This window comes from Populus nigra, chromosome 17 (genome assembly GCF_951802175.1).
Source record: "Populus nigra chromosome 17, ddPopNigr1.1, whole genome shotgun sequence".
Classification (NCBI taxonomy): domain Eukaryota; kingdom Viridiplantae; phylum Streptophyta; class Magnoliopsida; order Malpighiales; family Salicaceae; genus Populus; species Populus nigra.
In genome coordinates, this window is record NC_084868.1 from 10,372,010 (window position 1) to 10,444,098 (window position 72,089).

Here is a 72,089-nt window from a genome sequence, read left to right on the forward strand (position 1 = left end):
GTTTGTCAGCTCATTCACTGCCCAGTCATTTACATGTATAGGTTCAGACTTTTTTGATGTAGGTTTTTGATTTGTGCGTTGATCATTTGTTGCCACTCCACTCCAGCTATAACTATCACAAAACAAAAAACACACTTCTTTTTTAATAAAATGTTGTTTATGGCTACTGTTCCCTTGCTATATTCCATCAAATTACTACATTTTCTTTCTGGTTGCTTCTTCCCCAAACACATTCATCTTCACTTGCAGGCCAGCTTTGCTTTGTAGACACAGCAGCACATTTTGTTAACACAGCGCCTGCAACGGTTGTTTTTTTTCAAGACTTGTATAGCATCGCCCACCTACTCGGCCAATGTCAAGCTTGCCTTTATTGCGATTCGCTTATATATCCTTCTCTTTTAAATTAATGTGATGTTTTTTTTGTTATGGATGAATTGAACGATGCAGATATATATAACATTGATGCAAGTTCTTCCTTTTGCTATTATGTTATTGGGTGAACTTCAAATGGCTCTTAGTGTTACTTTGGCTCCTTTTCAGCCTCGACATTATTGCATCATCTAAAAACCTCACCTCCTTTTTGGTTGCTATAAAATTATAGAATCGTCGAAAAATATTGGTTGCGGAATCCCGTTGTAGCGCGCGGCCAAGTCACGTATATATTTTAAGAATGTGTTTGGTATTGCGATAGCTGTTGTAGTTGTGGTTTGAAAAAAATTATTTTATAAAAAGCATTTTTAATTGAGGTTGGTTTGGAAAAATATATGTTTAGTTAAAACTGTGGTTGAAATTGAGGTTGAACAAAAAATAGTTTAATGTATTTGGTTAAAAGAATGCTTTTCAAACTGAGTGTGTGTCTATATATATATATATATATATTGTAAATTTAACTAATATTATTACATCATGAAATAAATAATATTGATATCAAATATTTTTTATTGTTCCATTAAACTATATGCAATTTCATCACGTACGAAATCTATCCAACAAGGACTATATTTTTCATGGTTTCTTAAGCGCGCAACAACATTAGATAAAATAAATAAAATTGAGATTGCGATAAAATTCTGCAAATGCTACGTTATCAAATGATCTTCTTCTAATTTTTTGAATAAAACACAATTAAAAATAAAAATAAAAATTGAATTTTTTTAACTGGATCGGACTCGGCAAGAACAAAATTGGAATTGCGATCAAATTCTGCAAATGCTACATCATCAAGCGATCTTCTTCTAATTTTTCAAATAAAACACAATTAAAAAAAATAAATTTTTTTTACTGGGTCGGACCAGGTTCAATGCATTGCTTTGAACTGGACCCGATCCAACCGGAAACACTCCACTGTTCACATAAGTGAACAGTGGAGAGCCAACCCCACTGTTCACTTATGTGAACAGTGAAGAGTGCAGCTATTCACTTTTGAAAAACGCAGAAGAAGCATGGAAATATTGCTTCTGCAAAACCGCAGGTAAAACATCAAATTTTCGTGGGTCCCATGGCTAAAACACAGCCGCTGAAAATAACCAAACGTTATGTTACTGAGATTGACAAAAAACACAGAAGCTAACGCATAACCAAACACTCTCTAAATCTATTCGAAATCATTTCATCCATTGTCAACTTGTTCAAGTTAAATCGATAATGATCACATCAGAGTTGTTAAATAATATTTATGTAGTTTTATTTATTAAAGATAAAATAGTATTTTTAGTTTGATCTATATATATTTTATTTGTATTTAGGTTAAAACTAAACATTCATAATAAACAGATTATTCAGAATTATAACCTTCTTTCTCTATTTGATCTCAATTAATTTAACAAGAGTTATTACCTCGTTAATCATTATTCCAACCGGGTCAAGAATTGGCTCTCGTTTTCATGTTAAAGAAATATTGAAATGTAAGAGGGTGTTTGTAAGTATAGTTGTGGTTGCTTTTCAAAGTGTTTTTTACTCAGAAAAGTATGCCAATAATATGTTTTTATTTTTTAAAAATGATTTTTGAGATCAGCACATTAAAATGATTTGAAAACATCAAAAACATATTACTTCAAAGAAAAAAAAAAATTCAAATTTTCTCGAAAGCGCTTTTGAAAAGCACTCCCAAATGCTCTCAACTTTTTCTTGGAACACATATATATAATAAAAATAATAATTTAATTTTTTTTTAAGAAATAGTGAGAAATCTATTAAATCTTTTTAGAAAAGAGTGATTGCTATAATATTTAGTGTTTATTTCTTTCTTTTATGTTTTAGGTGTTTCTATATTGTACTCTACTCATAGAAAATAAGAGACATACTTTTTTTATTTATAAAATCCCTCAAAACCCTGTAAATAGAAAAATATCAATTTATCGCTTAAATAATATAATATATATTATTTAAGAATAATTTTAGAAATTTATTCAATCAAGTCCTTACTTGATTGTTTCTAAGTCTATCCCTTGTATTAATTACATTCTAGTCCTTAATTTTTAAAATTTATTTACAGTTAAGTCACACTTGATTAATCATCTCATTTTTACTTTTTGATCAATGGTTCTTATGTGTATGACACATTAGGTTCCCTAATAAGTTGGCACAAATATAAATCATAATTCTAAATAAAAAAAAGATTATATAATTAAAGAAATTAATTTATTATCATAATTGATTGATTTATATTTTAATATCAAGTACAATGTTTAGCAACCTGTCAGGATATCCCAAATATTAGAAAAGTCATAAGTGGTTTGTCTGAACTTTTAAATGACTAGTTTTATTCATCTACAATGTTCTGTTTTAAACATTATAGCATGAAGTGTCTACTATGTCAAATTATGTTTGTTTTCAACACCATAGTTATTAATTATTTGAATAAGATTTGAAACTCTTTTCAAATCTTATTCCACTTTGCACAAGGATTTACAATCAATACTATTTGAAAACAAATGAAACATTTTGTTTTCTAATTAACCTAGGGTGATGAATCCTCTTTTAATTACTCAAATATTTTCATATAGTTCATATTGTACTCAATATTTGTTCATTTATTACCCTTCATTATGACAACGTATAGTAGGATCAAAACATAATATTTTCTATATAAGATAACTTAGTGGTATGAAGTTTAAGGATTACTTACACAATCGTCACATAAGCATTTTCATAGACACGAGTAATCTCTTCATATAGGATTTTCATGTGACTCAGTTCAGTATATATGTCATCTAGCAAGAACTTATATATTAGTTTTAGGTATCTGTTATACCTCAACTTTTGAAAACAATTGCTTCATTTCATAAAAAAAAACATAATATTTACTAATTTCAACAACTATAACTAATATTCAGTCGAGGTTTGAAAAAGAACATTTTAGGAACAATGTTTTGATACAATAAGGACTTCATAATTATAATAACTTTATAATTTTCTTTGTAAAGTATTTTTGCCTTAAGAATCTTATATTTACTCTAGATTTATTAATCAAATATTAGATTTATTAATTAAATATTTGATGAGTTTTAAAGATAAATAAATCTTTATTAATAAATTAAATGTATTTACATAAACAAAATCAATAATACATGTAATTAGCTACAGTTACATACACTTAACAAAATCTTGTTGTTGCAAATTGTAAAACAGAGATATTCACGTTGGACATTGAAATGGCTTGGCTTGTTCCATGGAATTGGCTACGTACGTTGAGCTTGCCTTTCTTACACTTGTGTCTCTCACTTTTGTCTCTCTGTCTCTATGAAAGGATAACTTGTCTATGGTTGAAATTTTCTCACTGACATCACATTACCATTCTAGTCTTTGATATTATCATGAATCCATTACTGCACAAGTTGTTTTCAACTGTTGCTCAGTCTTCTCCCACTAGGTGGAAAGACTCACAGACAAGTTTATTTTATATATATTGGCTCTCTTAAGACCAAATGATATCTTTGGATCAAAAATCTGTTTTTCAACCATTAACAATATCTATCTAAATTGGAATATTCTTAAAAAAAAACATTTTAGTAAATCATTTACTTCCATCTCTATTTTTCTTCTTTTTGGCAATATTTATTCTTACAAAAAAATTAAGTACAAGTAATTCCCCAAAATATGAGTGGTACATGTTTTATTACAAAATTATTTAGTCTCTAATATCCAATAACAAGGCTAATAAAAACGACCTTCTAAAGAGAGATCTTTGAGGTCCATTTTCATCTATTCTTAGAATAATAAAATTAAAAAAAAAATATTGTGATCTCATGGCCCAATAATGCTTAAGACATTATATCGAACATTGGAGAGGAAGAAATGCCCGGTTGTCCAATATATAATTAAGCATCTACTAAGTTGTGGCCATGGCTTGAGAATAAAGCGCACGTCAATTGGAGGCCCTTTTCTATAATGCATTAAGGGGGGAAAAAACCCTATATATATAATCTTTTAACATTATATTTAATTTGGTGGCTAATTAATAAACCCAAACCATAATTATTAAAGTAAGATAATGAGATTCTTTATTATGAAAACCAATCCTTGAATTCCCAATCCCTTATATATAAATGGTGATGTTGATGTTAAGATACTATTTGGTGCTATAGTAATTTCTGCTCTTTTTTTAATTATAGAAAAAACTGTGTAATTAGTTAAAATTTCTGCTTTTTTATACGCATGTAATTGTATTTCAAGTTTTAATTTTATTGAAGTTAAAATAATATATATATTTTTAAAAAAAAACCACAACCAACCATGACAGACGAAGACACACTAAAGCATGGTTAATGAAAAGGAAAGAAAATGTGAGCTGCTGCTGCTAATATTGCCCATGTGGCATGCACAAAATTGCCACTGACTCTAGGCTTGCCCTCTATGATGCATGGGTTAGGCCACCAAAGAGATTATTAATCATGTTGTTAAGTTTGAATAAATAAGTAATTAATGATGGTTAATTATATACATAAAGCCGCATTTAAGTGTGTTTGGTTCCAAAGGGGGAAAAAGAAGGAAATAATTGAGCATAGTTTATTAGGTTTCCAAGTGGATGGGGACAAGGTGACCTCTCACACACATAATTTTGCATTGACCTTCATCACCATGATCGTCACCCTTTTGTCACTTCTCTTGCTCTCTATATATTTTTATACTCGAAGTTGTATAAATATATGGCTGTAATCTATACAGGTCGTATGGATTATAATATATAGTAGCATCACCATGCGAGAGGAAACTTAATTAATTTTTAGGTAAAATTTGCCCTTTCAATGACGGATATCGTTTATTCAGCAAATGAAAAATATTGCAAATTTCCAAGTCAATGAAGATTATGGCAAGTCTTTAAAGGTTATTTGTTCATATATGATTTTTAGTGTTGTACTTGATAGAATCTCAAAAATAAAGTTGCAAGCAAAAAGTCTTAGCTCCCACCACGTGTGAAGGGTTTCGAATCTCCGAATGTACTTTTTTTTTTCAGTGACTTGGTTGTTAAAAAGAGAAATTAATAAAGAAAAAAAATGTTTTTAGTATATTGATTATTATGATTTGAATGTTTTCTTCAAACCTAGATCGATTCACATGACAAATTAAGTTTGTTTGATATTGTAGCAAAAATAATTTTTATTTTAAAATATATTAAAATAATAATAAAAAATAACAAATGGTGACTAAATATTCTAGTTTATTCTTCCAAAGACAGGAGAGAAGTCAGATTTTTTTTTTCATTGGTCAAAGAGAAAACAAATGTTCAGCCATGCTTTGTTTATGTACTAATTAATACGCTTATAAAAAAAATCAACCAATGGACCATTTCTTTTCTGTTTCGTCTTCTTTTTTTTAGCTTCTATGGAAAAGAATTAATGTGACACTAAAAAAAATCTAACGATCTAAAAGAAATTAAAGACTATGGATGGGCAGAGATCCCATATAGAAATTAAAGAAAGCGGTCCTCTATATTCAATGTAAATGGACCATGAAAAAAATTATATCGATAAAAAAGGAAATTAATTCAATATTGCAATGCATCTATATATCAAAATTAGAGGTTTAAAATTAGGTGGTAGGTCAATGGTAAGAACTTGGGATTAAGAGATTTGCTCCCTCTATAGTCTCAAGTTTGAACCTTGTGGTTGTTCATATGATAACCACTGAAAGCTTACATGGTCGTTAAATTCAGGGTCCATAGAATTACTCGAGATGTGTACAAGCTGACCCGAACATCCACACTAAACTTAAAAATAAAAAAATAGAGGTTTAAAACATTCAAAGTAGCGCAATTACCGTATCACAAGTTCTAATTTCCCGGCCGAATTTGAGAGATCGATGGCAAATTAATAGACAATACAGCAAGTATCAAGTACCTTTCAACAGTAGTAATTGTCCATTAAGAGCCTGGTAATTAAGTTTCTCTTGATCACGACTGTGCATCTAAATTTTGACTCTATACGTACGTTGTGACACCACTTCGAGCATGTATTTGTTGAAGCATACCATTATACGTCTCCTCCATTGTGTTTAAATATATAGTAACCTTTGCGATTCTAATCCAACGTTTAGCATTAATTAAATCATGGCTCCTACATACCACGAAATTGCTTTGCTGTGGGACGAAAATAAATAAATAAAGCAAAACAAGTTATCAAGAACAAATGATCTTTACTAATTACACCGAAAACCCAGCTATAACCCTTGGATTTGCTCTTAGAGTAGTCGATTATCAAATGACATAATTATCACCTTAATGGCGAATCGAAAAAGGAAATTTTGGTCGATTGAGATGTTATTGGAAAACTGAGTTAATCTTTGTGTCCAAAATTTACTGGATAATTCTCATTATAAAAAGAATTATAGTAAAGCGATCCTCCTTTATAAGATTTCTTTGGGTGTCATCGTGTGTTGATACCTATAATGAGCTGATTTAATCGAGCCAATTGTGTGATTGTTGAATTGATAGCCGTGAAGAAGATATATTTGAATAAAAAAAGGGCTGACCCACAAACATGATAAGGGTGGAGATCATGAATGACTATAGTGTAAAGCACCTAGAGAATGAGGGGCCATAATGATGCTTTGCAAGGGAACATATGAAAGTGTTAATACAAGCCAGAAATGATCATCATCACACCACAACACTCCATAGTCTTCCTTTATATTGGTCACCTCCTGACACTATCATCATCTTGTCGGCCTCTTTAATCTCCCATTTCTCCTCCTCTCCCCTCCCTAAACCCCAAACTTCCCTCTCCCCTACGCAAAATCAATCCATCCTGTTCTCTTTGATTCAGTATCTCCTTCCATAACCTCCCTTTTTCTATCAAATCTATATTATCTATCTTCAATTCTTGTTCAAGCTAGCTCCTTGGATTCAAATCCTGACTAGTTTTTCCTTCTTTCTTTCTTTTTTCTTCACTCCTTTCTGAAACTGAATTAATTAACCATGAAACACCAACAGATTAGCCTCGAAAGAAATAGTAGCTGCAGCAGAAGCACAGGAAAAATAATCCCATCAAACTACATGAGATCAATCCCTGAACAAGAAGATCATCACTCTCAAATCTCTTTACGACGCCTTAATAATACCAAAATCAATTCAAGGTTTACTTGTTTTTTTAGTTCAATTTTCAAGATTCTATCTTTCCCAAATATACTCTTCCCTACAGCCTGTAAATGGCTATCAATCCCAACTCAGAACCTGTCCATAACCCCTTCTCTTGGCCGGAAAGTCACTGGAACCATCTTTGGAAACCGCCATGGCCATGTCAACTTCGCGGTCCAGGATGACCCGGTTTCTGAACCGGTCTTATTACTCGAGCTTCCGATGTCTACGGCAATGTTAGTTAAGGAAATGTCGTCAGGTTTGGTCAGGATCGCCCTGGAATGTGATAAGGTTCGTGCTCCTCAGGTTCAGACAGGCCGGCAGGGGAAGCTGTTTAATGAACCAACATGGACTATGTATTGTAATGGAAGGAAGTGTGGGTACGCCGTGTCGCGGAGGTGCACATATTCTGATCAGTACGTGTTTGGAACCGTTAAGAGTGTTTCGGCTGGCGCTGGGGTTATTCCGGTGATGGAGGATGGGCGTAAGAGCGACGGTGTAGACGGTGAGTTGATGTATATGAGGGCTAAGTTTGAGCGAGTTGTAGGGAGTCGTGACTCAGAGGCATATTATATGATGAATCCTGAAGGAAATGGAGTGCCTGAACTCAGTATATTTTTACTAAGAATATGAGAAGAAACAAAGACTTTGTTTTCGTGATTTATTGTTATTAGGTAATGTAAGGTGAAGATGCTTGTTTAATTAATTAATTAGTGACTTGTACGATGCTTGGTTTATATTTGATTTTCTTTCTCTGTATTTTTGTTTAGACTTTAGATTTTATACATTTTCCTCGTTCATGAAATAAAATATACACTAATAAAAACAATAAAAGAACAAATCAAATCATCTTGGATCATATAAGAAAATTACTCTAGAAATTTCCACCATTTAAATTGAGTTACATACATCAATTCACAAACACATATCAAAAAATATTTTTTTTTATAAAAAACAAATTAAACCACAACCCTACTAAGAAGAAGTGATGATATCTGTAAATGCTCACGCGTGCATGCCACTTGGTGCACAGCACAGCTAAAGAAGAAATTGAGGATCGGCATGCTCCTGGCCCCAAACCATGGACTTTCACGATAATTCGACTACAGTTATCATTCTAGCAAACAGTAACTCAAATGTCAACTTGGGAATTTGTAGAGTAGATTTTATACATTTTTATTTGTCTGCTAAAGGTGACATTAACTTCAAGAAATTTAAGGTTAGGTTTAGCTTTAGTTTAGATATTGTAAGTGCGCATGATATATAAATATATATATATATATATATATATATATATATATATATATATATATATATATCCTAATTAATGAATGAATAAATTTCATCCCACTACTCTCATATATATATATATATCCTAATTAATGAATGAATAAATTTCATCCCACTACTCTCATATATATATATATATATGAGAGTAGTGGGATGAAATTTATTCATTCATTAATTAGGATAGAAAGGCTATATATATAAATTAATGCGGCTATGGCGTTTTAAATTAACCAGTTTTTATTTAAAGATTTTAATGTTAATCTTACTGGAAGATTCCTTAAGAAATCGTTCTTCATAACATTTTAATTATAGAATTTCTTGGACCTTTTCATTAAATATATATATACGAGTTGAAAGCAATTCTATAAAAACTAGCTCTATTCAATTTAAAATGTCTTAAGACTGACTTCATATATAAATTTGTGATTTCAAGTTATGGTTATTTCAATTTTTTATTACAGAAAATTAAGTAAAATGCTTTGATTGAAGTAATGAGTACTTTAAACCATGGAAGAAAAAACCTATATTCCAAGATAAAATTTCATATTCTCAAACTAATTGTGGACATTTATATGAAATTAATTAATTAGTTAAGTTCGAGGAAGAAATAAATTTAGGTCTTCCCTTAATGTGTCACGCGCTTCCCCATAAAATCACTCAAAGATAACACTACTGTGTCCTCGAACAGAGTCTCTTTTTTTTTTTTTCTTTTTTTTTTTATCAAGGATTCGTCATTTTATGCAAAAAAGTCACAAACTCTCTACATTTACTTGCAAATCAATTGGTATTTGTTTTCTACAGACTACCAACTACACGAATACTTTTGCAAATAAATTCGGTTGTTAATTTGTTGAAAATCATTTACCAATAGCAAAAATTTCTTTTCTTTTTTAATCTGCTATATATAAATTGGGAAATTAAGTTTGCCCACAGTACTACTTAAGAACAATGATAACAGGTATATATCAAAATTGATATGTAATTTACATATATATTCCGATATCACATATATACATACATAGGATCCATTTTTGTAATTTGTGCTACAAATAAAAGCCTTTCAATTAGTTTCTATTTTAAAAAAAATTCAAAATAATATCCTTTGTTTTTTATGAATTCACTAGCTTGAATTGTTTAAAACCAGATAAATAGGAATTTAGTCATATTAATTACATAAAAGCGCCCTCCAAATATCTTAGTAGCTTCTAAAAAAACAATTACCATAAGTTCATGATTAGCATACAAAACCGAAAACAACTAATAATTAGAGGTATTTAACATAAATTTTAATATTTTACAAAGTATAAACCTTAACTATTCAAAAAAAATATATTCATACGGGTTGAATATATCAAATTGAACTAAAGTTTTTATAAATATTACAAATATTCATGAGTTGAATTTATATTATTAATTTTCATGGGTCTATATTTAAAGATGAACTTATAGCATGGTCTATAAGTGACATTACACCATTAATGTTAGGTTTATTTTTTTATACCTTACACCACCATTAAATTTTAATTATCTCTCTCCTCCCATTGAGTTAAGGAATATATCTTTTTTGTTATGTTAAAAAAATCTAGTAGGAAGTACATTAACAAGAACTTTAAAGCAAAATCACTTCTAAATAAAATAAAAATAAATACTTAATTCATAAATTATAAAATATAAAAACAAAAATAGCATAGGTATACGAGTTGAGTTCAATTGACTGGATTTAAAAAATTTCAATTAATAATATTGATTTTTTAAGTTTTTTAATTTACTCATATGTAATATCTATATTATTTAATTAGTTTTAACTGATTAAGTCAAATCTGTTAATATTACAAAATACCAGTTTTTTTAATCCCAAGGATGATCAGGGCAAGGGAACATGGAAATGAAATTGCAATCATGCATGGCACCGGTAATATTTTTTGAACACCCCTGCTAGTGTTTTTTAAAAGTTTCATATTAGATCCATGTATAATATTACCATTATAAAAAAAAAATCTTATTTGAAACTATTGAGAAATTAGATAATATTTTAAATATCATTATAATTGTTTTATCCATTTTGAATTTTATTTAAAATGAAAAAAAAAACTGAAAAGGTGATTAAAAAGAAAAAAAGAAAAAAAGAGAAGAGGTCAGGCACCATGCTACGAGAACTGGGTTGCGAGCTTTGCCCAAAAAAAGAGTATGTGAGCAAGCAATGACAGACTTGCATGTTTGTTCTTTTTTATTTTAAAGGGCAGACAATTTGTTGTTAGTTCTAATTCCTTGTTTTCCTCTACTTGATCACACAACACCACTACCTTATTCAATTTGTTGAGTTTTGGATTTTTTATCTTAAAAAAAATTTATTTTTATTTAAAACATCTAAAAATATTTTAAAGCCCAAATAAAAATACTTTTAACCCTAAAACACTATAAAATCAGACCTAAAGAGTCTAGATTTTTTTTCTTGACAAGATGAAAATTTCAAGTCACCTCCATAAAACTTTACTTTTTAATACAAGCTTATTAATATCTAGATCGATATTTTTTATTGCTGGATGCTAACTGAATATTTTTTTTCTGATGATTTTTTTTTATCTCTTAACATATAAAAATCAGAACGAAAATAAATTATAGTTTAAGATCAAAATATAAAATTCTTAAAGAATAGGGACCAAATTATAGTTTTCACACCTCCTAAACAATAAAAATGAAATGCAAGTTTTGGTTTTCAATTTTGTTATTGTTATTTCAATTTTTTTCTAGCAACAAATTAAACTTCTTTATATAAAATCGATGCCTAATTTGCACACGGAACACTTTCATGGACCTTGACTATGAGATAGAATGGAAATAAAAGGGACACATAATGATACAGAAATTGATGTAATCTTCCACAAATTAGATGAAATTAAAAAATAAAGTTTAGGAATAGTAAAAAAAATCATGTAGAATAAATATTGCCGTCCACATTAATTTTAACCAGAATTCAAAGTAAAAGTGAGTTCTGTTTTTTATTTATATTTTTATTTTTTTATTAACATAAATATTTGAATCAATTTACCTATCATTCGATTAATTTTATAAATTTTAAAATTAATAATTATACAAATTTTTAATAACCTTGAAATTTATAAAATTTATAAGTGTTAATTTATAATGAGCAAATCAGTATTTTCATTTTTATTGGGCTATGTGATGGATATGATTTTTAGTCTTTAGTTCCTTTTGAATACTATAATTTGTGGTTGAAAAGGTGACGAGTGGCTTGAAATGTTCCTTCTACGGGTCAATTTATTGCCTTAAAATCCACCGGCCGACAGAAACACCTAAAAATATTGGAAATAATTTTCTTCTGAACTGCAGCAGAGAGAGATTTGGTTGATCAATTTGGTAACGATAGTAAAATGGAAAAGGGGAATTTTTTTATTTTTATAATTGGATATTTCAAATTTAATTTTCTCAATTGAGTTTTTCAGTTATTAATAATAACATAATCAAGTATATATCTCGATATTTATTAAGAATTTATTGACGTATCCGTTAAATAATGATATAGAAAAGAAAAAACTTACATGAAATATAATCAATGTGAGAGCATGGGTATGAAATATGTTTAAGTCCATTAATCCTTGCATCGTAGGGCTTGCTGCATCTTGAAATCCGAGTTGCCATGGTTGCTCTGCATCACAAGGATCGAGTAGCTGTGAGGAATAAGTTGTCAATTTCAGAACTTCATTATTTGAAAGCTCTCTGCTTCTACACCTGGCCCCGACGCGATGATTTTTAAATTTCATAGTGAATTTATTGGGCAGCTACTTTCTCATTCTGTTGTTTTGTTCCGTGGGTCATAAAAATGAAGGCTGACAAATTAATTTGGGAGTGAACAATTCTAGAGGAAAAAAAAAATATTTTTTGTTGGATGAATTATTATTTTTTATTAATGAAATGTTTTTGTTTGTCTATATAAAGCATTTTTTATTATTTTTAGTAGCTTTTTTTTTTTTGAATAAAAGTAAAGGAAGTTAAACTAAAAGTTTTAAAAATTTCAATAATGTAAAACAAGCCGGTAAAAATGTTTTATCTTTTTAATTATGCATTTCCTTTGTATTTTAACATAAACTTGCTGTTTTATACCCACCTTGTTTTTTGAACAAAAAAACTTATCATGATATAAAAAAGCAAGTCTTTTTTTTAATTTAAAAATCATGTCTTGATATTTTGTATGCAATTGAAAGAAAAAAAAATTAATATGATAAATCACATAAGAAATTTATATGAAAAATAAAAAATAATAGAAATTTTATTTTTATTAATATTAATGACCACATTTAGATTTTTTTAACATATTAAGCTTGTATATAATAATTAACGAAATGACTGCTAATATTACTAGAAGAAGCTATAATTTTTATTTTTTTGAAAATTATGGCAAAATTGAATGGTGTTTAATTAAATATAATTTTTATTATTTTATTTATTATGAATTTTATTCCAAATATACGGAAAAGAAAACCTACAAGGCAATATATAAAAAGAGGCTTAGTGCATGGGTTTGGAAGGATGCGTTAGTGCATCGAGCACAATACACAATACAGAAAATGCCTAAATGCACGTAGACAGTCAGGCTAGCAGACATGGTTTTCTTTTTTCTAACAATATAGACAAACAAATCTTCGATTGTTCTGTTTTCTTCTAAAAAAAACAAATTAGACCATAAATTTGAGATCTGAGTTTTGTTTACTTTAAAACTCTTTTTTAACTTTTTGTTTACCTTAAAATACACAAGAAACATGATCTAAGAACTTTATTAAACTCATTTTTAATCTCAAAACATACTTTAAATAATAATAAAAATAAAAAATTAAATAAAAAAATTCTTGCGCCTATCTCAATTTTTTAGCAAGAAAAAAAATCAGAACCTCCTCAATAGCATGCCTCTCAGCAAGAAGCTCTTATTGATACCAAAACCGTGTTTCTTTATGGTCGGAATGTGGTCAACCTACCTGTTTCTCTTTTTTGCTTTTTTTTTTCTAGCAACATTCTCTCTTTTATTGATACTAAGCTCTTATTTGCCCCATGGTTGCTCAGGTTTTCTAATGACAGCTCAGAAGAAGTGTCAATTTTTATCAAGAACTTTATGGACTTTGTAAATGATCATTTTTTGTAATTCTTTTTTCTTGTTTTGAAATCAAATAGTAAATTTCAAAGATTCTATCCACTCTGGTTTTATTGTTGCAAAGAAATCATAAAGATATAATTTTAAAAGTATTTCTTTGATTGTAAACCCAAGATATATCATTCAAAACAAAGATGTAGCTTTTATGCGTTTCTGGTTGACAATTGACAGGGTAAAGATTGAAAAAAAACAGTGTTAGCTCAAAGTTAGACTATTCATAACTCGTATAAACATTGTGAGACTTTGACTCTTGTATTTTGAAAGCATAAAGTTTTTCTATGTGACTTTCTATTTAGGTAAGACTGAAATTGGTAAAAGTACATAATAATATGACCTTTTATTTTATTTTATTTTTTTCAAAGCAAGAGATTAGAATAAAACTCGAGATTTTTTTGAGAAAAAAATTCTTAATTTTTAACACTTATTTTATTAGTATGAATAATAACAAATAGCTTTATTTGTAATGTCATAATTCTTGTAAAAAAGTTCTTTTATATTTTTATAACATTATTTATTGGTTCAAGTTGCTTGCTTGATTAGAAAGACTTTTCAAATGCACAAAATGCAGCCTACATATCTTAGCCATGAAAGAAAGAAAGTTGTAGGTTTAAAAAGCATTTCAAGGTTCTAAAGACTTATGATCGCTTTTATTGTGTCTTCCAATCGTTTTTCATCGTATTTCTCTTTTTTATATGCTTTGGTAGGGTATTTTTATTTTGTTTTGACCTTAACTTGATCATTTTTTTTCATTTGGATATACCCCAACATTTGAATTTATGAGGCTTTTTTAATTTTTCACAACCTCTCTTTTATTTTGATCTTTAAATTTCTATTTGTCCTCCAGTATGACATGTGATTCTAGTTAAGATCGATCTTTGATATTTTTAAGATTGACCTTTGATATTTTTGAATTTTTATTTGTCCTGGCAAATGAGGTGTCATCCTAATCAGGAACAACTCTTAATCTTAAGAATTTTTTTTTGCCCTCAATATAGAGTATTATCCTAGTCAAAGTTTTTATGAAGAAAAACTTTTTCAAGCTTAAATGAAAACCACAAAGGATATATTCTTAGAATGTAAAAGGTTAACAAATATAGTTTTTTCTCGTTTCAAGTAATAGCAATTAGAATTGATAAATTTTATCATTATCCAGTTTAATGATTTGGAACTTTTGTTTAAAACTTGTTTTTCATGGATTAATGACTAGCAAATCCAACTATATACGATTATACGATTATACTTATAGCTAAAAAATAGTGCAAAGGACATGAGATGTGAGTTTTTTTATTTTTCATATCTTGATTTAAAATTATTTGGTCATTTTAAAATAGAAATTGCTTGAATGATTTGTTAATTTCTTACCTTACATAAGGATAACTAAATGCTATTTCAAGCAAATATCATTTTATTTCTAAAATCAAAAAGCAAATTCAATTTTTTTGAAATATTTTGGCCAGAGGTTTGTTTCCAAGAACAAAGTTTTTGAAAAATATTTTGTGGATGGTTAATGAACATATTGCAACTTGTAGTTAATGGTTCTGCATGTTCAAACTATACATGAGTTATGAATCTGTTCTGATTTTCTTTCTTGATCCCATAAACAGGAAGACTTTCTTCAAATGTTAAAATGAGCGGAAAAGTCCTTATCAATCCCAAGAGAAGCAGCATAGACTGCAGAGATACTGTCAATACTGTCGAAAAATACAAGTTAGAAGCAACTTGGGTTACTTCTTCAGGTCTTGCTTTGTTTCTTTCTGTTTACAGCAAATATTGAAAGGACTGCTAAAGATTGTTTATCATATCTTACCTGGTATATGTTTCTCCAAATTTAAGTCTTGCGTTACTCAAGAAGATTTTTTCTTGGGAACCCTCACAGTCAGAGAACAATTACTTACTCTGCTCACTTGAGGCTTTCTGGAAAAATTACTAAAGACGAGATATATAGTATTGTTAAACATAATAATTAATAAATTGATAATAAATTAAATTATTTTATTGTATTTTATTAGAATTATATTTTATATTTGTGTTAATATATTATAAATTTAATGAGTTATATACATTAAGAACTATTAATCAAAAATTAAATTGAAATGATTTAATTAAGTATAACTTGATTAAAATATATTTTAAAAAATAAAAATTAGAATATAATTAATACATAAATTATATTTCTAGACCATGAAAAATCAAGTAATGACTTAATTAATTAAATTTTTAAAATTATCTTTCAATAATATATAAATATTATTTAAAAAAAATAGATATTTTGCTATTTATAGAGTTTTTAATTCCCTATAAATATAAAGCTAAACCTATTATTTTATAAATAAAAAGAAAGAGGAATGGTTGTCTGTATAAACTATATAAACACAATTTATAGCTAATAATCTAGATATAATAATTTCTCTCTTTTAAATAAAAATTTATGAGATTTTTTACATGTAGTTTGTGTGAGAATTACATTTAAAAGCTGAATAGTTAGATAACTTGTAATTTACGATAATTTAACCTTTAAAAAATTATTTAAAACTGAAAAAGATCAAATTTTTAGATAATACATTCCTAAACAACTTAAGATTTATGTAACGGGATTCTAAAAACTTATGAATAATTTTGTTTTATAATTTCTAACTGTGTGGATATCTATGAAGATACTGGAACCTAACAATCTCTTGTTTGAGAAATAATAATCTGTAACATGGTGAAATTTCATCCAGGATTTCCTCGCCATGCCTTTTTCTGCATCAATATCTTTTGCTGCCTCTCTGTCATAGAAACTTGTATGGTGATTGTTGCATCTCTGGTGCCTGATGTCTTGATGGCCATGGGTATTCGAACCTGTGTAATTGTAATTGAAGTTCACAATTTCAGCATTAAAGTGATTGATTCCAAAATTTTAATTTGTTAGATATTAATGGAGTAATGAAAACCCATACCTATACCAGACCTCTAGCAGAATAAATTAATTAAAATTTAATTTCATTTAATGTCTTTATGATGATGGCATCTGGAATCTTCACACCTGTACCAGACCTTCCAAAATTCCTTTTGACTCACTCTATGAAACACGTAATGCAGGTATAAGAAAGTGATAAAATTATAGAACTCATGGCGAAAGAAAATAGAAAGTATAATTACAACGAACAAAAAATTAAAAGCAAAAGGTGAAAAAAAAATAAAAAAAATAAAAAAAATAACTTGAGTAAACTTTTATCAGTAATCGACATAACGTTTTATGACAAAATAAATTTTTTAATCTAAAATAAAAGGTTAAGGTGACATTAAAATTTTCAAATAAGTCAAAAGAATTAAAGACTCGGATCATTAAATTGATTAAGTTTAATTCTCTCTCCCAATCTAATAATCTAATAACATGAAAACCACGCAAATTTGTGAAAACCACATGAGAGGTATTTTCCTAAAGCTCAAAGACTATGAAATATCATATTGCTTATTATGAGAGGTATTTTACTAAGCAACTATCTTAATTATGCTATTCAAAGTTTTATGAATCAAATGTTAATTATGTCCATTTCCAGAAGTGTACAAGAAGCTCTGAATTATCCTAAATAGACAAAATCCATGACTAAGAGATGTGAGCACTTTAAAAGAATCAAACAAGGGATATTGTGACCTTGCCATAAGGACAAAAAACCTATTGCCAAAATCCATGACTAAAGATATGCGAGCACTGTAAATGTGTATTTATAATAATACATAAACCAGATGGTACCATTCATTTGTACAAAGTAAGGTTAGCTGCTTGTAGCTTTATTCAATTTTATGGTATTGATTGTTAGGAGCCTGTTGCACTCATAAAAAGTTAAATACTGTTCAACTTTTATTATTTGTTGCTATAAATTTTTATTGCCCATACAAAAACATGCTGTAAAATATACTTTTTTTATATGAAGATTTGTCTGAAGAATTTTATATGAATATGCCACTTAGGTACAACGCTTTTGGTAATACAATATATAAGCTAAAGAAGATATTGTATGATTTAAAACATTCACCAAGCGTATAATTTGAAAAATTTCTACTAAGAAAAAATATGGTTACACTCAAAGCAACACAAATCATATATTAATTTTTAAAAGATAAAATGATAAGATAACTGTATTTATCATTTATATGGATTACATGATTGTTTCTAGTCATGATATCGATGAGATGACTAAATTGAAAAGTCACTTAGCATCTAAATTTGATATAAAAGATCTTAGAGGTTTAAAGTATTTTTTCAATATTGAAGTTATTAGGTCTAAGAAAAAAATATTTTTGTCACAATGAAAATATGTTTTGAACATATTAAAAGAAACTAGTATGTTTAGTTATAGTTTATGAATACACCTATAGAGCAAAATTATAAACTTCAGAAATTTTTTAATCAAGTTTCGGCTAACAAGGAAGATATTAAATATTTGTGGGTTGATTGATTAACTTATAACACACTTGACCAGATATTGCTTATAACACACTTGAGACACTTTCTAATCAAGTTTATGCATAATTCAAGTGAAGTTCATACAAATGTTGTTGTTAGTATCTTGTGGTATTTGAAGTTGGCACCTAGAAAAGATTTTATGTTTTCTAAGTATAACCATGTAGTTGTTATTATTGAATATTGTGTTTCATATTAGAGTGTAATAAAAGAAAGATGGCATTAAAAAAACTAGGCACTTGTTGGAGGTAATCTAGTTACTTGGAAGAGTAAAAAAAAAATGTTACATTATCTAAGTGGAGACTAAATATAGAACAATGGTAAAAGGGATTTAAGAACTTTTATGGCTAAAATAACTTATGTGGGAGCTTGGTGTTTTTTCTAAAGGTGATATAAAATTATATTGTGATAATCAGTCAGTCAATTATCAAGCTCACAAAAAATATGATATAATATGATTAAACTAAACATGCAGAGATTGATTGCAATTTCATGCATGAAAAATTTGAAGAGAATATTTGAACTTTCATTTGTAAAGAATACATAATATATAGTTAGATAATCTTGTGACCAAGGTTATTGTTGATGAAGCCTTTAATGACTCATTTGTTAAGTTAAACATAAGTAATATTCATGTTCTTTTTTAAGAGGGATTGTTAGCACGAGTTATGAGATTGTAATCGGCTGGAATTATATGAAAATTGATTGTAATTACCTTTTAATCATAGAATCAAAATATTTATTATTGGATCAATTATGCTAGTTGACTACTATATTTTAATATTATAAAATGCCTCTTGGAGGTAAGAGTTGATATATACATTACTTTACCCTATTTTGAGTAAACCTACACTCATGGACAAGCATCAAGGAAAAAAATGTTGTGCTAGTGGATCTGATGCAACAACAAAAAAAAAATATATATTTACACTGACCGTTAATTTATTTTTAAAAAAAAATAAAAAACAATAAAGTTTACCTACTTGAATTTAGTATGATCCCAGATGAGGCCACTTGCTTTTTTTGGTTTCTCACCAGCATAAAAGCGATATAATGAAATGAGTGGAAACGTCCTTATCAATGCCAATTAGGGGAATATTTTTTGTTGGTATATATTGTCTATTTCAGAAAATCGAGGATAGAAAGTCATTGAGATTTGGGTGAAAGCAAACATTGGAAGTTTAAAATTGCAGTCAAGTAACTGAAGAAGACAAAACAATGTGCTTGGTATGGGAAAATCTCACGGTGGAGCTACCTAGCATGATCACGAGTGGTTCGACGAGGAAATTGCTAAGTAATCTTAGTGGTTATGCTGAACCAGGCCATATCATGGCTATCATGGGACCTTCTGGGTCCGGCAAATCCACGCTACTTGACTCATTGGCTGGTATAAGTCTCTCCTCATCAACCTTCAAGAACATATTTTTGAAAAATAATTTGTGGATGGTTAATGAACATATTGCACTTGTAGTTAATGGTTCTGCATGTTCAAACTATACATGAGTTATGATTCTGTTCTGATTTTATTTCTTGATCCCATTAACAGGAAGACTTTCTTCAAATGTTAAAATGAGTGGAAAAGTCCTTATCAATGCCAAGAGAAGCAGCATAGACTGCGGAGATATTGTAAGTTTATACTGTCGAAAAATACGAGTTAGAAGTACCTCTAACTTGGGTCAAAATATTGAAAGGACTGCTAAATACTCTTTATCATCTTACCTGGTATATGTTTCTCCAAATTTCAGTCTTATGTTACTCAAGAAGATTTTTTTTTGGGAACCCTCACAGTCAGAGAAACAATTACTTACTCGGCTCACTTGAGGCTTCCTCGGAAAATGACTAAAGAGGAGATAGATAGTGTTGTTGACAACACAATAATGGAGATGGGTCTTCAAGATTGCGCTGATTCTAAGATTGGAAATTGGCATTTAAGGGGCATAAGCACTGGTGAAAAGAAGAGACTTAGCATTAGTGTTGAAATTTTAACACGTCCACATATTATGCTCCTTGATGAGCCTACTACTGGCCTGGATAGTGCTTCAGCTTTCTTTGTGATAAGAGCTCTTAGCAACGTTGCTTATGATGGAAAGATTGTCATTTTTTCCATTCATCAGCCAAGTAGCGATGTTTTCAATCTTTTAGATGATTTGCTGCTTCTCTCAGGAGGAGAAACTGTCTATTTCGGAGAAGCGAAAATGGCAGTGAAGGTACATGAATACAAGTTTTATGTTAAAACCCTGACAGAAACTTTTTGAAAAAGCACTGATTTTATACTATCTATTAAAACAGTTTTTCGCTGAAGCCGGATTCCCTTGTCCAACAAAAAGAAATCCTTCTGATCACTTCCTGCGTTGTATAAATTTGGACTTTGATATCATTGCCGAAGCTCTTTTGCGATATCAGAACATCTGCGTAAGTTTAAAGTCAGAATTTGTTGATTATTCAAAGCTGTTTCTATTGATCCTGTACAGGATAGCTTTATGTTTTCCTTCTTTTATGGTTCCTTACAGGCAATCCCGGAATCGTCAAGTTATTCGGTAAAGATGAAAACTGCGGAGATCAGAGAAACACTTATTGAGAAGTACAAGTGTTCTGAGTTTTCAATTAATACAAGAAGAAGAATTCAAGAAATCTCAGTAACTGGTTTCATTAACTTTGGCGTATCTTAATTTGTCTTCGGATTTTTATTTTTATTTATTTATTTTGAACAATGAATGAATATCATTTATCAAGGAAACAGAAATTTAGGAGCGAATCCCTACTACAAAGCAAATTCTTTTTAATGAACTGTCTCCCTAGCTACTACAGACATTTAAACTAACTCCCAATCGTAGCAAACATCAAACAAAATAGATAAATTATCTGTCGATGATGATTGTTTAGAGTGCCACCTGTTGTTTCTCTCTTTCCATAAAAGATAGAGGCGTGCACACCAGAATATACTTAGGATATACAGTTTTGTATAATCTCACCCCGAACTGTCTTTGTAAACTAGCAGTCAAAGAACATGTGATCCCTGCACTCGTCTGCCGGGTTACGCTACACACAAATATGGTCGATAACTCTCCCCATTCTAATCTGCTTGTCTTTGAATGAAAGTCTACTGAGGATTATCAACCAAGCTGTAAAGCGATGTTTAGAAATATTGAGAGAGTTCCATAGAATTTTATGCCAATCAACCCCGACACTTCTATCTTTTATCTCTTCCCAGGCACTTTTAACCCTGAAAGGCCGTTTGGCGTTCAGATTTTTGTTTTTGAGCATAGCGGCCACATCATTTTGTATCAAGCCAATGGTTTATTGAATGTTCACTGCAATACAGGAAGAACCTGCCATTGAACCGAACAAGAGAATCAATGCTAGATCTTGGAAGCAACTTTCTACGCTGACACGCCGATCTTTTGTTAATATGCACAGAGACATAGGCTATTATTGGCTGAGGATGGTTCTCTATGTCTTAATATCAATAAGCATTGGTGTCCTCTTTTTCAACAGTGGAACGGATCGTGAAACGATTTTGGAAAGAGCAAAGTGTGTGTGTTTTGTTTATGGCTTCATGATTTGTTTGTCCTGTGGAGGCTTACCATTTTTCATTGAAGAAATGAAGGTAAACTAAGCTCTTGATTCTAATATATCAATACAGGAGTGCCTTCAACTAAGCTTTCTTCGTCATTGTTTATCTTCGCACTACATTTCAGGTGTTTCGTCGAGAAAGGTTGGTTGGAGATTACGGAGAGGCTGTGCTTGTGCTGTCGAACTTCTTCTCATCATTCCCATTCTTGCTTGCCATATCTCTTCTTTCAGGAACAATAATCTATTACATGGTGAAATTTCATCCAGGATTTCCTCACTATGCCTTTTTCTGCATCAATCTCTTTTGCTGTCTTTCTGTCATAGAAACTTGTATGATGATTGTTGCATCTCTGGTGCCTAATGTCTTGATGGGCATTGGTATTGGAACCGGTGTAATTGTAAGTGAAGTTCACACTTTCAGCATTAAAGTGATTGATTCCTAAAGTTTAAATTGTTAGATAATGGAGTAATAAAAACACATGCTTTTCTGTAGGTCTTTATGATGATGGCATCTGAGATCTTCAGACCTGTACCAGACCTTCCAAAATTCTTCTGGCGTTACCCAGTCTCCTACATCAGTTTCGCGACATGGGCAATCCAGGTACATTTTCAGAGTTGTAATAATTTATCCCTGAACTGCAAACCTTCAGGCTGATTCAAAAACCTTACTGAAAACATAGGGTGAGTACAAGAACGAAATGATTGGGCTCGAGTTTGATCCTTTGCTACCAGGAAACTCAAAGGTGAAGGGAGAAACAGTCCTACAAACAGTTTTCGGAATTCCTCTGAGTCATTCCAAATGGTGGGATTTGACTGCACTGTTATTCCTATTACTAACCCATCGACTAGTCTTGTACATGGTACTTAAGTACAAGGATAGGATAGCTTCAAAATTTCCCAGACTCCATGCCAATAGAACTGTCCAACACCTAGCAAGGAGAGTTTCGAAAGCGGGAGAAATACTTTCTTCCTCGAAGAGACACCATCCTCAGCGTCCATTATCTTCTCAAGAAGGTCTCAGGTCTCCAATACCTTAGTTTACCAACCACAAGTCTAGTTGTTTCAGTAAGATTAAGAGAGCTTTCAGTTAATTTCTTTCAATGTACGCTAAAAAGTTTGCACGCTTGAATTTAGCAGCAAACAGCCATTATTGGACGACAATAAAAATGCAGAATGAATTTAGGATCATTTTCATGCTAAAAATTCCTAACAGTTTTTACTTGTCAAAATCCTCGTAACATAATTGTAGCATGATGTAAGAATAACTTTCAAATCTTGATTTTTTTTTTAATCAAATTCATAGAAAAAAGGTTTAAATTCAAAATCCTCCCAACATAATTATATAGGTTTAAATAGAAAAATAAAAACTTGATATTACTAGACACGACATCATAGTTACAAGCCAGTAAACCCGCAATTCAACGGGTACTCGTAAAACCCTTTCCTTGAAAAGATTTTAAATTCAAAACTCTTCTATTTTTTTTTTCAAAAAAAAAATTAAATATAATCCTACAATTACTATCAATTCATAAACTAAAGCACTTTCCTATCGTAGGCCAAAAATGTTTAGAATACAAGGGATCAAGATCCCGATATTTTAAGGCAAAAAATTCTTGTGCGAATGAGCTCATATCCAGTTGAAGTGTATGTTAATTAAAGAGTGTGTTTTAAAAGTAATTTTTAATTGAAAATATATTAAAATGACATTTAACTTTTTATTTTTGATACTAGTACATCAAAATTATTTAAAAATATCTACAAAAATTAATAATATATTTTTAAATAAAAAATATTTTAAAAAATAAATTGTAATGCAAAAATAAAAACTGGTAAGTAAAATGGAAGGACCTGCCTTTAAATAAATCTTTTTTTTTTAATGTTTGTGGACATGGATATTTGACCCTACATTTAAAGAACATATGTTTCCTTAAACACGAGCTCAAAAACCTTCACCAAGTAAAACACACCTAAGGTTAGGGATCCGTTAACTGGTCCCAAATAATTGGGGTGTCTGGCGCGCCAGCAAACCCCCCTAATTAATTGGGGTGATGGCGCCCCGTTATGATATCTACCCGCTGGGCGCCAGGCAACGCCAATTAATTGACGCCGGTTTTGTTTTATGGCGTTGTATTAATTATTTTTTAAAATATTTTTTATATTTTTTTAAAAATAATTTTAAATCTATAAATCCTAGTGTTATGCCGGTACTCAATTAATTGGAGTGCTAGGCATACCAACATCTAGTTTCTTGTACCGCTAGTTATACCCAAAATTATCTAATTTCTAGTCATACACCCAAAATTATCTAATTTCTAGTCATACACCCACATACACCCAAAATCAATTGGATCTATATGTAACACCCGGATGCAATTAATTTTTATGTACCAAGTATGCATCTTGTTATTCTAATAGGCTCGGGTATGCTATTAAGCTCAATCTGTTCAAGCTTAACATAAATTTTTTAAAGAAAAATACTTAGGGCTCCACACATATCTTTATTTTATATTTATTATTTTAAATATAATATAATTTAAAATATCACAAATATAAAATTATACTCCTCTCTTGTCTTTATAAAAAAACAATACTTATTATAACTCATAAATCCTTTAAATTTTAAGTTCATAATAGACTTTTTTTAAAGGAAGATACATGGTTATTTATTAAGAATGAATTAAAATAACCCCTAGAGGTAATGTAAAACTCACATATATATAAAGAAAGGTATATTATTGATGTGTCATAGTCTAGAAGACCTTTAGCTTCCACAATTATAATGGTTTGTTGTAGTACTTTAAATTTATAAAATTTTTGAACAATTTTTTCAACGATTCTGATTCATTAAATTAAGCTCATACAATTGCATGTCTCAACATATTTTTTATTGGATTAAAGCTCGAAATTTTAATTTTTTTAGTAAAAAAAATTGATTTATTACATTCCTCTACAATATATATATATATATATATATATATATATATATATATATATATATATATATCTCAGAAATATAAAGGTGCATTATTGATGTGTTATAGTCCAGAAGATTTTTAGTTTCCACGACTATAATGATTATTATTATTATTAGATTGTTGTAATACTTTAAATTTATAAGAGTTAATCTATTACTTTTTGGACAATTCTTTCAATGATTTTATTCTTTAAATTAAGCTCATATAATTGCATGAGCAATTATACAAAAGAATGAAGACAATAACTAAAACAATGGTATAAATAGGCTAAGAATATAGTTATAAATATTCCAAATGTGAAGAAAAAAGAAAAAAACTAAAAAAACACAAATTACAAAAGAACAAAAATAAAAAACGATAATAAATAGATTAAGTGTAAAATAATAAATATATCAAGTACAGAAAACAATCTAAGAAAAAAAATCCAAAAAATTATAATATCTTCTATAGTAAAAAGAAATTAATATATATATATATATATATATAATTTCTACAGGAAAACAATGTTTCCTTTTAGTATTTGTATAATATAATAATAATATAATACAATATAATATATTCAATTTGTTTCCCTGAAACTCTCTCATTTTTATGTCAGCTTTACTTCATGGAAACTAATTTATTTCAAAATAAATTAGGAAATTAATCATTCATCCAAATTAGTGCAAAATATTAATATGATAGTGTAAGAAGCAAATCCATTTAGCACCTTTATGAGCCTCCAAAAATCATTGATACAAGAGCTAGTTTCCTTTGTTTCTACACAGTATCTATTTTTATTACCGAATAAAATAAAATAAACACTAAAAATATTTGGTAGTGTAGTAATTAATGATAGTTTTTTAAAATATTTTTAATTAAAAATATATTAAAATAATTTTTGTAATTTATTTTTATATTAGCATATCAAAACAATCTAGAAAGAAATAATTTAAAAAAAAACAATAAAAATATTTTTAAATTGCAAAAATAAACTGGATTGAGAACCGATTGTTTTGAAATCTTTCTTTTGTTTAAGATATATGAGAGTTGAGGGTGTCGGTTCGGCCCGTCTTGTCAAATGTTTGACAAGTGAATGCTTGAGTTTGGCCCCACTCTTTTAGCTATATAAAACACAGTCCCCACTCATTAAGTGTTCGATATGCGTGTGTAAATTGGCAACGGTGCAATTTAGATTTAGATACATTCATATGATCTACCCGAATTCTCATCGTATTTATTACTTGTTAGTGGTATGTCGTCTTCCACATTTATTGAGTCCTGGTTGAGATAGTGATCCTTTTATTAACAAAATCTACGATGTGTGGTATTTTCTTTGTTGGATTTGAAACAAGTGTCTCCAGATGATATATATATATATATATATATATATATATATATATGTTTTTCTTTTCAATCATCGATTCTTTTTCACCGGCAGAATAGCACAACACATGGTCTCGATCCATGCTCAGTTGTCTGTAACTCTGTGGAAGCTAGTCATGTATCGATTTTTGCCAATTCCTTTTCAAGACAAGGGAATGCGTCGGGCTAGTGCAGCACCCAAAACTCAACTCGTGGTATTTGCAATTGTTACCAGTTTCTTTTCCTTCGTTTCAATAAAATAATGTTGGATATCTTGAATATTAAGTGTTTTAAAAGAAAAGGAATTGGCAAGGTAAATCTACTCTTAGGAGCATACTTCTAGGACTATTTTCATTCAAAGTAGGGTAAATAATACTACAAATTAATTCAAAGGGACCCTGAAAATTATAGTACTGGCCCTCTCTTTACTCCCATGTCTCTTACTCCACGTTGGTCTTCATCTGCTAGCAGTTTTTTTCCTTTCAGAAAACTAGATTTATTACTGTAACAGACGGCTGGATATTGATTAATTTATTTATTCGCTTTTTAGGGACTTCTGACGATATATATAATAGGGCCAGTGCTTTGCACAAATAAAAATGCACAGCCTCAAACTGGCTATGAACAACATTATTGTCTATTGATAGAGATGAAGGTAGAAGAGAGTACTGAGAATGAATTAGAGCAGTCGGAGATGAAGGTAGAAGAGAGTACTGAGAAAGAATTAGAGCAGACGGAGTCCAGTACTGTGATGAGAGAAAAGAAAGCAATATATCTGGTATGGGAAGATGTAGCGGCAGTGGTGGCTAAGAACTTAGGAAAAGGTGCAACTAGGAAGTTGCTAAATCGGCAAAGTGGTTATGCTTTACCTGATCGGATCATGGCTATTATGGGTCCTTCTGGCTCAGGAAAATCCACCTTGCTTGATGCATTAGCTGGTACCTCTCCCCCTCCTCCCTCCATGCATGCATGCACGCATGCTTCTCATTAACTTTTAATATTTGCTTTGTAAAATCCTCCCTAAGTTTATAATAGAAAGATTAATTAATGCTCTATATAGCATGTTTTCAAATAGTTTATCTTTTCGCAAAGCAAAAAAGTAAAAAGGTAGAGAGAGTGGAGATGCGGGGTATCGATCCCCGTACCTCTCGCATGCTAAGCGAGCGCTCTACCATCTGAGCTACATCCCCTTGCCGCTACCTCTTGCTGCTTCTGTTTAATTGTATGTTATCTTCTCACCCTGGTTTCGAATGGCTTGCACAACAGAAGAGAAAAATGGGTCTAGGAGATAAAAAAGTTTTTTTTTTTTTGTTTGACCCCTCTACTATAAATTTTTTGCCTAACTCTGTTGGCAGGGGGTAGGTTATAGCAGCTTTAGCAAGTGTTTCTTTTCTTTCTTTATTGCCCTCTCAAGCCAAGTGTATAAAACGAGTTCTAAAGTACTAATATTTCAAATTTCAAAGAAAAAAACTGCATGAAAAATAATATAACTATAAACTAATTGCAAATTATCCTAAGATTATATTAACTATATTTTTTTTAATTGAGAAGATATGAGAAGTTTTAAATTTAATTATATGCATATTTTTCTTTTTTCTTTTTTGTTGTTGTTATTTTAATAGTTGAATACATGAGATCGAGGAAATGACGACCTTTGATTTCCTTGATCCTCAACACAGGGAGGCTGTCTTCAAATGTAATAATGTCAGGCAATGTTTTGTTGAATGGGAAGCAGAGAAAGATCGGCAACGGAAGTATTGTAAGCATTATATATTATGTAAATCATCAATTATGGAAAAAAATTTTATTTAAATAGAATGACATGCTGTATATAAGTGGCTGGAAAATATATAAGTACAAAGAGGAAAATATACGAAATAGGCAGTACAAGAAAAGAGAGGAATCCAATCTCCGACCCTTTTGAAACATGTCGCTAGATTGCAAATCTGAATTTTCTATATTTATGTTCTTTGTTGGCAAAATAAACAATCTTTACAGGTTTAAAAGCACTGTTTTCATTAGAGAATTAGCATAACCATTGAGCACAAGGGCAAATTTTCATTAGAGAAGGGGCCAATTGGCAGCCTTGCTTTTTACATAGAAAATTCATAAAAGCCCTTGTTTGTTTTAGCACTTCAAATTTGTCCTCTTTTTCAATACATTTCCCCCCATATTTCTTTATTGTCACCAAAAAATTATGCTTTATATTTTTTCTTCGTTTACGATCGAACTAAACTTGCAGTCTTATACTACTCAAGAAGATTTCCTCTTCGGAACCCTTACTGTCAAGGAAACTCTCACGTACTCTGCTCATTTGAGGCTACCTAGTACAATGACCAAAGATGAAATCAATTCCGTAATAGAAAACACAATCATGAAGATGGGACTTCAGGATTGTGCTGACAATAAGGTTGGGAACTGGCATTTGAGAGGCTTAAGCGGTGGCGAAAAGAGGCGACTAAGCATTAGTCTTGAAATATTAACACAGCCTTATGTCTTGTTTCTTGATGAACCCACCAGTGGACTAGATAGTGCTTCAGCATTATTTGTCATTCATGCTCTAAAGAATATTGCTCTTGATGGAAGAATAGTTGTTTGCTCTATTCACCAACCAAGTAGTTATATCTTTGATTTGTTTGATGACTTGTGCCTCCTCTCAAGTGGAGAGACTATCTATTTTGGGGAAGCAAAGCTAGCTGTTAAGGTAAGTAGGATTTGATGATAGACAGAAATGGCAGAAACTGTTAAAATGAGGGATTGAGTGCTAATTTTATAATCTGGTCATCATGCAGTTCTTTGCTGAAGCAGGATTTCCTTGTCCGACAAGAAGAAATCCTTCAGATCACTTCCTTCGATGTATAAATTCAGACTTTGACAAGATGGCCTCAACTCTGCTGCGATCGCTGAGAGATTCTGTACGTAGTCATGCATGCTTACTTCTTCTGTAAACAACTTGTTCTGTTTCCTTTCCAGCCTATCTTGTTGTTAATTGATCCTTGTGTAATAATGCAGGCAGTCTCAGTGCCATCAAATTTTGAAACAAGTTTTACTACAGAAGACATCAAAGCAAAGCTTATTGAAAAATACAGGAGTTCTGAGTATTCCATAAACACAAGAAAAAAAATCCGACAAATTGCACTCATTAATGTAAGTAGTTTACACTCAAGATACCTTACTTCATTCTTGATTATCTTATCTTACAATCTTTGCCTGCAATTAACTTTTTCAGCACGAGCTGTTACGAGTCTTGCGACTTGTCGCTAACTAAACCTTCAAAAGAACACCACTCTTCCATAGAATCAAGAAGTGCAACCCCTTTGACTAATAAAAAATTAGCTGATTGTAGGAAGAGCTTATGAGTGGATTGATTGAGAGCAGAAACAATTGGTGGAAGCAGCTCTACACACTGACTATTCGTTCTTTCGTGAACATGATTAGAGACTTGGGGTATTTTTGGGTACGGACCTTATTCTATATTCTAATATCACTAGGTGCTGGAATTATGTACTTTGATGTTGGCTTGTCAAACTCGGCATTCGTCACAAGAGCAAAATGCTACACATACGTTTATGACTTCTTGATTTGCTTGTCTGTTGGAGGATTACCCTCTTTTTTAGAAGAATGGAAGGTATCCTACCATGAATTACTCAACGGGCACTATGGAGAGGCTGTGTTTATGCTTTCTAACTTCTTCGCATCATTCATTTTCTTAGTGATCATGTCTCTTTCTTCTGGTACAATAGTATTTTACATGGTGAAATTTCATCTGGGACTTTCCCACTATTGCTATCTCTGTATGAATTTCTTCTTCTGCTTTGCCATTATGGAAAGTGTGGCAATGATTGTTGCGCTGCTTGTCCCGAACTTTCTGATGGGTATAGGAGTTTCAGCTTTTGCAGTTGTAAGCAAAATTCTTAGCCACCGTTTCTCAATTCTCATTATTTTTATGCTAGCTCTAAAAGAAGCTGATAGATTATATGATTTATCTGCCAACGTAGATGTTTTTGTCGATGGCATCTGGACTCTATAGGCCACTGCCTGATCTTCCCAAGTTCTTTTGGCGCTACCCAATGGCCTATATCAGTTTCACTTCATGGGCTGTTCAGGTAAAGTCTATCTAGCTATGAACTTCAACACTGCTCACATCGGTATTGCCTCACTTAAAAAGCAATTTTGCATGTCAATTCTTCCCTTTGCAACCTTCTAACCCATAGACTTGCATAGAAGTTTCAGATAATCTCGCACGTTCTGCTGTGTGCATTGATTTGTATTGCCAAACTATTGACATGTAATAAATTTATCATGCCAATTGGAAACAGGGTCAATTCAAAAATGACATGCTTGGGCTTGAGTTCGAACCTTTCGTTCAAGGAGAGCCTAAAATCCAAGGCAAGCAAATCCTTCATGATTTTTTTGGTGTTCGTGTGAACTATTCGAAGTGGTGGGATTTGGCTGCTCTCTTGCTGTTGTTACTTTGTCACAAACTATTATTTTTATCAATACTAAAATACAAACAGAGATTAGTGTTGCTGCTGAGAAGGTTTTGTGCGAAAAGAACTTTGAAAGCCCTTGCCTTGAGACCTTCGTTCAGGAAGGAAAAATATGGCTCCTCAAGGAGAAACCAACCTCTCCATCCATTATCTGCTCAAGAGGGTCTTGCATCTCCTTTGTCTTAGCTTGTATACAAGTCTTCAAGATTTTATTTTAGTTTATGTATTTTTAGTTTTACGTTAAGTTGTATCCTCGAGCTATCTTGTATCTTAACTGAGATTAAATCCCCTTTTCAAATGTTTTAAAGATGCATCCTCCATATTGGTTTAAATGTATTAAGAAAAATTTAATAACTTTTTTTAGATATTAGCTAGAATCCACGAAGTCAAAAAAAGAAGCATATCTTTTTACCTAACAAGCTAAAAATATATGCATGGTTTTCCTAAGCCACAAGGACCTAAATCGACAAATTGAAAATGCTCGAACCCTTCTATTTAAGATAATTACTGTACGTGGCCTATGCTATGCCATGAGTTTGTATGTCTTTTCTTGTGAAAAATAATGTCTAAGTGTCATGAGCGTGTTTTAAATAATAATAATAATAATAATAATTACTTGTGCTATATTCATGATCGGGTTTAATAAATTAATTTTATTTTAATTAAACGATAAAAAAATAAATAACAATAATAAATTGTCAAAAAATATTCTCTTAAAAAAAATCATGATTGTCTAAAATTCATAGTCTAGGTTAATTTGAAAAACTCGTAGCCTAGGTTATAAGTTCATGATAACCAAATAAAAAATAAATTCAAGAAAACCACAAAACTAATTTCTTTTTTTTAAAAAAAAAAAGAAATCTTGAACAATAAAATCAAAAAAAAATAAGTAAAAACAAAAATATTAAATTGCATTAGCTTTTCAGGTTTGTGACCTGGGTCATTAGACTGAAAGGAGTATTCATTGAAAAACCATGAAACTCAATCCTCAACAAATCAAACTTTGAAGGATAAATAAGAAAAAAATCAATCACACAAAAGGATTTAAAATAAAAAAATAACAATTAAAATAATCAAGGTGAAAATTAAAATCAAAATATAAATTAGAAGGGACGTAAAATAATACATGATAAATTGAAATCAAGGGACTAAATTGAAAATAGTCAAATTTTTATAAAAGAGCCAAGAACAAAATAAAAATCGAAATAATAAGGATTGAAGTTGAAATATTAACAACAAAAGGACTAACTTGTAATTTTCAGAGAATGATAGAGGGGGGAAAAAAGGGTCAACTAGCGATAAATCGCTCTACATCAACAGACACACACCTCACCAGAAGAAAGAGGAAGTGATGATGCTTCCAACGACATGGAGGAAGGGCATTTCATACCACCAAGAGGAAATCCATTCAATTCAAAAGAAGGGAAGCAAGACAGGCACGAGGCATCGCATGCACTATCAAAAAGATGTGGGCACTTACCTTTCATTATTAATATTTAATCCTTATTAAAAGATAAAAAAGACCTTGATGAACCTATTATTAATTACAAAGGAACAGAAAGTGAAAAGGCCAAAAAACCTCTAAATGCATGTTTTAAATTTTTTTCATTCCAATGGTATTTTTTTGATTTTTTTTATCATGGTTTATTGGATTAACTAAGTTTTGTTGGGTTAAAGTCTTATTTAATTTAACTAAAAACTTAGTCTAAGTTAGGTTCCAAATCTTCAGTTTTTCAAAGTTCTAGATTTTTGATAAGTTTATCAATTATGATTTTTGGTTAGAAACTTTACAAGACTAAAAAGTCATAAATGGATTGAAAATTAACTAGAGCAAATGGAATGGGTCAAGAAATAATAATAAAAAAAAGAACTAATCAAAGTTTTAAAATCAAGAAAGTTTTATCGGATGTCCCAATTGAAAAATGAATTTTTTTTCAAATCAACCCACAGGTTAAGTTGAGGAGTTGCCATTCTACGCTACTAATGCATGCATCTAATTGCTTCCAAGAGAACAGTGTCCCCACTATTACCAAAATGAATGAAACAAAAAAAAAACATTATATGAAAACCAAGTACGTGAATATTCGCATAAGCAACAGGGAAAGGGATGGTGCAAGAAATAAAGGGAGGCAGGTCCAACCGAGGCCAAACTGCCCAACCGAACCTTCACCGGACCAACCGAGGTCAAGAGGGGAGGGGAAAGAGGAGGAAGATAGAATAAGGAAAGGGTAAAAGGCCCAACCGAGGCTTAGAGAGGGGAGAGAAGTGTTGGGGCCAACCGAACCCTCCTATAAGAAACCCTAGCCAAGCCCTCCTCCAAGCAGACCCAACTGAGCCCTCTTCATTAAGCTCAACCGAGCTTTCTCTCTTCCTCACCATCACCAAGCCACAGAAAATCTCTCAACTTATTTTCTTTGCTGGTATCATCAAAACCTTTCATTTAGATTTCTTTTAAGCATGGTTCCATGTTATTATTTAAAGTTTAAGTTTGAAGAGGTAGCGAGAAAATAGTTTCTCAAATATGCACTATTTTATGTGTGAAGACTTAATTAATTACAAGAGAAAAATAATTTTAATATATGAAGCTTCAATTCCATGGTAAAAGAAAGGATTTCTTGAACCATTTGTTTAAAATTTGAAGAATCTCATTTCTTTGGATGTTAGTTTTAAATTAATCTACTCGTATGGTAGTATATCATCATCTTAGTAGTAGTTTAGTGAGGAATTAAGGAAGATGTCAGATATTACACGTATTTTTTTTATTTTTTTTTCTATCATTTCCCATCTCCTTCGATAACTTGTTGCGTGGGGATTACTTTGTTTTTTTAAAAAAAATCTGTTGACAATATTTGGTATAACAAGTTTTTGACTTTATATAATTATTTAAAATTAATTCATAGCCCAATATCTAATCTAATGTTTGAAATTGTTGGGATAGTCAACTTTTTTAGTCAACAATTTGTTTTTTAATCAAGAAGTTCAAGAAATTGTTGGGATGGCCACCGCAGCTCATGCCCCAAGGCCAATGGACTTTAAAATATTCTTGTAATTTTAGAGTAAGGGCAGTGCGTAGTCTCCGGATCTGATTAATATTGAAAGATAGATCATTTTGGAAATAGCAACGGTAATTCTAACTAGAAAATAATTATATAAACTAGCATTAATTTATACATTAGATAATAATTTCCAGTTTTTAATATTGTTTTCGATGAACAATAACGTTGTTGATGGTAATGAATATGTTCCTCTATTTCTTTGGAATATATTGTTAAGAATATGTTAGTTCTACCCTATCATTCACAGAAATCCCAGTTTTAAAACACATTAACAATTTGTTAGAATTGATTTTATAAAAACACGCAAAGGATTTTTAAGTCCAAATTAAAAGTAAGCAACTCATATTTGAGGTTGAAATCATATTGAAACTTTGTAATCCAATATGAATATTTTAATATGGGATATTAATATATTTTTTATAAATTAATTAAAAATAAATAAAAAATTATTCTCAATAAACTTTTGAATAGCAAAAGTTTAAATTCAAAATAACTTTGTATATTGGATAATGAATTTATGGGCTTATGAGTTTGAACTTAGGTTTGATTAATAAAAAATATTTTTTTTATTAAGTCTCTATTATTAGTAATTTGTTTTAGTCTCCAAATTGGCTTAGTATATGAAGTAATATATATTAATTATGTGATAAAAATAAATTTGTTTATGAGTAATTCATAAACTATGAACATTCATGAATATCTTTCATGATATGAACATTTATTATAATTAATAAACGTTTATGAATTATGAGTAATTAATGTTTTAATCTCTAGTCAGGTAAATAGGTGTCTTGGATGGAGAAAAATAGATTTAGAAATTTCTTGGATCCTTTGCTCTTTTTATTATTGGTTTTTCTGTAAATAGATTTTTTTATTGCTCTTTTTTGAATTTGTTAGACCTTGTTTAGGAGTTACTAGTAACCCTTGTTTAGTTTATAGTTTTTTATGATAACTAGATTAATTGTACCTTGTTCAAACTATTTACAGAGTAATGCAAAAGTTTATCCTAGTATCTGCATGCTATGAGAGTTTGCTTAAAAAATAGGCTTTCAACTAATGTTATAAGCAAAAAATTGTTGTCACTTCTATGAAAAATAGGAATTTCAGTCGGCGTGTGGATTAAGTACTCGTATGAAGTACTCGTTTGGCACTATAGTTATGGGTGAGGTTGATTGTATGTCACAGATATTGATATTTGGTTAAGTTAAAAAAAAATTTTCTTTTGGTGGAACCCACCATACTTGCGGCTATGCCTCAAGTTTAACAAAAGCGAAAAATTAATGCTTCATTGCTTGTGTTTCGTCTCTATATACAGAGTGAATAATTCACTTTCTACTATTTACTTTTGTAAAAGTGAACAATACAAAGTGAATTATAATTTATTCTACAGCCGAACTGTGCAAAGTGAGTTTTTAATTCACTTACTTAAAAGTGAATTAAAAACTCACTTTGCACAGTTCAGCTGAATCCATTGTTAATGATCGGACCAGGTCTAGCCCAAACCTAAATATATTGGACCAGGTCCGACCCAGTAAAAAAAACTATTTTTTTTAATTTTTAATTTTAATTATATTTTATTTGAAAAACTAGTGTTTAACATTATTCAATGACACTGCATTAATTAGAAGGAGATCGTATGATGAGATAGCATTTACAGAATTTGATCGTAATCCCAATTTTGTTCCTGATGATATTTTACCTGATTTTGTTGCACGCTCAAAAAACCATGAAAATTGTAGTTCTTGTCAGATGAATTTATATAAAGTATTATTTATTTCATAATGTAATAGCAGTAGCTAAATCTACAATATTTAAATTAAAAACCATCAATATTAATATATATCTTTTTTAATTATTTTATAACCTCAATTTGAAAAGCATTCTTAACTAAACACATTAAACTACTTTTTGTTCAACTTCAATTTTAACCACAGTTTTAACCAACACATATATAAATATCAAACCAGCCTCAACAAAAAATGTTTTTTATAAAACAATTTTTTTCAATCCACAACCATAAAAGCTACCACACAACCAAACACACTGAAGCCCATTGTGTTCTAGCAATGTATATGGCTTCCTCAGTGGCGTTGGAAGCAGCACGATGAGGAGGTTCGAGAGAGGTGACACGTGTAGGTGTAGGGGCGACAGCTAGGATCCGAAAACATTGTTTTTTCCTCTTTTTTTTTCTCTCTATCCTCTCATTAGGATTTGCGCTAGCTTACCCAAAATTAAAAAGTGTCATGTCATTTTATTTTCATGTCAAATTTGGTTTTTATTTATTTGATTGCTATTTTTGCTTTGGGTTTTTTTTTAATTTTTTTTTCAATTTCATTTTTTGATATTGGGTTGATTGAGAATTTGGCTCGGTGATGTTTCTCGATAGAATAATCTTGATCTTATGACTCGAATTACGAGTTTTAAAGGTTAACTTGGGTTGATATTGGTTTGTTTTTAGATCCTTTTTCTATACTAGTTTTTTTTTTTTTAATTTTATCTTTCAATACTATTAACCGACTGGTTTGAAAGTGTTCTTGAAAGTGTTCAAGCCGAGGTCCAGCAGGTGAGAAGTGCAAGTTTTTGTAGTGAAAAGTTGCATGCTTCATTGTTGTATTAATTAATTCATGTTGTAAAGGTAACTGACATTATTATCCTAAATACGAGAGATAAAACCTTTATTATTAAAAAAAAAACAGATTTTCCTTTTCAGAGGTTGAACCATAATAATTAAAGAAAAGAAAAGAAAAGAAATTATTGCCGTTGTAACATATATAAATCAATGAATTATGCATAAACTCCAACCAAAATCAACAATTCTATTCTATTTTTATTTTTTGAACCATAATCAATAATTCTCGTATATTCTATGATTAAAAAAAAAACAATTCTTCCGCGTATAAATTACTGATCATTAAGTAACAAATGTATCCAGAACCATAATATTTCTCTAAAAAGAAAAATAAAAACATCTAGAAACACATGCCCCCTGTTTTCTTAAGGTACAGTAAAGAAAATTTGTAAAAATTGATCCCAAAGGGTCAACGCAAAACTCTTAGCAATCCATCTCGAACATGTCAGGACTCTAGAGCTATGATGGAGCTAGAAATTTTAGTTGGGAAGATTCAAATTGTTATTATTTTATTATTTTTTAAGATAAAAATTAAATTTATTAGAAGAGGGGACTGAAAAAAAATTAAGAAAGCTCACCACTCTAATCAGTTCCCAGAGGTGAGCAAATGGGAAAGGAATAGCTGTGGTTGGTGAGAGGGTACGGGGTGACAAAACTCGCACACAATTTTGAGTCGCCATTTTTTTTTTTTTTGGAAACCTTGAAGGACAGAATTAAGAAATAAAATAAAATATATATGTATATTATTTTTTATCAAGTCAAGAAAGCTCAGCCCTCCCAATCAAAATAAGAACCTTCTTATACGTCCAAATGCCTTGAATTTCCACTTTTCTTTATCAATACGCTTTTTCTCACTCTCGCACCTGGCGCGTTTATGCACGCGCCAATCTTGGGTAATGTAAGGGAATGAATTCCATATTCTAATCTCCTCTCAATAATTTAAATTCAACCTTTAAGAAATATAATTAATTTTTTTTCAATAAAAAAACCCAAATATCCTTTGAGAAATATAATTAAATTACCGAAACCTTCCTCGCTACAAATCAAAGTTAATTACAATTCGAGAGAGAAAAGAAGATTTAAAATGACCCTTAATCTGTCTTTTTTTTTTTTTTAACTCCCAGAAAGTAAACATGATTCAGCTATCATTATCCTTCCTCACGCTTTTACAAATATTTTCTAAGAAAAAGAAAAGAAAAGAAAAGAAAAATTAGCTCGTAAATTAATTTAACCTCAATATTAAATGGAAACAGCAAGCTTCTTGAGGGCAGCGCTTGGGTGTAACATTGACATCTCCCATGTTGCAAATTTTAGATATGAAATAGTAACCCTAAAAGTCAGAAAAAGGTCACTTCTTTCCCTAAAACAATTCCACAAGGGGAACCATATAGATCATGCTTTATTGATTAGGATAACGAAACCCACGAATGATAGAAATCCAACTAGGAGAATAAAGAATGTGGAAAGTCTCATCACACCTAAAGGAACTAATATATTATTATTATTATTATTATTATTATTATTATTATTATTATTATTATTATATATAGATATATCTTCAAGGAGATTATAATTTGTAATTTAGGCACAACCCTCTTGCCCCTAATCTCAACCCTTCATTTGAATGCTCCACCCATCCAAGGGTTGTAATCAAAGTATTCATACAACATTCTTATGCCTAGATCGATATCAAAGAACTTTGATGTCTTATTTTACCAATTTGCTAAACAATCACAGCCTTCACAACCCACCTCACCCACAATTAATCAAAAACATTTAGCAATTAAGATTCATTATTATTGGTTTATACAAATTAGAAACAATTAAACTGGTTATTTTTAAACATTGAATAATAATAATTAATTAGCATGGTCATTGCACAAAATGACGCGCATAACATAGATAAGAAATAGTTTTTTCACCATCTCAAGTGTGAACAAGATTTAGTTTTTCTGAAATATATATATATATATATATATATATATATATATATATATATATATGCATGCCGCGTTAATAGAAATTTTTTGTTGCTGTTGTCTTTCATTGACCAGTCAAACGATTACTGTAACCACTAAGAAATCAGTGATATGATCCTAAGGTCCACAAGATGGATTCCTTAACAGTGAAATTTGGACCAACGTGCATGATGATATAATGAACTGATCACATCATGAAACTAAAAGTCACCCTATAAAAGTATAAAACCATGTTATAATGATTTATTCCTCCTATATACAACAAGAGTTTAGAGCCTTGGAAAATACGTTTCAACCATTTCTTTCTTCTTGAAAAGAGAGAGAAAAGAGAAGGGAAAAGCCCTTGCATTTCTCATGAACTGTGGAGTCGTGTTGGGTTTCTATTGCTGGGGTTGGGAGTTCTTGACTGCCCTTCTTCTCTTCTCCGCCTCTTCTCCTTAAAAATCTTGTATCTTTCAACAACCTCTCTCTCTCTCCCTCTCTCTCTTCTTTTTTCCCTTCTCTTATCCTCTTTTTCTTTGAAAGATTTCATGGCAAATGACAAGGGTTTATTAGAATATGTTAGAAAATCAACCCCACCACCATTTTTATTGAAAACCTACATGTTGGTGGAGGATCCGGCTACCGATGAGGTGATATCATGGAACGAAGAAGGGACTGGGTTTGTGGTGTGGCAACCGGCAGAGTTTGCTCGTGATCTCTTACCAACGCTCTTCAAGCATAGCAATTTCTCTAGCTTTGTCCGGCAACTCAATACTTATGTATGTATACATGATTAATTATTGGATTTTGTAACTTTTTTTTGTTATTGATCTGCACGGTATTTTATCTATTTTTTTTGTTTTGTTTCTGGTTTAGTTAGTTCTTAATGAATCATCTTCTTGTTATTTTTTTCTTTAATATTTTTCTAGGTAAATGGTCCTGTCTGACCTAACCTGCTCTGTAGTGACTTGGTCTTTAATTAAGTAATTAATTTTCATAAATTTGGACTTTAGAGCTTGGTAATTCCAAGTACGGTGAGTTAGTCAGAACTCAGAAGTTTCATGGCTTGTTCTTACATATTTATATTTTAATATATTCTATTATAAGGAAAAAACAATATGGATTTGTTCAACATAACTTAAATAAAGTACGTCATATATATATATTAGGCTGCCCAAATATTTAAACTGGTGAACAAGGAATAAATGTAGGACATAGAGGGAGGATGGTTAAGGAAAGGTAGATTAAAATATACAGTAAAAGTTATACAGCACCATCATGAGTACGTATGATTGAGCTAGAAAATTTTCTATTAATTTATTTAATCTTTAATTATTTTTCACGAAGCAGCCCATAACTTGAATGATATTAACACATTCTCCTATCTAATGTTTTCGTATTCGAATTTCTTCTTTGTTTGTTTCTTAAAAATTAAAATCTCTAAAGACCTAAAGTAAGGAACCCATCCTAATTAATAAAATGATTTTCAAGGCTTGTCATTTTGTTTATGCATGTTTGTTTTTCCTTCCTTAAGTCGAGGAACAGATTCCCTATGTTTCTTTCGTGTTTTTTATTTTTATTTTTTATGAATAGGGTTTCCGAAAAGTTGCAACAAGCCGGTGGGAGTTTTGCAATGACATGTTTCGGAAGGGTGAAAGAGAGTTACTGTGCCAAATTCGTAGAAGAAAAGCATGGTCTAGCAAGCAACAACCTATTGCACCAATTCAAGTCACAACACAAGAGTTTGAAGAAGATCAAAGATCATCATCCACTTCATCATCATCCGAATACACTACTCTGGTTGATGAAAATAAACGACTAAAGAAAGAAAATGGGGTCTTGAGCACTGAGCTTACTAGCATGAAGAGGAAGTGCAGGGAGCTTCTTGATTTAGTGGCTAAATATGCACATTTGGAGAAAGAAGAGGAAGATGAGAGGCCGAAGTTGTTTGGTGTGAGATTGGAAGCCGAGGGAGACAGGGAGAGGAAGAGAAAGAGAGCAGAGATTAGTGAAAGTGCAAGCATTTTACTATCTCAATCGTGCATATAAAACGTGTGCCGTGTAGAATAATCAAGGATAGCTAAAAGTCATCGGCTACTTCACAAAAAACGAAGTAGATAGCTTAGATACGACAAAGCTTTAAGTTACATATTTTACTGCTGTGGCAGTGATGAACAAGATCTGTGCATTGTCATGTACTTCAAAGGGTGTTAAAATGGGCTCAAGCCCCCCTTATGTTAGCTGCATGACTGGCTCAAGTTATACATATGTTTCTCTTCTGGTTGGAAATGTAAAATATATACAGTATATGGTTTGCTATGGTAAAGCAGTTGCTATTTGGTTTTCTTAATAATTAGCTGCATTTATCTTGCTTACACAACTTAATTATCTCAACTCAATGAAATTAAACTTCAAAGCCATAGCCGATGAACAACTTATAAATCATTATTTTCTATTTTATTTAAGAGATGTTTGGGATAATGTTAAAAATTATTTTTTAAAAGTACTTTTCACTTGAAAATATATCAAAATAATACTTTTTGATATTAATAAATTAAAACAATAAAAAAATATATAGAAATAATTTAAAATTTTTAAAAAAGCATAATTGGATCACACTACTAAAAACCTCTAGTTTAATTTCTTCTTAGGCCGGCGCACACACATTTTTACTTTATCCTATCTAGTTTCATCTATTCACCAAAAGCTATACTATTGAATTGGCAGGTTTTTCCATGAATGAAACTATATGCTTACAAGCTGTTAATGGAGGCTAGTTCATCACATTCCTCATCTCATCCATGTTTGACTTGAAAGGAAATTATTAATTGGATCCAGGTCTGGTCATCATAAGAACGAGACATTTAAACCGGCAATGTTTCCTTTTTACTGTAAGTTCATATTTTATACAACTCATTATGATTAGTTTCATGACATTATAAGCAAACTGCAATTAGATACAAGCTATATGTTTCCTTATCATGTTCTGAAACTTAGAGATCAAAGTTTGATTACAAATCATTTTCCATTGATGTCATTGCGTCCCAAATCAATTAGGAAAGTTGCAACTTGCGTGGATCTTACCATCTGATTTGACATGTCTTATTGGGAGATTGAAAAACTACAACCTCCCAAAAAGAGAAGAAAAAGGAAGGTCAGAAACGTTCACGGCCGATAAAATTTCTCCCATCACCAAATTAATAAATTAATTACAAGTCTAATATTAAACAGGAAGGGGAAAAAATGTTCAACAAGTGTCCTTCCCTTTTATTGTTTTATTATAATTGAAAAATCAACTAAAAGAATTTCTAATCAGGTAACCAAATTATTTAGAATACTTGTAAAAATCAATTTAAAATTAACTGAATCGAATGGGTTTTAAAATTTGTTAGAAAATTAATTTTTCAGTTTTGGTTTCAGATTAAAATTTTAAATATTAAAAAAACTAACTCGAATCAAACCAAATAAAAAAAACCTATTATCAATTAAAAACTCATGAAATCAAAACTCGTTAAAAATAACAAGACCCATTAATTCAAATTAAACTTCCATAATTTTAACAAATGTAAAAGTAAAGAACCAATCAATTCAGCTTTTTCATTCAATTTTTTTTAATTTAAAGTTTTGGAAAGAAAAATATATTTTTCTATTAGATTTTCTAATTCAAACGGAATTAAATGTTTCAACTGACGCTCACTGAAAACAACGTAGTTGTAGTAAACTCTCAAATAAACACATCTATGATGAATACTTGATTCCACAAAGGACGAGGGACAAAGGACAAAGCACTAACTCGACAAAACTTATTAGCTAATTAATCTTCGGAAGAAAATCTCACAATGGTTTGGAAAATTGATATTGCACAGCATGGTTTGTCGGCAACAACTTCAAACTTTGAACCATGAATGTTACAGCATTTTAATTCCGGATCCTGAAAAATGCTGCACAATATTGACAATGAATTAATTACAAAATATATTGAAATTAATGGATCGACAATAGTAAGAGATAAAAATATTTTCCCTAAGGCGGGCGGCTGGCCAACTCGCATTCTACCTAATTACAGTTTCATTACTGATGGAATTTGTCAAGAATGACCTAACCCGACATTCAAATAAGTCACCAAATTAACTGATCGATCGGAAATATTAAATATTGTTGTAGTAATATTATTGTAATACACCAAACATTAAAGTTGGCTAAGAGATTTCAACTGACCGACAAAAAAAAAAAAAACAGAGAATTAACTAGTCGCCTGTATAAAACTTGGTACAATTTATGAACTAGCTATGGAAGTTCTGTTCAAGAAACTGGTATATATCGCTCTCTTTACTTGTATGTGGGGTCTGTAAAATGATATATTACTTTTGCTATTTGTCCCTTTCCCCTCGATGAACTTTCTCCACTAATTCTAGATCATGAATGTCAAAATAATTTGAAAGTTCCAATTCAGTGGCTTCTTACTTTCACACAGTGAATTCAAGGTGCTCTCACTTTCAATGAAGAAATGAGACCACAATGAACATATAAAAATCAAATAAAAAATAAATTATAAAGATTAGTTTTTAATCAATTCTAATATTAAAAAAAATAAAATAAAATAAAACTACTTGAGTCAACCAATGTCAATCCACCAAACCCACAATTCAAATCACGAGATTGTAATGATCAGACCGCACAAAAAGTATATAAAAAAAATTATGAAATCTAATTTTCAACTAACTTAATGTTGAAGGACAAAATAAAGAAACAAAATAAAAATAATTTGAGTCAACATGCCTAACCTATTAAACACATCACCTGGGTCATGAAACCAGGATAACCTTTAAAAAATAAAATTTAAAAAATTAAGAAGTTCTATTTTCAACAGATCCAATATTGAAGATTGAAATTGAGATAAAAAAAAAATAAATTCTTAAGACCAGGATAACTTCTTAGAAAATAAATTGAAAAAAAAACTATGAAAGTCAATTTCCAAACAACATAACATTAAAAGAAGAAATTGAAAAGAAAAAAACTAAATAGTAAAAGAAAATTGAGTTGTTGGATGGTGAAATTAAAAAAAAATATTTAATTAAAAAATAAATAGAGTCAACTCCGGTCAACTTGACAAATTCATCATGACTTGAGTCATGAAATCAGGGATAACTCCATGAAAGCAAATAAAAGAAATTATGAAACTCAATTTAAAAATTATTCAATTAAATTATGACCTAAAGAAATTAAATAAAGTCAATTGTAAACTTGTTAAACTCATGATTTAAATCATGATATCTAAAAAATCTCATAGAAAATAAATTGAGAAAAATTATGAAGATTAATTTCTAATTAACCTAATGTTAATGATGAAATTGAAAAAAATCAATTAGAACAAACGACCCAAAAAAAAACAATTCGAGTCAACTTGGATTAACTTATTAAATTTGCGATCTAAATCATGAAATCGAGATAAATTCATAGAAAAAAAAATTATGAAACCCTACTTCTAACAGATTTAGTATTGAACGTTAAAATCGAGAAAAAAAATTAAATCAATGAGAACAATATATAACCCAACAGAAAAAAATAAAAAAATTACAAAACATAATTTTTAAAGCAACATAATATTAAAAGATAAAATAAATAAAAAAAAATAATAAAAAAAAATTAAATTTTTGAAATTATTACAATTAATAGTGTTTTATAGATTTGACTACTATAATTTAGGCACACACTTTAGTCTTTTGTTAATTAACATTGAAGAAAAGTTTCCCTTTCTGTGTTTTTCTTTATATAGTTTTGCTTGTCAGTTACAGCAAAACCAACGCTTTAATTGGTCACGGTATCAACCAATGAGTGAAGAAAACGTGATCATATTTTACGATTATTGTTTAACAGGCATGTGTTTATTTCGTGTGCCTCTTATTTATTTTGTGTGCCATTATATACAAAAAGAGGAAAAAAACTAGAGGTCAGTAAAAAAATTAAAAAATTAATTAAATTGATAAGACTGGAAAAAAATAATTGAAAAAACCGAATTGTGAAAAAAACTTATTAAACCGATTAAAATTTTGAAAAAAATAATCGGTTCAATTCGGTTTTATAAGCCTGAAACTGAAAAACCAAATCAAATCCAAATCGAAAAAAAACAAAGCCAAACCAAAAAAAACCAAACCAAACCGGTTTGAACTGGTTTTTCTCCTAAAAAACCGAACCAAACCGAAACTAGTCGGTTTAAATTGGTTTCTGTTTTTATTTTTTTAAAATTTAATTTGGTTATTTTTTTAATATAAAAACTAAACCGAACTAAAAATAATTATTCCTAGCAAAAACCACTAAAAAAAACATAAAAAAATATAAAAGTCCAGCGGACTTTATATCAGATTGCCAACTTAGGCTTGACAGCATGCTAAAAGAATTCTAGACACACGGGCATAGCTCAAGTAGATGTATTTGAGAGAGGATGTAACTGAAATTCGATAGAAATATATATTAAAATAATATATTTTTTTAATTTAAAAATTTATTTTTGATATTAATATATTAAAATGATAAAAAAAATACTAAGTAATTAATTTAAAACAAAAAAATATATTTTAATAAAAATAGGTTAAACTTTAATTTAAAACGGAGTCAAAATCCAACTATTAAGGGAGTGTTTGGAGTAGAGGTAGCTTGTGCTTTTTTAAGTAAAAAGCATGTTTTTATAGCTTTTGGAGGTGTGGTTTGTGCTTAAATGTATTGTACCTTTAAAAAAAAGCCACCACACCTCCAAGCCAAACACCTTCTAAGGCTAAGATGAAGTGGCTGGAAACAAAAAAAAAAATTCATAGCTCGGGCTTGGCTTAAGTAGCTAAAAGCAAAAAATCAATTTTTTACATCCAAGCGACTGGAATTTTAACCGCCTGGACTCAGACCAAGCTGCTAAAGTTCTAGCCGCTTGGGCTATGCTCAAGGGGCTGGAAGTTTTTCAACCTGTTGCCAAGCCCAAGCTGGCAATTTTGACCCAAACCAGTAGCCTAGGTCCGCCCGACTTTTATAGTGTTTTTTTCTATAGTTTTTCTATGAACCCTCTTTTTTTCTACGTAATGGCACACAAAATAAATGACGGGCATGCAAAATAACTAAAGCACTGGTTTTCACAATCACTGGCAGTTAGTACAGTTAGAAGACGAGGTAGTGCCACCCTACAGTAACAGCTAGGTTACTACACGTCTTCACAGGTAATTTAACCATTGAAGGGTCACCGAATCATAGAGAGGACTTCGTTTTGCAAGCACAGTACCAGAGGACTAATCTAGTCCATTATCAGCTGCGGAGGTTCGAGATCCATAGTAGTTTTTCTACGAACATCGATCACAGATTCTAATGACAAAGCATAAGAAGCATTTATCAGGGCTTCGCCGAGCAGCTTTATCGATAGTTTAGTTCTATTCTGAAAACCAAAACCACTACTTTGAGGACAAAATGCCCAGTTATATACATCCTGAGACAAGTCCATTGTCCCATGACATGATCATGCAACAAGCAACTGCACGAGCACCCTGATTCACGTTTGTTCTAATGATAAACGTTCTGATACACAAGAAGTTGCCTATGTTTCCCTTTTTCTTTTCACTTGCCATCCATTGAAGCTTGCTACTCAATCTCTTCGATATGCTTTTATTTCATATAGTAATTTTCATAAAAGATTTGTGTGTTATGATTCGAATTCTAACAAACTTTGTATTTCTTGAGAAGTTTTTATCTTTGAAAATCAATAGTTTTTTCAATCATATGCTCCTCATCATGATTCATCTACAGTTTTGCATCCTATTCTTGATAATATTTGTGAAGACCCTAAAAATAAAAGTAAATAAATATTAAAGGTGATGCTAGATAATTTAAAATCTAGGTTTCATGGATTAAATTTTTTAGTATGACTATTATCAAAATAGATTGAAATGAGATACTTGATGAAACGAAAAACTCCCAAAATAAACTGTAAGAGCAATGTAGTAATAGTGAATACTTTCCCCATGGGATAAATAGCCACTTGGCCTCGTGCAACGGGAGCAACAAAAGAGAAGAGGGAGAGGGATTTTCAAATTTTTCTTCAATTTTCTTCCATAAAATCTCATAAAAATAAGTCTATTAAGAGGGAAAAGGGAGAATTGAAAGTTTTAGGAAGGTATCTATATACATTTGGAGGAATTAAACTTAGGAGAAGGAGAGGGATTTGGGGAATACAAGGGAAAAGGTAAGGAGGGGAGAAAAAGAAAATAAAAAGAAAATAAAAAACTTATGTAGACTTGTTAAGTTACTAACCTGAATTATAAGATTAAAATAACTTATTAAAAAAATAAAAAATTTATTTTTCAACTAACTCAAAATTAAAAAATTAAAAAAAATAATTAAAAAAAACAACTCAAATCAACCCGAATTAATTTATTAAACTCATGACTTTAATCATGATAAGTTTATAAAAAATAAATAAAAAAATATAAATCTACACTTCCTACAAATCTAGCATTGAAGGTTGAAAAATAAAAACTAAATCCATAAAATTAATATATCATTCAACAAAACAAAATAAAAATAAAATTACAAAACATAATTCCTAAACTAACCTAAAAGGATTAGAAAAAATATTCTAATAAATAAATGATGTTTTGTGGGCGTGCAAATCATTTTTCCCTCCTGAGTCCTCGATAATAAAATTCTGAGCATCCAAGTTTCCAACTTTATGGCACAAATTTAATTTACATATTATGAAACTTCGTGTAGTTCATCCTCAGAAATTCTACATGTAATTAATGTACATATACATTAGTATTTTCCTTTGTATATTTTCTGGAACGTATAACAAACCTACTGAAAAGAAGTAGAAGCCTCATCTCAAAAGGAAAATAGGACACTTTTCCTGGGATTTGCCACACTGAAATCTTCCAAATATCTGCATTTTTCACAGGTTACAAGGAACCTCTGGCTTTCTCAGGGATCTGATGCTAAAATCTCCCTAATTTCTGCTCCTTCTTTTCCCGATTAAAAGGAAAATATGTCTTTTGGTAAAATGCGGAATGCAAGGTGAGACACCATCACTCCTCTGGTCGAAAGAAGCTATAAGTTGAACTGGTCTCAGTCTTTGTGACCTGCATCACAACATTTAAGGCTTTAATGAAGCAAGTGCACAGGCAACAATAAATCATGGTAGAGCTTTACTATATACTGACTATTAAGTTCATTAAAGAAGTAATGATTTGAGTTCAACATAATCCGTGCTCTCCTACTCCTAGTACTGATGACAGATGAGGTTGTTGATTAGTGTTAGTGTAAATTTAAACTATAGATGAGCACCCTGTCATATGATTCCATGGTTTACCAAGAAAATCTCACTGCTTTAATGCATCCCATGACATGTGAAACAACATTACCAATTTTTTTGGGATCAAATTTCTGACAAGATATTGGTTTAGGTGATGTTTCTCTGGTATTCTACACAGATGGATCATCTCACTCAAGGAGACTGCGATTTTCCAGATCTGTGAAACTGATTTATGATTGCTCATAAATTAGTAGCAAGTTTTTATAAGAACTTATCTTCCAAGTGTCTTTTTATTAAAAAAACAATTTGCCCTCTAGCTAAAAAACCGGTAAACTAAGGGATACAAGCTTTAAGCAAGAATAAACCAGAGAAACCGGTAAAATTTGTACAAGAAAAGCAGAGAATTACAGTTAAGAAAAAAAAAAAGAGAAATATTTACAAGCTTTAAGCAAGAATCAACCAACCTCAGGATTTCGAGAAAGTCCAGTAGGAAGAGCAGGAACAAGAGATGTCCAAAGAATGGGGTCGACTAAGGGATCGATTGTGTTGTAGTTGGTCAGAAGAGGAGCAGACAAGAAAGGAGTCGATGGGTACACATTTCTTTGAAGAGACAATCCCCCAGTTATTCCTAATGTAGCTCCCAGCCTCTCACTACCACCATCATGACTTGTGGACTTCTCTACTGCTTTGCCACGGTCCATTTTGTTGACAGTATTTTTGTTTTCATTCTCATCATTTTCAGTGCTGGTTTCTTGCTTTTTTGATGCCTTCTCTTGTAAGCTCTTGTAAGCAGCTGATTGTGACAAAATACTCAAGGCAGATATTGTAGAACCTTTATGCCCTTTTCCTTCAACAGATAAGCCTAAATGAGGCATCTGGTATGGCTGGGTGCACTTTACTTCTCGTTCTGATGTTTTAAGTTCACTGCCAATGTCGTCAGGACAGCCATGTTTAGTATCTTCTGATGACTTCATGATGGATTCCACTTGACGAGTGCTGTGGGAATTCCACCATTTAATATAGCATGTCAGATCTATCTTCCTCTCAATACAAAAACTGCCACCATATTCACTTTCGGCTGCGTGATCATCACCTGCACCTTATAATAAAATATTGCCCTTAGATAGTCGGCAGTAATTCTGGAGGTAACCAATTTATTGTCAAAAGCTGATGTTTGTGAGGCAACATGACACTGCAGAATTCTTTAATACAATTTGGTGATCTTGATTAATGGTAAAAAGAGAATCGGTGAATTAAGAAAATGAGACCTTACCATAGTTTACACTACTGCAGTATTCAGATCCAGGCATACGACTACAAGATGAGTCCCATCGACTGCATTGTGAAAGCCAAAAATGCAGAAACAAAAAATTGTTAATATTTTACAATTATTTTAAAAGACAATCAAAATACCTAAAGAAAGCTTTGGGGAGGATCAAACAGGTACCATAAATGAACAGATACTTTGCAGACAAAAAATGTAGAATGGTTCCAGTAATTTACCTAGATAGTGCACGGTACTTCGAGAGCCCTCTTGAAAAACCACTGCTCTTTCTGCAGAAAACATCCACCATTGGAAACAGCATGATTACAATAAACAGTACATTTTTCAGACTCGATACTTACCTCCGAAGAGATGCCAGATACTCTTCTCTTGAGACATTTTGCATTTCTTCAAGATCTCTCTTATAATCAGTAACCTGCAGGACACAGTAATGAAACCTAATCAGTTAACAGATAAAGATGAATGAGCTCTGTGCAACAAATGAAGAAAGGTCCAAGTGGAGTATTTATCTCACTGGAAAATTAATGAGTGTTCCAGGGCCCCAATATTTTAAAGCAGCAAGATCGTATGCCCTAGCTGCAGCTTCCTCATCATCATATGCCCCTGCAAATGGGTAGAACTTAATAAATCCAACAAATATGAAGAACACAACCATAAGCATATTTCATGAAAGAAATAGTATAAAGCCAGTAACATATACCCAAGTATACTGGAAGAACATGCCAAGCCAACCATTCCATGCACAATAACAAGAAAAAACCAGTGTCAGCTTGCACAATATACCCATGACTGCATTGCAAAGATAGAAGGGGGGGGGGGGGGGGGTGTGAGGGGTAGAGACCTTGCTTTCCCTTCTTATTCTGATTCTGGTTCCATGTACTCTTATCCCAAAGATGTGCTTCATATCGACCAGTCCATCTATGCCTATTGACCAAAACAAACAATAAAAATGAGATCCACGCATCAAATCACATTTCTGTGTTGCTGTTGATTACTTTTAAATTATCAATGCACTTAAAAAAGATTCTAGAGATCAATTATAGAAAATACTACAAACTACAAGCTAGTGCTAAGCTAAGTTAGAAAAGTTCTAACGAAATCAAACAAACACTAGGAATGTTCTAGGAAAAAAGTGCTTATCCACAATTCAAATAACTCTAGAATTTTCTAGTGTATTGGCTGAATTTCTAGCAAGTTCTATGGCTGCAAATTTGATCTAGATTGTTCCATATAGGTTGGTTAACAAGGCTATAAATAGTCATGCAACCATCACTTGTAAGGCAGGTCAAAAAAAAAATATGCTAAGTTTAAAACCTTTGTTCTAAAACTCTCCTTCTTGTACTATATTTCCTATCAACAAAGTTTTTGCTTGTGTATCCCACATTCTTCAACCATTTCCATACTATAAACTAAGTCCTTCTTTTACTAAACTACTACAACTAAAACCCTTAACTATCAAACTACTTTCATTTCAATCCCTAATCACTAAAACCTCTAACCTACCTCATAAACTACTATCATTCTCTAACAATTACCCTTAAACAGTAACCACCCCATACACTATTGTTATCTTCCTCAAATCACAAAGTTACAAGCTTCTAAAAATGAGCCAACTTCTTATTTATATCACTTAAACAAAAACAAAAACTCCTTTTCTTTTCCAGGACCCAATTCTACTACATTGATCCACAAAAACACTCATTTACACATAGCATCAAACACGTAATCCACATAGCACAAACAACTAGCTTTCTAACTTCCATTTCATCCCTACACAATCACACTTCACAAATCACACTAATTTATACAAAACATAAAAAGCTCCAAACTTTAAACCTAAACCCTAAATAAGAATATTGTACAAACGTATACAGGTACAAATACACCCAACAATACGTATATTTATACCTGGTGACACCACGGTAAATAGAGCTACGTTTACCAGCAGTGCAAGGAGGCATCTTGCTAATACGTTCTTTTGCAGTGCATCCTCTCTCTTTCTTTGGCTTCTTTAGTCCTCTGTACAGTAATAACTGATCGTTCGCTATCACTGCCGCCTCTGAACTCTCTCCACCACCACCTCCGCTGCTTCCGCCACCACATCCAACGCCGCCGATTTCTGGTTTCAGGACCGGATGAGAGGAAGAAGACGCCATGATTTGATCCAAAAAAAAACCAACTTGAGAGTTGCAAAGGAAGCACCTCTTTGACTGATGGTTTTTCCCTGAAGTAGCGAGGGGTGAGGGTGAAATGACGGGAATTTCCTTGATCGGTTTGGAAATGACTATGTTATTTTGGGGCTGTTGCAGGGTGAAACGCATAACGGTTAGGAGGGGATGAGGGGTAATATGGTAACTTAATGGTTTTTGAAAGAGCATGGATGCTTGCTGGGATATGAGGAGACCAACTGCCACTTGTCTAGTTTTGGAGGTGCTTCATGTCATAATCGAAGACGACGTCGTCGTTGTAATTATCGCATTGGTTGAATTGCTTGTTTTCTTCTGCCTGCTTTTTATTGGGTGACTTGGCAAGCAAAATGGGCACCAGCTTGATTGATGTCTTTTACTTTGGATACTGAGTTTTTTTTTTTTTTTACTTCAAAGAGAAAATTACCGTGATACTTCTATAATATAGTCCTTTTTAACATTATTTTTATTTTTTAAGAAATTTATTTACCTTACATTAATAAAAAAATATCAATTTATTTACAGGATTGTTATTATATTATATACATTAACTAAAAAACCCTTGTTGCATTAAAACAATGAAAAATAAAGAAAAATAAACATTTTCCTTTTTTATGAAGATTTTGATAAGTCTCTTTTGAAAGAAATTGATGCAATTTCTGAGCATAAGTACGTTGTGAAAGTGGAGAAAGAAATTTTGAATATGAGTCTTTGCAAGGTTTGAATGACGTGATAAGATGTTTAAAGAAAGGGAAGAGAGGATAGAAGAGAAGAGGGTTAGTCAACTCCTCTGAATTTTTATTCTTGTTACTATTATCATTATTAACAAAAACTTAAAAAAAAACCATTTATAAGGTGATTCAATAATAAAAATTAAAAATTAAAAAATTTATTTTTTCTATGATCTCAGGTTCGAGTCATAAGTTGCTTATATAATGGTCACTAGAGGTTTACATGGTCATTAACTTCAGGGTTAATAAAATTAGTTGAGGTACACGTAAACTGATCCGGACACTCATTAAACTAAAAAAAAAAACTCAAAAGAGTCCATCTTGAAAATAAAGAGAAGACAATATGAACAACCAACCTGAATCTGAAACCACCATTAGCACTGAAGGCTTCGATGTTCAATAAGATTGTTTGCTATATTATGACCACAATGACCACGTTCTTGTCTCTTTTTCTTGTTGATCATGCTTGTTATAAACGTCCATCAAACTTACAAGTCAAATTTGAACAATTCATGTAGGGATTCATCATAAACCATGCATTCCTGTAACAAAATTATCAAGAACAAACACAGCATGTTGAGGAGAGTCCAGGCTTAACTTTGACTCAGTCTTGATCCTGGAAACAAATTCTTTGACATGGGGTTTTTGTGCTTCAACCAAAGAAGTCATCCAATCAGCGTCGACAAGGAAATGGTGTGATGCATTAGAGCCATTGAAGAATTGATTTGGTAAGCTTGGGTGGGTTTCAGAAGAGAAAAAGAAGAGCTTCTAGCAGTATAAACGGAGCAAAATCATGATGAGAAGTGCAAATTTGGATTGAAGTGAACAAACAAAATCGATTAGGATTCTGTTTTGGTTTAGGATTGTGTTTTTCGTGAGAAGAGAGAGAGATCTTGTTTTACGTTCAATTTCTTTCAACTGATTTGTCTAATGTATTTGTATTATATATGAGGGTATTTGATTTTTTATCCAAATTTAAAAGTTAGTTTGATCCATAAAAATAATTTCTGAAAAGATAAAAGATAAAGTAAAAAAAATGATTAAACTATAAAATTATCAAGGTAATTTTCTTTTATTTTAATAAAACCATAAAACCAAATTACAAGGTTGATTCGACTAATTTATTTTCCATATTATTATTACTATTATTTTCTTAATAATATAGTAGATCTCTTTGACTCCAGTGTTTAACTCCATATTCACATAGTCAAAATGATGGAAGTAATGACTTAATTTTGCACTCCCACCATCTCTTGTTCTTCACATTAGGCCATTTCCATCCCCTACTTCAATTGAATATGACTTTGGCAACATCCTTAATCACAGCCATAACCTGTATAAAAACTTTTTGAAAGCAGAACACCTCTCAGAAAAATTGACATGGTGAAGACGGGCTCTGCCATTTCCCAGCTCAATGAACTTTTAACAGGAGCACAAGTGCAGTAACACATTTCCTACTTCAAATTTCCTTCCATTCCTCATCATGTCAGAAGTGATCATCTTCCACAGTTTGGATATATAAGACTGGCAATATCATAGAAAACTCTCCCCGGCCATGGGTGAATATTTTTTTCCCATTTGAATACAGGAAGGTAGGGAGGGAAGGCTCACACCTTGCTTTTCGAGACTTCGTTCCCAGATTAATATTCTCAGTGATCCTGCAAAACATCAACGACCAGAATAAGAGTTAGAAACCCAATGGATGAGCAATGAAGGTAGCCTTGTAGATGATGAGATGGCTAGGTTGAAATATATTTTCGCTTGTATTAGATAGAAGCATGTGCTGGTCCAAAACACGATTCTCTTGCACAGGAGACGAGTATTTGCATACCAACTCTTTCTTCTATGATAGAAGCGTATGTGGCTTCACTTTTCTGTGCAAAGGAGAATACGTCACAATTCCATTTGAAGGCTGAATTCCGGCTTCCTCAATCCATCCCAACACCTGCACTTAGAATTCTCTGAGTTTTCCCAATCACCTCGAATTGCATTTTAAACCAAGAATAGCATGTCGCTAAGTTTTATAGCCAAAATAACTTCACGAACACAAGCAAGGGGCAAAGTGGCTAGTCCTTCCACTTTGTGTCCGTAATGCGGACAGCATATACAAGCAAGATTTTTATATATACAAGCAATTTAGCTAGCAGTCACCAAAGTTCATGATGAACAACATATTTCAAAAGATATAATTAGCTACTACTTTGATTACTAAAGCACCACTTTCCTCGTATGGGAAAATTCTTAAAAAGGAATTTCATAAAAAGTTCGAAAAGAGTAACCAACTCTATTGCAGTCAAATAGCATGCTTTAATCACTATGCTGTGGCGCCAGTACTTCCAACGCATTTCTCGTATAACTTACAGACGCATTGATTTTCAAAACTTCTAAAACAGGCATCGTGTGGTGCCCCAGGTCCCTCCTTCAGATGAGTGTAAGAAGGTCCTGAGGAAAGCCCAGGGTTGATATCTACCATATCTAATAATAAGAAATTGATGAAATGAACACCATCCACAACATTTATTGTCTATAAAGTTATGAAATTCTATATCGTATAAAGTTACAGAAATTTGATTATAAGTTACCTCGATATATTTCCTCCAATTCCCAACAGCCAAACGATTCTTCAACAAGATCGAGCAAGTGCTGTAATTAATATCAGCACCTGATCCTATATAATCTTGTATAATGTAGAGCAAGGTTAGTTTATAAAACATTATGAATAAAATTAGCTCCAACTACTGATATCCACGGAGATTTAGGATGTATACTATATAAGATGTTCAACAAGAGCTCAAACAAAGGAATAATTAAATTGTTCACTGGTTTCAATGCCGTGTTCTTGGCAAACACAACTATCATAATATCATATAGACATGTGAAAATATTCGAATACCTTCATTATAGACTCAATTTTTCCACTTTTCACCAGAAGATGCAGGAGCGGATTCAGAAGTCCAATTGAAACAGCAGAGAATGAAGGCTCCATCAATTTAATCAAGTCAGTCGTTATTCTCCAATCTCGTAATCTACACCCAAATTTCTTGTCCTAGTTACTAAGGAAACATGAGCATAATGTTTATTATCAAGAGAGCAGGGTATCTATCATGTCTTATCAAGGAAATTTGCAAAAAAGAGAGGACCCTTACAGGCTACATGATGATACAATCTCTCATAAACTCTGCCAGAATGAGAACCTTCGATGGATCGCCTCCTTTATTGAAAGCTCTCATCAGCGCTGAACATGCAGTAGTGTCTGGTTAGATATCGTACTCCTTTTCTTGAAGAAGAGCACATGCCTTTTTCCAAAGTTCTGTACTTAAACAAAAACAAAAGAGAGGTATTTAACTTGGGAGATTATTTATTTCACGTCATTCATCATTCATTTCAGTCTCGTACAAACTGACCTGCAGCATTATATATAAGCAGGTATCATCATGGTATATATTACAAACATCAGGAAAACATCAGCCATCTTCATCTCATTGAATATAGATTCTGCTTCCGTGATTTTACCCTAACAAATTGTAGAAACATAAATTTTCCACCAATCAAATTTCACACGCCCCATAAGAGTTCTTCAACAACACTTTGAAGACAAATCAAGGTACTCTTCAAAGCATCAAATCACAACATCTCGCTTCGCAATACACGCCCAAATTCGCGTTCTTGCAAAGCACAAATCTTAGCTTGATTACTCAAATAAATCAAGTCACCATACATCAAATCCAAGGGAGGAATTAGAGGATTGCCATATTCTTTTGATAGAATATATTATACAGAGATTGTACCCATTCATATATTTAATAAAATCATATATTTGTACACGTGTGCTTGTTTAATTTCAGGTGCATAAAATTGTGTCTACACAAATATCCAAAAGCAAAAGATATGAGGTTTTTCTCAATTTGCAACAGATTAGTAAGAGGCATATCTTGCTAAAGCAATTGCCTGCCTGTAGGCACAGATTGTTTAAAAATTTGTTAAAATATGGGTAATAGCATTTAAGGCAAAATTAAAAAGTGGATTTTTTGGGTTAAATTTTTGTGGGAATTTAATTTCAATATAAATTTTTTAATATAAAACATTAATATATTTTAAATAAGTTATGGGTGAATGAAAAATTAAATTGATATAAAAAAATTATAGATTGATATGTTTAATATAACTCAAAATCCTCTAAAAGAACTCTATCCAATAAAAAAAACAAAAATAAATAAAATTAGATCTAAATGGCACCTAAGCTTTTAGAAAGAAAAGATTTTAGGCAAAATTAAACCCACGCGCGTAAATAATTATGGGCTATAAATCTTTCATTCAATATCATAAGGTGAGAAATACATGTCTTTGTCTCCAACAAAGATAAAACTACCTAGGGAAAACCACCATCCCAAAAATCATTGAAGGACAAAGGTTGTAGCTAGCTATTAACATTTGTCCAGAACTCTCTTATTTTGATCAAAGGAATGAGCTTTGATCAATCTTTAAGGGAATCCGTAAAAAAACTAGAAAACCCGATAAATACCCCTAAAAATAAAAATAAAAAAGAGAAGAGAGAAAAACATGAAGATCACTCTGTAAAAAGACCCTAGTGTGAAAATTCAAAGACCTAACATAGAAGGACTAGAAAGCTTTGGAAAGAATAGAAAGTTAAAGGAAAAGAAGGAAGGAAAAGAGAAAGGAAGTAGCAGTCCATAGCCAGCAAGCTTAGAGAATGTATAACCATGTGAAAACTCAAGGGTGAAGTTCATGTGACCTGCCTATTCATGCTTTTTCAATATTTAATGATGTTTTTGAATCTTTGTGGCATTATTTTGTGTTTTAGTATTTATATGGATTGATGAATGAAAATATTATTTTGATTAATTAATCATGTTTTGAAACTTTTGTTAATGTTGTTGGGATGTTTAAAAGGTGTTTATATATTTGATTTTGATGAATTTTGGAATCAGTCAAATGTAGCAGTAGGTGTTCGATGGCTTTTTCTATGTTGCTAATGCATGTTCTTGATTCCTAAGTTTAGTTTGGGTCTCAAAGTGTTTAAAGAGTCAGTTTTGGATTGAATTTTGATGTTTTTATTGGCTGATAATAAGACTAAAGTTTTGAAAGTTGAAATCTTATACATGTTCTTAATTATTCGAGTTTATTTGTTAGTGTTTTTTTATTCAAACTTGTTTGTTTATGATAATGAGGTTTGTTGGGGCTAAGAGAGCTTTGTTTGGAAGTCTAAAATGTATTTTTGAGTTTCACAGTATATGCTGGGTTTTCTAGGAAACATGGGTTCATGTTCTTTATGTTAATCTGAAAAACTTTATCTTGAGTTCTAGTTTTAGGTTTTATTTTGATTTGATTTTGGTTGCTGCAAGTTTGTATATCATCATTAGTAAATAATATAGGATTTTCATGCATTAATAACATGTTTTTATGGGTTTTAATCTTAGAATTTTAGTTTTGAACTGAAACTCATTTCTGATAAAAATCATGATATTTGAGTAATAACCGAAGCAAAAGGGTATTTGATTCTTTATCTATGTTTGATTGCAAACAAAACCTTACCTTTTATTGCTTCAAATCCGGTCTGGACTGATGTTTACGTTGTTGGGTTTAAGTTTGAATGGTTTTTTATTGTTCTTCGTTTTCCTTGGTGTTTGATATGTTTTTGTTAAAAAAATTTTGTTTTTTTGTGTTTTTTTTAGTTTTAATTTTGTTTCAGTTTAAATATATATTCTGGTTTAGTTTTGGGTTAAATCTTGATTTTTTGTTCGAATCATGATTGAACAAGTATTCTCAGGTTGACCCGGACAGGTCAAATACTTAAGGTTTTGTTTGGTTTGCCACTATTTTGATAAAAAAAAATTTTGGTTTAAGAGCATATTTGGTAAACAGGTCTTTAGACCTGTTTTAACAGTTTTGTTTTCATCAAAATATGGTTTTACTAAACATGACCCTAAAAAAAATATAGTTATACCATATGGAAAAGTTAAAGAAATATTTCATGGGACTATATGTTATAAAAAAATATGTGAGGTCAAGTATTCACAAATTTATTTTATATTTTTGGGGTTTATTAAAGAAAAAAAAGATCAGGTCTCACCCGGATTACACCAAGTCACCCGGGTTTTAGGTTGACTCGATAGGTTATTCAAGTTTAAACGGGTTAATTATAAGCCCAGGTTTCTACCATTTGATATCTAACCAAGGTTTAAACAGGTTAATTATAAGCCCAGGTTATTCAGGTTTCAACCCACCAAACCAGATTTTATATAAACACACTTTAAATTTATGGATTGAATAAGCACTTAGAAACACCAAATGTGCACTAATGACCATCTGCCAACCCTGGGGAGGGAGAGGTCTAGATAATAAAAGCGTTTGATTTTAAGCAAGGTCCATTAACTCCGGCCAGCAATTTTGAAGTTCCCTGTGTACGAACTGGCTCTGTAAAGGCTATCTTAACGAGATTGTCAAGTGAGTGGACATTGTTACAAGTATTCATGCACATCCAACAACAGCCTCTTTCTGTGTTTTTTTTCCCCTCAATGAGCTAGGAACCTTGAGGAACACGTGTATGTTTGTTTCCTGGAAAATTCCACTTGAGATCCACCGTCAAAATAGTGTTTCTCTCTTCACAAGCATGGGGACCCTTCATTCAACTCTGCGACTTGATTGATCCCACACGATCTTGACTCCTAGATCTTGTTTCTGTTAGGTCAACATGCTTGTCCATACCTCAAATGGATTATATTAGATGGTAAGAAGTGATAATTATTTGGGACCTAAGATTGAGTCTTGCATAAATTTTTGGTTAAATAATATATATACTACTAGAAAATTAAAAATATCAATAAAATAGATGATGAAATACCACCGTCAAAAACTTGATTCTTGAGAATTTCTATTCTATTAGCATTGGAAAGAATATTATATTAATATTCCGTCAATATTTTTATTTTTTTATATATCATGATCCCCAAACAATAATTGTTCACAATAAACTCATAACCACAACAACAAAAAATATCTTTAAATAATAAAAAAAAATCTAATAAAGATTTAAGACCAATTAAAAAACTTTTCATCTAAATAATGCTAAATAAACAGCAAAATCATCATTAAATAACCATCATTTCTATTGATATAATCACCCGCAAGAATTGAAAAACCAATGAAGATTTAACTCTTAATCATGGAGAAAAGTGAAACCTAGAAAATGAAATCTAAGATGCCTTAAAGATACATTGACTTGCTAGCTTAGAGACTAGTAAATCAAATTTATCCTTAAGTACCTTCAAACTATCAGCGAAGAGCAAGCTCTACAGCATAGAAACATTATCATAGTCTGACGCCTATGATTACATGTATACACTCAATTTCCTCACAAATGCAACTTGCAAGAAAGCTCATTTTATCTGAATCTTCACCAATACTCTAACTAAAACTAGAACCATGAAATATCTTAAAGTCTTTTGTTTTTCCAGAGGCTAGCTGCAACAAGCCACAGATGTAGCAGCAGCTAGTCCTGCTTGGAGAAAAAATATAAGGAAAAAGAATAACAAATCCCACCCCAACAAATGAGATATCTTTCTTTCTCCTCTTATTCTCTCTACAAAATTGTCTTTCTTGGATACAATTTCATAGTTCTTGACCTTACTTCAATCAGATAACCCCTACATACACACATCCTTAAATTCAGTTTTTCCTTCTAAAAATCTATCATTCTTTCTAAAAAATTGATATCCATTAAATTACTCGTCATTTCTTCAATTCTAACACACTTAAATTATAAAATTACACTCAATTTTATCCAATGACAAACTAAATTAATTTCTCTTAAATCCCAAACAAACCCTAAAATGTAAATCATATATTAATACAACAAAATTATTATTATAAAACAAGTAAATATACATGCAAACTACAAATTAAACAAATAAATTTTGAATGAATTAACTTTAAACATAAATGATTATTACAACAAAAATAGATGGATTTTCTTACTTAGCAGCAGAGTGAAGCTTGACAAGAATGGAATTAAGGGAGGGAGGTTGTGTAGGCGCCAACAAGTTGAGTGGTCAGATTTTAGAGGGGGTTGTTGGAATTTAAAAAAATTAGGGTTAGGGTTTGAATTGAATTAAAAAAGAAAGGGAGAATATAGTTGGATTTATTAGATGCAACCAAACTAGATTTTTCTGTGGATGTTTATGGATAAAATTAGTTTGGGTTTGAATTCATAATTATATTCAACCCAACTTCTAGTATTTTATAAATTATAAATTCAATCCATTTAATTTTTTTGAACCTGATTGGGTTAAATATTTCAATTTAAGCTAAATATTTTTATAGAAATTACAAATATTCGTTTAGAGGTAGACCTATAACATGGACTTTAGATTTCATGGCACCCCAATGTAGACATTCAAATTGTCATACATTGCATTACCTCCTCTTTTTTTCTAGTAAAGAGACAAGCTCTTTCTTGTTAGGTTAAAGAAATTCAATAGAAAACCCACTAAAAATAGTTTTGGAGCCAGAATATTTTTAAATAAAATAAAAATAAATATTTAATACACAAACCATTAAATATAAAGACAAAAAAATGTATAGGATATACGAATTAGGTTGGGTTAACTGAGTTTCACTAAAAAAAATTATTTATTATTATTTATAATATTTATATTATTTGATTTTGCTGAGTTAAATTGGATAAAGTAAAAGTATTCCAGATAAACTGGTTTTTCTGAACAACCCCCAGGATTTTCTCACATAACAAGTACAATATGCTTGGCAGCAAACCTGATATTGAAGGATTGATTTGAGATTGCAGAAGCTTTCGAATTTTCTTGAAGTCCCCACATATTAGTGTCTTCTAGCCATGACACCCTGCAGGATTTATAATACAGCTATTTGATTCTGACCAATCACATCCAAATATGTCGGCAGTAATTTTTCCAGTAACAAATATATGTTGTTAAATTAACGATGAATTGCTAATGTTAAAAAAATAATGATGAAAGGATATTTACCCAAAAAAAAAATGGTAAATAGATTTAATTTAACACTACCAGTTTCTTTCGAGGACTATTTATTATATGATTTTTCAAGGACGAAAACGAGAAAGAAAAACTATTGCCACAGTGCATTTGTTTTCTTTGTCCACGGTAAAGGCAACAATGAATCCACTTCTTCATTTAGTTTATTTTCTGGTTATTCGACCACGCTTTATCAACGGGTAGGATAATTTATTTTTTAGAAAAAAATAATAAATATGCATGTTTTTTTAACATGTTTTTTATTATAAAAAAATCTGAATAAAAAATCAAAAAAACTTATATATATATCTAATTAAAAAAATCAAGAATTATATATCCAAATAAATATTAAAAAAAATCATTAATGATAAATAAAGACTAAACTGAAAAATCATGAGATAGATAAAGATCAAATATTTGATCTCGCAGCATGGACTATGTACTCAATTGTGCTTAATAACTTGTTTTTTAAAATAAATTTTTATTTAATAAAAAAATATTTGTGCCAATAAAATATATAAAAAAAATCATTAACAATAACTAAATATTAAACTTGAAAAATAGAGAAATAGAAGTAAATCAAAATGTTTATCTCGCAACTTGAGCCTTGTACCCATCTGTGTCTAATAAATCTATTTCTTATAATAAATTATTTATTTGATCAAATGACAATAGAATTAGCTCATGCTATGTCGCAGGTCAGAGCAATTTTTTTTTCAAACACCTAGAAAAATATTTAGGCATCACCAACATGTTTTCTAAAAAAATAGATTTTAATCATGAATTCCAATTTTAATCATGCATATGGAATGATATTTTTATCTAATATTGAGACAAAAAGATATTGGATTTACAGATCAACTCGAATTGACTTGCGAAACCTATAGGGATAATTTCACAAAAAAAAAATTTGAAAAGCTCAATCCTCAATTAACTCAATATTAAAGGACAAAAATGAAGAAAAACAGCACTCAATTAAAAAAAATCCAAGTGAACTTGAGTCAACCAACCAAACTCGCGACATAAGTCATACATGTTTAAATTCAATAATTTTTATTAATTATATGAAAATAAAGTGCATGATGATTTTTTTGAATGAAATGATTTAAAAAAAAACAAGTGTGTGGGAATAATATAGCAAAAGTAGTTCACTGACAATAAATGGTGAAATTGTATTTTTTTTTTTAGTTTTAAGTTAAATAAAACAAAATAGATCATTGATAACATAAGGTGGAATTGTATGTTTTTTATATAAAAAAAATGAGGGATAAAAGAATGCATTAAACATCAAAAAAGGAAAAAATAATAATAACCTGAATGTTATGGCTTAACCTATCAAACGTGTGATCTGAGTCATTGACCAAACTAGGTTCAATAATTATTTTTATAAAATTTATATTTAGCCTAAATATAAAATAAAATTTCTTGAAAAAACAAACAAAAATGGGCAAAAAAGTTGAAAGGAAAAGCCCAAACGTGTGGGCCTTCAAGTTGAGGCTTACATGTCTGGGCTTAGTTTTATTTTTATTATTTTAAAAGGGTGAACGATATGTGGTCCTCCCTTATTTTTTTGGGAAAATAAGGCATATGACACATCATCTCTTGAGGCAGACGACGTCTTGTTTATGAGCCCAAATACAGTCACTATTATAGTGGATGGAAAATAAGGACAATGAGTTTTTTTTACCCAAAAATCTAATTTTTAAGTCATTTCTACTCAAAAACATCTTATCAACACCCTTAGAAAATCTAGAAACCAATTCATCAGCCCCAAAAAAGCACTTTAAAAACATGAAATCAAACCAGGTTAGATTTATCTTCCTTGAGTTTGATTTTTTTTAGACAATATTGACGCTCTAAACAATCATCATCAAACTCCTTTCATTGCATGAAGCTTATGGACACTAAGAGCAATCATTTTTGTGATCAAAAATGGCATGAACGATGACTTTCTCTGTCAACACTAGAATTTGACGAACGCTCTCTCTCTCTCTCTCTCTCTCTCTCCTCTATCAAACCAGAGAGGTCAGTTGAGTAAATAACAAAAACAAATAGTTGTATCAAAATTGAATTGCAAAAATATTGAGAGGTCAGTTGAGTATAAACTAAGTAGTTAGATGACCAAATGGGTACATAAGAAATTTAATGGATGACATGTTGTTCATCTTGGCAACGACATGTCATGTACTAGAGTATTTTTCTATAACTTCTAGTAACCAAAAAAATATGAGTTTTGAGTTTTCGAACATAAAACTCATTTTGAACTTGTTTTTACCTAAAAACATCAAAAACATCTTAGAAAATTTTACACAAATATTTTCAACCCTAAAATATCTTTAATCAATTCAAAAATCAAAAATCAAATCGAGATAAAACAAAATCTAAAGCTCCCAGTATGCTTTTTTTCATGTTTAAATGGAAAATCATCTTCATTGAACCTCCCATCTCTAAGATGCATCAATTGATAATAAGTTCATCCTTTTTATGACCAAAATGTGACATGTCAAATATTTCATTTTTTTTTTTTCAGTGACTCTCTCTCCTTTTTTAATATTTAGAGACTAAAATGTGATAAAAATAAAGTTTTAGGTTGAAAAATAAAAACCTTAAATAACATGGAGAAAATATGTATAATTTGAAATTTAAGGGGAAAAAACAGCTCTATTTTTTTTAATATTGTGCCTTATTTTTTCAATATTTTTTGTTTAACAATAATCTAAGATTCTATTCCACAAAATCACCCATTAGTTTAACAATAAAATATTCTATGTCACATTATATAAGCATGCAAATCAAAATAAATCCCAATATATAAAATCATGCTAACATAACTTATAAGAATTAAATGAAAAGAAATAAAGCTCAATTACTGAAGCACAAAAAAGAAAACAATTTAGGGACTGAATAGAAAATTTTGCTATGAACATTAGGGTGAAAAATTTAATGCGAGGGGATGAATAATAGTGCTATATTGAAAACACGTCTTCTTTTAGTTTATGGCCAGTCATATAGTACTTGTGCTCCAGATCCATTTTTAAAACCAATTTTTTATTGTAATAATAAAAAAATATTTGTAAGAGCTTTAATCATTAAAATTATGAAGAAAATGTATTTCTCATGTCAAAATTCATTTTTCTTAGTTAGGTATTTATTATGATAAAATAAAATAAAATTATTAGCAACATAGTTATTTGAACAAAAACTTAAAGCAATTAAAATAAATAGAGAGTTTTTTCTCTCCTCTTCTTTGTTTCCATGACTTTCTCTCTCCTCTCTAAACATTAAAAAATTGAAAATGTGACAAAAATTAAATTTAAAAACAAACCATAACCTGAAAAAAAAACAGGGATTAAATTTACAAAAATTCAAAGCTAAGAGACCAAATGGAAGTTTTGCATGCCTTTTTAGAAAGAAAAAAAATTATTTTCTTCATGTTAATTTTGATCATTCATCTTTTAATTTTTTTAACAATATCTTAGAATTTTATTTCATAAAATTAATTTTTAATTTAATATTGGAATATTCTATGACACGTCTCATATGTAAGAGCATGCAAATTAAAATCGACCCCAACATATAAAACCATGAAAACATAAATTGCAGGAATGAGATGGAAAAAAAAAAATTAAAGTTCAATGATAAAAATTAGAATTTCAAGAACCTAAGAAAAACAACTATATGAAAAGTAAGATGAAAAGTCTAATGATAATGGTATAGAGTAACTCCAATTAATGTCAGCTTTATGTTAATATATAGGGTTAACGATTATAATGTTAAAGGCTATTTTTTTCAAGTTAATTTTGGTCATTCATCTTTTAATTTTTTAAATAATATCTTAGAATTTTATTTCATAAAATTGATGTTTAATTTAATATTAAAATACTTTCTGACACATCTCATATGTAAGAGCATGCAAATTTGAAATCGATCCCACCCTATAAAACCATGAAAATATAACTTACAAGAATGAAATAGAAAAAAAATAAAGTTAAATGATGAAAATTAAAATTTCAAGAACTAAAATAAACTTAGTTAAATAAAAAGTAATATGAAAAGTCTAATGATAAGGGGATGGAGTAAGACCAATTAATGTCATCTTTATTTTAATATATAAGGTTAATGATTATAACGTTACAATCTTTATTTAGAAGGTTTACATCCTCGAAAGAGCATTTATAGTGTTTTACTAGATTGTAGCCCAGGTTATGCCACGATCGGGCTAAATTCTTTCTAACAAAAAAAAAATTATGCTCAAACAATGTTAGTATTTTTAAAGAAATAAAAGAATTTTGAAGTTTGGATTATTGACTTGATTGAGTTCAATAAATTAGGTTAATTAAATAAAAAGATTAAAAAAAATAAAGATGACAATAAATAAGCCAAACTAAAAAAATGACAATGATTAAAAAAATATATGAACATTTACCAACAGTGTGAAAAAATATCCCTCAATATTCTTAAAAGGTTTTCATGATTTTATTCGAAAATAAAGCAAAATTTAAATAAGAACGTGATAACCAAATAAAAGCAACAAAAAACAAATTAAAGCTTAATTTCTATAAATCAAATGTTGAAGGATAAAATTAAAAAAAAAATTAATTGAAAAAAGACTAAGGTCAACTCGTGCTGATCTTTCAAACCCATGACTCGAATCATGAAGACAAATCTAAAAATATTATGAAGTCAAATTACCAATCAACCAAATACTTGGGATGGAATTGCAAAAAAAAATTCATTAAAAAACATGATCCAAAATAATAACAAATATCATCAAAATAATGAGAATCAAATTTGATATAAAACTAACATGAAACCAAATGTTGAGGGATGAAATTTTAAAAAAATTCAAATAAAAAAAGAATTCAAAACAAAATAAATTTCAATCAAAAGAATGAGGATCAAATATGATATAAAAATTTAATGAAACCAATTTTAGAGGGATGATATTGAAAAACATTAATTAAAAAAAATTCAAAATAAATAGCAATCAAAAGAAAGATGACCAAATTTAATATAAAAACAAAATGACAAGACACCTTTCAACTTTAGTAGACCAACATGAATTCCAAAAGAAGGAGAGAGAAGAGAGAGAGAGAGAAAAAAAAGATCATCAGAGTCTCACCATCACTCCGTCATAGACACACATTCTGCCTCTAGAAAGATCTCATTGTGATGGTTCTAACATAACCACGAACAAAGGTATTAAGCACTCAAAAAGGCTACACATGCCACTAAAGAGTGACAACCTCTTCCCACACACATCAGGCAAATTGGCTTGCCCATCTTTTTTAGTTTCTAAAATTGTTTTTGGTTTCAAATTTGATCCTTTAATCCTTAAATTGCTTTTAGATCAATAAAATAGTATTTTATTTTGCAAAATCGAGCATCAAACATGATTTGAAAGTTTTTTTTGACATTATGGGATCCCCATATTTAGACAAAAAAAAATATCAAGTCCAATCTAATAAAAAAACTCCATATGAAAGGATCAAATTGAAAAGAAAAACAATTGAGAGACCAAAAAAATAAAAGGTTGAATCTCTCCCTTAACCACGCAATTTTTCCCCTTATATTTGCAAGAAAAAAGGGTTCAATACTTGTAATATCCTAAAATTTGATCCTAATAGCTTCAAATATTTTAATTCAACTCAATTTCATTTAATTTTGCCAAACTAAGCATCAACCGAGAGTCGGTTTTGTTTCTTGACACCACGAGTATCCAATTCCAAGCCAATCAAAATAAATAACAAAGTCCAATTCCAACTAATATAATGAAAAAGGATTTAATTGAAAATAAAAGTTGATGACTCAAATAAAAAAAAATAACTGAAAAAAAGAGAGAGGAAACACCATGTGAATCCACATTGTTTCCTCTCACAAAGCAAAGCACATCACTAAGCTCTTTTAGTTTTTTTCTTAATCTAAATTTGGAGGCTATTTTTGGTTATTAGCACATAAAAAATTTGGTGAAACAACATAGATAAACAAAAAATTAATGAAATAACATAGTTTGTACATGTTGTGATTAGGAAACGTGATATTTATAGCTTGTCGCTATTCAAAATTACGACATCCAAAAATAATATTAAGTGGACAAGAGAGAGGAAAGAGAAATAAAATAAAAAGATCTCAGAAACACACCAAAGCTCTAATTATAACATCATCAATATCATCGTAAAAATCTTAATAAGACGAATCCAACAACACCAAAAAAGGTCATCAAAAGTAATCCAAGTGGGGCACACTTATTGCCTAGACAAGTGACCCACCTATCTCTTTTGAATGGCTAGTGTGGACTACTCGGGTCACCATTAGTGACCGTTTTTTGGTGTTGTTAAATTTATCTCATTGAGATCTTACTGATAATATCAGTAATGTCATAAATAGAGTTTTGGTGTATCTCCGATATCTTTTTCTTTCTTTATTGTTTTTTTTTATCTTCTATCCTCTATTTGCCTATTTAACATTTTTTATTGGATTTAATTTGCTATTATAAAGTACAAATATTATAAAAAAATCACAAATAAAGATCAATTCACAAATAAAAATTAAATACAAATTTGAATAGTTTCCCTTTGACACTTCCTGAGACTCGAGTTGCATGAAGTTAAAAATTATAATACCTGACCAAATTTGAATTTTAAACTCCAGTATAAATTTTCAAAAAACATTCTCTATTTAAGTCTAAAAAATAGAAAAATCTCTTATATTGTTTCATTGAATGATTATATATATTATATCTATTCGTTTGAGTTCGTAAGGTGATTGGATAAAGAATTTAAAATAAAAAATTATCCAAATATCCATAGTCATCGAAACTGCAGGAAAAAAGTATATTAAAAAAAAACATAGGATAAGAATAGATCCTCATAAGAACTATAATAAAAAATTAAAATGAAAAATACCACACCTAAGCCAACCGATGAACAACATAGAAAAAGTATGAAGGTAAGGCACGCATTACAAAATAATATTTAAGGAAACAAAAACAAGAAAGAATATCAAGAATCAGAAATCTTCCTTAAATAATAAGAGAGTATTATTTTCTTGATCAGGAAGATTTCTAAATTACATTGTAAGAACAATACATGGAATCAAACAGGCAAAATAATCATTAATTAGAACAAGGGCAAACCTCAAAAAAATAACCTTAAAAAGAATTATATCTAAACAATCTTGATATCTCAATTGAAGCCTTTAACTATAATTATTTAAAAAAAGATGTTAAATTTCTGAAGAAAAAGGGTCATTTATTATTTAAAAAATTAGTACAATTTGAATGGAATCAATACTTAATTGAAACTTTCTGAAACTCAGTCTACTTAGAGGATAAGATTGATATAAAGTTTTATTTAGATACAAAATTAGACTGTACATAGGTTGAGGGCGTTTTCGAGGTTTGCCCTTGGAGGCTAGCAAAATTAAGAGTTAAAAACGTGTTAAAAAGCTTGCGAGGCAAAGTCATCAAAACCACACAAAGAGGGGAGGGATCAAGGAAGAGAAACGAAAATGGGAATCATGGCGAAGGCCAGAAGCAGCAAAAACAACAGTGAAAATTGGGGCATGGAGGGCTTGCTCCTAGTCTTCTTCCCTGAAGACACCTCCACCGCCGACGCCGACGCCACTGCTCCATTCTGCCCCTCCTCTCCATCAACCCCATCACTGGCTACTCCCAACAGTAACTCATCAAAAATAATTAAAAGGACCAACTCAAACAACCCCATAATCACGAAGACTCAATCCACCATCTCGATTTGTGCTCTTTTACTCTTCCTCACCCTCCTTCTCTTCACTCTCTCAACTTTTGAACCCGCAATCCCCAACCCGTCCACCACCATTAGTATCAACAAAACCCCACGTAGATTCTTGTCTCAAAACAAGCTTAAACCCACCAAAACCAGTTACTTCTCTATGTTTTCAAGAACATTTTGGCCAAAAGATGATAAAAGAAGTGAAAAGTTTCGTTCTTTATTTGCTTTACAAGGAATGGGCAAGCTTTACAGGCGTGGGACTAGAGCAATGAGTGATCTTGTTGTTGCTCATGTAATGGAAGAGACTACTGAAGCTGAATTTAGACTCTTTTTAAGAGTCTTGCATCGGTCAGGTCTCACGGCAAGAGCTGATGCTGTCTTTGTCTTTCCTTCCTCTTTATTCGCTACAAGATTTCAATCATTGATTCAAGAAGAGAATGACTCGTTCTTGAAACTTGTTAATTACTACAAACAATTGAATAGAACGAGTCAGGACTCCGTGTTGGCGTCGAGTTTTGACGTGAGTCAGTTTTTGAAGAGTGGGAAGAAGCAGATGGGTGAGCCTCTGTGGGGAAAGAGAATTAGAGTTGATGGCAATGGCAATTCTAGTGAGTCGGGGGAGGGCGAGGGTGAGTTGACTCTGTTGAGTTATGGCTCAGTGGTGGGTTTTGATGCGAGTGAGCTTGACCCGGAAAATTCACTTGCGGGGTTTCTAGACTATGTGCCAATGAGTTTGAGAAGATGGGCTTGTTATCCAATGTTACTCGGCCGAGTTAGGAGAAACTTCAAGCATGTAATGTTAGTGGATGTCAAAAAAGTGGTTTTTTTCAGAGACCCACTCGGCCAAGTCAGGAACCGGAGTCCAGAGTCGGTGTATATTAGAATAAAACAAGAAAGTTGTTCGAACAAGCATCACAGGAAAAACTCGGAGCAAACTCAGTCCAATTGTCAAGTTAACTCAGCGATCTTGATGGGTGGAGCACGGGGAATTCGGAGATTGTCTAGCGCAATGTTAACTGAGATCGCTCGAGCAGCCATGCAACACAAGAAGAAGAGCTCAGTTACAGAGTCAGGGATATTAACTCAACTCGTCGACAAGGTGCATATATTGAAGATTATTGACTTGATTACAGCGACCGAGTCAATCCCGGGTATGAGTTCACTCACTGGCTCAAACTCGTCTTTGTGGAATAATTATAGTATAATCCAACTCGGGGTTAATAGTAATTATGATATGATTAACTCAATTATTACAAGGCAAATATGTTCATGGGAAGTAGAATCTTCTGTTTATAGTGATTGTTAATCAGCAAATTACAAAGAAGAAATAGATTATTATTTTTTATTTTTTAGAAAAGAAATTGCATAATCATCTCTCTATGGTTGTGTTTCTTAATCCACAAGCAGGTTTGTTTCTTACGTGTAAATGATATTGGTGAAAATATTATTGAATTTCTGGAATCGGAATGCTAATTGTAAATTATTTTGATATCAGAAGGATGCAAAGATGACAAGAAATTGTCAAAATTAATAATCATGATTTTGTCTTGTACAAGCCAAAAAAAACATTATATAATACTAATTAAATTCATTAGAGTTGTTTTTTTTAAGTATTTTTTATTCAGAAATATATTAAAATAATTTTTTTAGTTTTTAAAAATTATTTTTTAATACTAAAATATCAAAACGAATTAAAAATATATAAAAAAATAATTTTTAAAAAAAGTTGTTTCCAAGAGCTATCTTAGTCTCTACCTTAATAATTAATTTCAGTTACTCCCTTGAGCTCATGTTTATCTAATCAATTACCATATACAAGTGAATGAAATTCGAGTTTAACCAACTAGAAATCTTGTGAGGAAAGATATATTGTGGGTTTTGCTGGAAATCTCATACCATTCATTCAAATTATGGTATGAACAAGCAATTAAAGAGTTCATAATAAATTAAGGAGGGGGAAACCATGGCGTAGCGTTGATTTATTGTGGTTAAAGTTACTTCACGATGCAATAAGCTATATTGGAGGTAAGGCTAGCTTTGTTTTCTTTAATATTTTATCGGATTCAAATCTACAAAACCAAAAAAAAAAATAGCGTGAACTTGTGGAGGGAAAATGATATTCACGGTCAACTTTATTATATTCCTAAGTTTTTTGTGAATAATTTATCTATGAGATTGATTTTTAATTACCTAAAAAGGATGCAATAAATAACCCTTAATTATGCACGCTAATGCTTCCTCCAAAATTGACCCATTTGTAAAGAATGGATCCTTGCACCCACAAAAGGGGAAAGCAAAGGCTGGACACTTGATTTGTTGCTTATTTCTAGATAAATAAATTAAAGTTTAAGATAATGAGAGAGAGAGAGAGAGAGAGAGAGAGAGAGAGAGAGAGAGAGAGAGAGAGAGAGTCATGGAGAGAATGTGAAGCAACTACGCGTAGGGAGATGTGAACACATTGATTAAACCCCGAGTGCTTGTGATCTTCTTCTTCAGGTTTGTTTCAAGGCATGAAAAGCATTAAAACGTATCATTCAAGCACCTTCCCTTTCACTTTTGCCAGCTCTTGCCTAACCCAAACCAACCCCTGTGAGATCGAAAAACCCTAGCAAGTTGCTAGCTAGTAAATGTCTTCACATGGCATTAGAAGAAAAAAAAACAAAAATAGGGAGGAAAGAATTAAATAAGGTTCTGAACTCTGATAGGTGTTTAATGAGCTGGGTAGTAGTAAAAAAGTGTGTGCCATATGCTATTCCCAATACTGATCTTTTTCTTTTCTATTATTAAATTTTTAAAGGCTGCCATGCCAAAGACCTGGCTTCACTCGCTCCCCTTTCATGACTCATCATTCTTAGCCTTGGATTGTTTCTGTACAACGGCTTGGTGGTATTTTATTTTAATTATGAATTTAAAAATTTTTATTTAATTAATATTACAACAAATTCTACATGGGTTTCATAGAAAAATCTTCTTTTAAAATTTTAATTATTTTTTCAATCCGCAATCATGAGTTATAGTTATCTAGGACAACCTAAGTAAAGATCTGCAAGGTGTCAAGCTCATGTTGTGTAAGGTTTCCATGTGCACACACCCTTTCACAAGGGGTGTTTTATGCCATATATGACACTTGGTTTCTTCGCAGTTTGTGAGTTCTGCTGTCTGATTGAATATTTTAGTGGTAATTGTTTTTAAGAGTTTAAGACTTTACAAGCACAATGGTACTGCCCCAATTGTGGAATATTTTACTCTTGACTTTGAAGCTGTTCCAAGCTCTCTTCCTGCTGGATGACATGGCCGACATGGCCAAATTGTTTGTCCTATCGAA

At 30.9% G+C, this 72,089-nt stretch overlaps 6 protein-coding genes, 1 long non-coding RNA gene and 1 other non-coding gene across 11 annotated transcripts; 5 read left to right on the top strand and 3 right to left on the bottom strand.

The window, feature by feature from the left end:
* The first annotated feature begins 7,122 nt into the window (after window positions 1–7,122).
* LOC133677685 (protein MIZU-KUSSEI 1-like) lies at window positions 7,123–8,332 on the top strand. The gene has a single exon (XM_062099806.1). It carries the CDS (start codon window positions 7,415–7,417, stop codon window positions 8,204–8,206), a length of 792 nt encoding a protein of 263 aa, XP_061955790.1. The 5' UTR covers window positions 7,123–7,414; the 3' UTR covers window positions 8,207–8,332.
* An 11,360-nt stretch (window positions 8,333–19,692) lies between these two features.
* Window positions 19,693–23,084, top strand: LOC133677574 (ABC transporter G family member 15-like). Its single transcript, XM_062099651.1, has 9 exons — window positions 19,693–19,861; window positions 20,021–20,100; window positions 20,220–20,681; window positions 20,764–20,886; window positions 20,985–21,110; window positions 21,797–22,081; window positions 22,173–22,445; window positions 22,541–22,648; window positions 22,728–23,084. The coding sequence occupies exons 1-9, from the start codon at window positions 19,693–19,695 to the stop codon at window positions 23,082–23,084; spliced, it is 1,983 nt and encodes a 660-aa protein (XP_061955635.1).
* A 3,349-nt stretch (window positions 23,085–26,433) lies between these two features.
* On the top strand, window positions 26,434–31,163 carry LOC133676639 (ABC transporter G family member 15-like). Its single transcript, XM_062098354.1, has 9 exons — window positions 26,434–26,581; window positions 26,917–27,304; window positions 28,046–28,125; window positions 28,609–29,070; window positions 29,159–29,281; window positions 29,379–29,513; window positions 29,713–30,267; window positions 30,365–30,472; window positions 30,686–31,163. Exons 1-9 carry the CDS (start codon window positions 26,456–26,458, stop codon window positions 31,040–31,042), a joined length of 2,334 nt encoding a protein of 777 aa, XP_061954338.1. The 5' UTR covers window positions 26,434–26,455; the 3' UTR covers window positions 31,043–31,163.
* TRNAA-AGC (transfer RNA alanine (anticodon AGC)) lies at window positions 27,484–27,556 on the bottom strand. The gene has a single exon. It is a non-coding gene; the product is annotated as a tRNA-Ala (tRNA).
* Window positions 31,164–38,782: 7,619 nt separating the features above from the next.
* LOC133676962 (heat stress transcription factor B-3-like) lies at window positions 38,783–40,855 on the top strand. Its single transcript, XM_062098784.1, has 2 exons — window positions 38,783–39,281; window positions 40,096–40,855. Exons 1-2 carry the CDS (start codon window positions 39,051–39,053, stop codon window positions 40,549–40,551), a joined length of 687 nt encoding a protein of 228 aa, XP_061954768.1. The 5' UTR covers window positions 38,783–39,050; the 3' UTR covers window positions 40,552–40,855.
* Window positions 40,856–47,172: 6,317 nt separating this feature from the next.
* LOC133676953 (AP2-like ethylene-responsive transcription factor At2g41710) lies at window positions 47,173–51,424 on the bottom strand. 2 transcript variants are annotated; one of them, XM_062098771.1, is made up of 9 exons: window positions 50,979–51,424; window positions 49,912–49,994; window positions 49,771–49,779; window positions 49,585–49,673; window positions 49,412–49,485; window positions 49,289–49,339; window positions 49,059–49,120; window positions 48,250–48,884; window positions 47,173–47,612 (listed from the first exon to the last, which is right to left on the bottom strand). In XM_062098771.1, the coding sequence occupies exons 1-9, from the start codon at window positions 51,389–51,391 to the stop codon at window positions 47,559–47,561; spliced, it is 1,470 nt and encodes a 489-aa protein (XP_061954755.1). In that variant the 5' UTR covers window positions 51,392–51,424; the 3' UTR covers window positions 47,173–47,558. The 2 variants fall into 2 exon arrangements, with proteins under 2 accessions (XP_061954755.1, XP_061954756.1); XM_062098772.1 differs by having other exon boundaries at window positions 48,250–48,878; window positions 50,979–51,422.
* Window positions 51,425–53,079: 1,655 nt separating this feature from the next.
* Window positions 53,080–55,500, bottom strand: LOC133677200 (uncharacterized). Of its 3 annotated transcripts, none has more exons than XR_009835718.1 (3): window positions 55,392–55,500; window positions 55,134–55,297; window positions 53,080–55,013 (listed from the first exon to the last, which is right to left on the bottom strand). It is a non-coding gene; the product is annotated as an uncharacterized LOC133677200 (long non-coding RNA). The 3 variants fall into 3 exon arrangements; XR_009835719.1 differs by lacking the exon at window positions 55,392–55,500 and having other exon boundaries at window positions 53,080–54,664; window positions 54,881–55,013; window positions 55,134–55,344; XR_009835717.1 differs by lacking the exon at window positions 55,392–55,500 and having other exon boundaries at window positions 53,080–53,645; window positions 53,819–55,013; window positions 55,134–55,344.
* A 12,919-nt stretch (window positions 55,501–68,419) lies between these two features.
* LOC133676459 (uncharacterized) lies at window positions 68,420–70,109 on the top strand. Its single transcript, XM_062098102.1, has one exon. The coding sequence runs from the start codon at window positions 68,523–68,525 to the stop codon at window positions 70,068–70,070; it is 1,548 nt and encodes a 515-aa protein (XP_061954086.1). The 5' UTR covers window positions 68,420–68,522; the 3' UTR covers window positions 70,071–70,109.
* Window positions 70,110–72,089: the final 1,980 nt, after the last annotated feature.

Coding starts and splice junctions, on each gene's coding strand:
- LOC133676459 (XM_062098102.1), top strand. CDS start 68,523: ATGGGAATCATGGCGAAGGCCAGAAGCAGCAAAAACAACAGTGAAAAT.
- LOC133677574 (XM_062099651.1), top strand. CDS start 19,693: ATGTGCTTGGTATGGGAAAATCTCACGGTGGAGCTACCTAGCATGATC. Junction 19,862..20,020: donor GCTACTTGACTCATTGGCTG/GTATAAGTCTCT, acceptor TCCCATTAACAG/GAAGACTTTCTTCAAATGTT. Junction 22,446..22,540: donor GTATTGGAACCGGTGTAATT/GTAAGTGAAGTT, acceptor GCTTTTCTGTAG/GTCTTTATGATGATGGCATC.
- LOC133676639 (XM_062098354.1), top strand. CDS start 26,456: ATGGTCTCGATCCATGCTCAGTTGTCTGTAACTCTGTGGAAGCTAGTC. Junction 29,282..29,378: donor TGCGATCGCTGAGAGATTCT/GTACGTAGTCAT, acceptor GTAATAATGCAG/GCAGTCTCAGTGCCATCAAA. Junction 29,514..29,712: donor GACAAATTGCACTCATTAAT/GTAAGTAGTTTA, acceptor AGCTGATTGTAG/GAAGAGCTTATGAGTGGATT.
- LOC133676962 (XM_062098784.1), top strand. CDS start 39,051: ATGGCAAATGACAAGGGTTTATTAGAATATGTTAGAAAATCAACCCCA. Junction 39,282..40,095: donor TCCGGCAACTCAATACTTAT/GTATGTATACAT, acceptor TTTTATGAATAG/GGTTTCCGAAAAGTTGCAAC.
- LOC133676953 (XM_062098771.1), bottom strand. CDS start 51,391: ATGCGTTTCACCCTGCAACAGCCCCAAAATAACATAGTCATTTCCAAA. Junction 49,340..49,411: donor TATCTGGCATCTCTTCGGAG/GTAAGTATCGAG, acceptor TGTTTTCTGCAG/AAAGAGCAGTGGTTTTTCAA. Junction 49,121..49,288: donor AAGTACCGTGCACTATCTAG/GTAAATTACTGG, acceptor TTCACAATGCAG/TCGATGGGACTCATCTTGTA.
- LOC133677685 (XM_062099806.1), top strand. CDS start 7,415: ATGAAACACCAACAGATTAGCCTCGAAAGAAATAGTAGCTGCAGCAGA.